This window comes from Tyto alba, unplaced genomic scaffold, assembly GCF_018691265.1.
Source record: "Tyto alba isolate M040663 unplaced genomic scaffold, T.alba_DEE_v4.0 Super-Scaffold_6, whole genome shotgun sequence".
NCBI lineage: Eukaryota > Metazoa > Chordata > Aves > Strigiformes > Tytonidae > Tyto > Tyto alba.
Window position 1 is genome coordinate 28,472,685 of NW_024881327.1, and position 72,089 is coordinate 28,544,773.

The 72,089-nt window shown below is 37.9% G+C and overlaps 3 protein-coding genes across 8 annotated transcripts in view; 2 read left to right on the forward strand and 1 right to left on the reverse strand.

Moving 5' to 3' along the window:
* Positions 1-13,338: 13,338 nt before the first annotated feature.
* GNPDA2 (glucosamine-6-phosphate deaminase 2) lies at positions 13,339-21,498 on the forward strand. 2 transcript variants are annotated; one of them, XM_042807713.1, is made up of 7 exons: positions 13,339-13,485; positions 15,025-15,193; positions 15,496-15,597; positions 16,077-16,259; positions 16,593-16,777; positions 16,873-17,047; positions 20,458-21,498. In XM_042807713.1, the coding sequence occupies exons 2-7, from the start codon at positions 15,070-15,072 to the stop codon at positions 20,514-20,516; spliced, it is 828 nt and encodes a 275-aa protein (XP_042663647.1). In that variant the 5' UTR covers positions 13,339-13,485; positions 15,025-15,069; the 3' UTR covers positions 20,517-21,498. The 2 variants fall into 2 exon arrangements, with proteins under 2 accessions (XP_042663647.1, XP_042663648.1); XM_042807714.1 differs by lacking the exon at positions 15,496-15,597.
* On the reverse strand, positions 19,216-46,735 carry GUF1 (GTP binding elongation factor GUF1). Of its 5 annotated transcripts, none has more exons than XM_042807711.1 (18): positions 46,601-46,702; positions 46,145-46,175; positions 44,944-45,055; positions 43,229-43,377; positions 42,947-43,027; positions 41,260-41,337; positions 38,998-39,081; positions 38,476-38,540; positions 35,111-35,314; positions 33,886-34,025; positions 32,501-32,624; positions 31,994-32,126; positions 30,339-30,482; positions 29,259-29,392; positions 27,273-27,374; positions 25,528-25,647; positions 24,622-24,658; positions 19,216-23,810 (listed from the first exon to the last, which is right to left on the reverse strand). In XM_042807711.1, the coding sequence occupies exons 3-18, from the start codon at positions 45,041-45,043 to the stop codon at positions 23,673-23,675; spliced, it is 1,833 nt and encodes a 610-aa protein (XP_042663645.1). In that variant the 5' UTR covers positions 45,044-45,055; positions 46,145-46,175; positions 46,601-46,702; the 3' UTR covers positions 19,216-23,672. The 5 variants fall into 5 exon arrangements, with proteins under 5 accessions (XP_042663645.1, XP_042663646.1, XP_032855130.2 ...); XM_042807712.1 differs by having other exon boundaries at positions 46,107-46,175; XM_032999239.2 differs by lacking the exon at positions 46,145-46,175 and having other exon boundaries at positions 46,601-46,735.
* A 21,155-nt stretch (positions 46,736-67,890) lies between these two features.
* YIPF7 (Yip1 domain family member 7) overlaps positions 67,891-72,089 on the forward strand; it is a 12,291-nt gene continuing 8,092 nt past the window's right edge. The window contains exons 1-3 of the mRNA XM_032999266.1: positions 67,891-68,006; positions 69,097-69,263; positions 70,955-71,100. Coding sequence (XP_032855157.1) covers positions 67,891-68,006; positions 69,097-69,263; positions 70,955-71,100 — 429 coding nt within the window. The remainder of the gene's footprint in view (positions 68,007-69,096; positions 69,264-70,954; positions 71,101-72,089) is intronic.

Below are 72,089 nucleotides of genomic sequence, written 5' to 3' on the forward strand. Positions count from 1 at the left end.
CTGTAGAAAGGAGCATAGGATTGTACTGAGACATCATTCCAGACCACGTGTGTTGCTGTGAGACAGAGGGATTTGGGCACAGCAGGTCAAATCTTGGTGAAAACCCTGAACTGTCTTGCACAGACCACTTACCAGTTTGAAAGGAGCTGCCCACAGCAGCCTCTTTAATTTCCTTTGCAATGATCTTGCCATTTTCCAGGGGGAAAAAATGACTTTATCAATTAAATGCCACAGTTTATCTTGGAATTTCTGCTGCACCTCCAACACATAGCCAAAAAATGCCAGTATAAACTTGCCTGTAACTTCAAGGAGTCTGAATAAGTTCCCCTGAGAAATAGCCCTCCAGCAAGAGTATCTGGAATACTTTTGTCCCCCTGCCTGCAAAGCAGCAGGGACACTGGTGCGCGACTATGTGACTGTCTTCACTGGACTGTGTCCTTCACAGCTAGGAGCACACATAACACAGACAAAAGGCCAAAGCTTGTGTCAATATGCTGATAGTCTCGAATGACTGTCATGTATCATGTGTATGATATGTAACTGGGTGAAGAAGAGAGTTATAGTTCCTCATTGTTCAGTATGTGGTTTCTATAGAAGTTCTCAGGTTCTGGCCATTTTTCCCTCCCACATTAGTGAAAAAAAAAAACAAAACAAAACTGAAAAAACCTACTCTTTCTTTTTTTTTTTTTAAAATACCACACTTCTTTTAACCTTTTTTTTATTATTATTATTTACTTTTTTTTTTTCCCCTAGGATAATGTGTACATGCCATTTTTAGCTAATGTCTGTGCCATAACAACATCTTCGTGACATAGCATTTATTGAAAATGACAGCCTGACAGATGGCAGAGCAAACCCTTTAATCCTCGTTCTCAACAGTGTAGTACATTGCACAACTGATGTCAAAGAATATTTTCCTCATGTATACAAAGCCATGTGCTCCCTGAAGCCTTCAAATTCCTAAAGCTGCAACGGAGGTGTCTCAGTTGTAAAAAATACCATGCACCCTCAGATGGTTAATAAAATGTCTTTGGTATGATATGTATTGCACGATATAGCAACTCACTAGCTGAAGAGCTAGACAGAAAGGAAGAGGGAAAGGGCATAAATGGAAGAGAAAAAAAATGACAGATTTTGAGCAGAAATTGTCAAAAAGTTCCTTCCACGCAACTGTCAGGAAACAGCAGCTGACCACTGTAAGAGGTCACAGCAGGCAAAATGTCCTTACATGGAACATCTTTCAGGTCACAAATGACCAGAATTAGAAAATCAGAAAAATGAGATGCACAAACAATTTCTATAAATTATTCACTACAAAGAAAAAATGCACACTGTTTTCAGATAACAATAATTAGGCCCAAGGCATGGGAAGAAAAAAAAAAAAAGCAAAAACCAGCAAAAACAATTTCTCAGCTTTTCTGCTTATTTCCGTATGAACAACATGGATAAATTCAAAATGTAGCCTAGGAAATGTGCATTACAAATGATGTGACAAGCTTTTCTCTGAATGAGAATTTTACTTTACAATTGCTGTCCAAATTACATTTTCAGACTTAAACAGCACAGCAGTAACATTTCTTTGTGATCCTCTGCAATGAAGGACCATCAGAGGAATTTTCAAGCCACTGTACCAGTGTCAGCAGCTGGGACTCAAGCAAAAAGTACCAGATTCAGAGGATCTCCTGCATGGCCCATTACCGCTCACCGAAGTGGGGACATAGCTTGTTGTGTACATCCATTGCCCCACAAACCAATATGGTCATGCAGACCAGCTGCCCTATGACTCAGGGGAGAGGTGGAGATAGGAGGCACTGGAATTGGAGAAGAAAAGGAAACCACTGCCACTGAGTTTTGATAAGGAAACAGAAGGATGAATGGGAAAAAAAAGGAGGTCAGTAAATCTCTTTTGAGGAAGAACAAGCAGAAATCTGATGAGGTGGGTCATCAAAAAGCTCAGTGAAACTTGTACAGGTAAAAGGCTGTGCAAATTAAATGCATGTGCATGGCTGAAAACCTGTAAGAGGCCACCATGTAACTTAAACACTGACACAAAGTTCTTTTTGGACCTTTGTGCACAGAGATGACACCCAACCCACACATGATGGGTTCTCCATTCTGGATGCAGTAGCATCATTCTTCTTCTCTGTATCACCTCCTCTCTCCAGCAGTTCTCTCCCACAAGCCCATCTTCACTTTTCTCTTAGGGTCATTCACCTTCCTCTGCATTTGCAGTTTACAGTGTTTTTCCACAGCACTGACCAACATCACGCTTTTCTCAGCTGGCTTCTGCTGCATCAGGAATGCTCCCCATCTGTAGGTAAGTTTGCAAGCCATCAAATTTTCATTTATTTTTTTATAAGAATACAGCAGCTGCACTGGGTCAAACCGAAGGTCCACCTAGCCCCAGCTGATGGTTTTATGATGGGAAAGGAACTTAGCATTGTGTGTGCCATTTGTTTTTGAACTTGAAACAGCTGAAAGGATGGAGGCAACTGGCATTTATTCTTCGTGAAAGAGCATCTGACATATCCCCAGAATGAACAGAGAAGGTCTTAGTAAAGCAAGTGGTCATCTGTATGTAAAAAAAGTCTGTGTGATTTGTTTTCAGTACATACCTACTATACATCAGTGAATCAGTTAAGAGCTGACACCTTCCAACCGTTTGTGGCTTATTGTTTGTGGATTCATGCCTTGCCTAAATTGATATCAGCAGGAGCATCTACTCCTAGACATAATCTGGCTGTGTCAGTTGCCAACAGCAATTACAGAAACTCATGGGGAACATTGGCTGCAGGTTACCGAAACAGATGTCAGTTGTAGCAACACAGGCATGAGACCGAATTACAGAGTGCAAGCAGCCCAACCTCCCATGTTTAAGTTTCAACAGCTCCGACCACAAATCAGACCAACAACTAAAAATCACAATTTGCAACCATCATTCACATTTAGAGCATCTTCTACTTTCATTTGCCTCATGGAATCACACACACATCACAGTATTAAAATGATTTTTTATTTCCCAGTAAGGTTTTATAAGCTTACCAAAGGTATGAAAAGCAGAGAGGTGGAGATGTGACAACAAGCAATTAGAAACACAGGCTCATTTATATTAGAGGTGGACACTCATTCTAGGAATAAGGCTAATATAATTAAGAGAGTAATCTTACTGGCAGATTTTTTTTAATCTATTGAATTTTAAAGCAAATGGCAAGAAATGTTTCTGCAAGTTTTGTGCTGTCAGCACTCAAAATGTGCACTCTTCTTAATTCATGTCTGCTTCTGCAGAGGTGAAAAGAGGAAAACATTCTGAAAATGCTGAATACACTAACCCAAATAATCAGTATGGGCAGGCATACCTCAGGGTAAGATCTGGCCTGAGCCTGCCCCACCTTGTTTTCTACCCACAAGCACAGTCTCCTGTCCCTCCAATGTCAAAACCCTAGGGTGAGAGCAGGATCAACATGGCAGTGAGTTTTACTGCCACTTTGTATGCAGGACAAGCCAGGCCCAGGATCTACAAATTGTTCAAACACTTTACAAACCTGCAGGTCATCCCAACTCCCAAAGTATGTCCTATACTCTCTCAAAGTACCCCTTTCCCCTCAGAGAAAGCTACAGGAGGTAATAAGCAGCCTGTTATCTGCATCATCTAAACATCCTGGGGGAGTGCTAGAGTAGCCTGAAGAAAACAGCTCCCCATGTGCTAGTTGTCCCACTAAACACAGGCAGCAACCAACTTGAAATTTCTGAAAGGAGTTCAGCACAAAGAACAAGTTTTCCACTAACAAGCAAATCATTCATTTCACTGATAACGCACAAATTAAGTGCAATGGGGCACTGTCATAAACATTGCCCAGAAGAATGAAAATAAGCTGATGCCAACAGGCAGTGTAGCAGTTCCAGAAGCCTGGGACTAGTTTTATATGGAGCTAGACAAATTACACACTGAAAACTGTCTGTAGCAGTTTTCTACATAGTTGAAAGCAAGACTAAGAGAGGTCCTGTCCTTCCTGCCAGAGGAAAACATCAAGCATGGTAAAGGCACATCAGAGAAAGACTATGAGAGGAAGGTGGAACGAGCGTGATCTCTAAGGATGGCACACTGATCACGGAGAGACACACTCATATAAAGCCTTGTGTACAAACTTAACCAAAGACTAGTGGCGTACCGTAAGTCCCTGCTCAGGTGAGTTGTCTGGCCATGCCAACGCCACCCTTACATCCATGCTGAGAGAGAGGTAGGTTATTCTTTTTGTCAGATTGTCTGCAGGTGCAACACCAGGTGTTGAGAGCTCAGCAAACTAGCCACCCTAAGCATTTGCCCACATTTTCCTGCCTCTCCTACTTTGTGACTATGTGATTTGCCTCCCTGGGTTCCTAAAAGATGCAAGAGATGCTGGAGTGGTGGATCCTTTCTGCCTGCTCTACCTACATAAGCCAGATTCCAGCATAGTTTCAAGCTTCCCCAAGTGCCAGATAAAAACAACATTTAAAGCCAAAGTTAATGTCAACCACAAATTTATTTCCCTTCCCAAACTGCACTAACCTTGAGGTGAATTAAGACATGAACATTTTTTTACATTCTGTCTTTTGTGCCAGTACTATCCCACCTGTAGAATATTCATATATTTTATAGGTTTTGAAGTAAATGGGTTGCATTCTGTATATTTTTAGATCTTAACAACAACAACAAAAAAATGTATTTGCAAAGCCTGGCTCTACAAGGACGTTGTTAGAGAAATAAAGGATGCAGAGTAAGGGACAATTCTGGCCTCAGGTCTTGCAATTCTGCCTGCTGATCACCACCCCCCTTAGCCTGTGAGGTGGCAATAGAAATCGGATGAGTCGAATAAAATAATGGACTATTTCACTTTGGTACAATAAAAGATGCTTTCTGGAAGCTCTGACATGTCCAAATATCCTCTCTCATCCCATGTTTCATCACATGATCACCCAAACCAAACAGACTAAGGTAGCTTTAGGACATATAAATAAATTTATAAATGAATATTTAGCTTTGTAGCAATTTGTATCTCTCAGAGTTCAAAATTACACTAACAAGTTGATGAGAATGCTCAGTACTTTCCACTGCCACAGTCTTAGGGAAGTTTTGACTGATCCCGGGATGGGGGTAGGATGGGTGGGAACCACCGCAGCCACACACCTGAATTCCCACAGGAGATCCCTGAGTCCTCCTACGAGAACAAAAATCACACCAAAAAGAAGTCAGCTACGCCTTAAGGGAGAAAATGAGTTTGTAATAGGGGCTCAGCTGGAGATCTGCTGTTTTGCCTCTGGAACTGCATGAGGCAGGTACGTACACAACCACAAACAGTACAGTCAGCCGGGAGAGCCTACCCTCCGGGGACAGGCAGCTGCATCTGTTTGTAGGGATTAGAAGAGAATTCTCCTGGGAGAAGAATTTGTTTACCCCTTCCCTGTTTTCTCAGTTAATTTGTAATATCCCCAGGTCGGGTAAGAACCATTATACTCTGTTTCGGGAAATAGTGACCTAGATAGGACCCAAGCGTCAGCAACTGCACTGCAGGATAACCATTTTCTAAGCTCTAACTGGCAGTGGGTTGTTGCAGCTAAGTGTGAAGTAGATTCTGAAAGCCTCTGGTTAAAATGGTAGCACAATAAACACCAAGTTAATCCAGATAAACATCCATCAGTAGTTTGATGCACATTCTGCAAACTAAGTGCAAATATACTTCTGATCTGCTCAAGCCAAACTTCAGTCTAGACTGACTGAATGGCCAACGTGGTAAATACCATCAGAGTTTCATGGAATCATAGAACGGTTTGGGTTGGAGGGGACCTTAAAGATCATCTAGTTCCAATGCCCTGCCCCTTTCCAAAAATAAGTTTCTGTATATTGAAAGAAATTACCTGGGGAAAAAATAATAAATTAATTCAATTTTATCGGAGCTTATATATATATATTTTTTTTTCTAACAAATGTGATTATTTTTTAAAAAAATGAGTATAAAATTATTATCATTTCGTGCCAACTGCTGAAGCAAAGAAGGTAGAAAGCGAGACTACAGCAAACACAAGGTATTTAACATTATTTAACAAACTAATGACTTGCAACGCTGAATTTCTGAGGTTAAGAAAACCACAAAACCACAGCAGAAGCAGAAACGGTCCACAACGGAAGGCGGCAACCTGAAGAGGAAATACCCCGCACACCGGCTCGGCTCGGCTCGGCTCGGCGCGACTTAGTTCGGCTGGGCTCGGCTGGATTCGGCTCGGCTCAGTTCGGCTGGGCTCGGCTGAGCTCGGCCGGTGGCGCCCTGCTGCCACCTGGCGGGCGCCCCGCGGTATCGCCCCGCGCCCCCCGCCCTACCGCAGGCGAACAGGTCTTCACATAGTCTGTTGAAATAAGGACATTTTAAGGGAAAAAAAAAAAAAAAAATCATCTAAAACCCAAAAGATTATATTTGAAGGGTTTATTCAATGCAGAGCGAGACAATAAGTCAAAACTACATTTCTTGAAGCTGTTTTACAACTCTAGTCTTTCCAAGATTTTCTAAAAAACAAGGCAAAGTTGATTTCATAAAAAGGAGCAATATTAAACAGGATGCAACATTCTTCTCTTTACAGATACTATGAAAAGACACTGAGCATGATTTTTTTTCTGTTTATCTCCCATCATCTTCAAAGCCTAGCATGAAACTTGAAATCCCGGTTTAGTTTTGCACAAACACTGTCAAAGGGCATTTTCATGAGCGTGAGAGACTCACAGAGTTTTTCAGTACTCATCAATTACATGTAACCAGAAGCATGCCCAAGCACTGAGCTGACTGACATGGGATGGCCCGTGGATTAGCTAGGAAAAAGTCTGCTGGCTGCAAAAACAGGGAACCTATTTCCCATGTGAGGAGCTGGAATAGAATGGAGTATTAAACACATCCTGCATATTTTTGTGCCCAAGCTCATGAGTAACATGAGTACAGAAGCACCTATTACCTCCGTTGCTTTTTCACTGGCTTTGTGCAGCACACAGCAATATGCCATTCTAGATGGAGCAGTCAACATCAGGGTCAGACCCTCCTGTTCCTCTGCACTTTACCGCGGCCTGCCTTCCTTCCCTCTCAAAAGACGACGGTAGGGGAGGCAGAGAAGCACAAGCAGCTGTCCATTCGCCTGACGGCATATTGTGACACAGGATTACAGATATACTGTGTGCCTGCATTGTGACTTCCTGAGAAAAGATAATCAGAATATTGATTTTCCCATCCTGCATGCAGTTAAAACAGGACATCCATTCACCTAAGAATCTGAAATGACCAATGCCAGCTAAATTGTGAAACAATGCCACCTGGGCTGCAATTCATCTGACTCCATATTCATTATATTCACTCCATATCCACCTCCATATTCAGGCTATTCACATTTTTCTGAAGGAGATGCTTAAGATTAGCTAGAATTCAAACACCCAGGACAGCTGTCTTATTCCCCCCATTCACTCAGCATTTTGGCAATGGTCCTGCAGATGGTGTGAATCAGCCCACCCATGCTTTAATCAGGCTGCCTAACTGGGCAGACAAGAGTCAGCACACTGAGACAATACCCATACTCAAATCCCTTGTCATTCACTCTCCCTCCTTGACAGCTATCACAGCACCTTGTGCAAAAAGACCTCAAAAATTATCAGTCTTCTTCACTTACAGAACTTCCATGAAGCACTGGGCCAAACAGGGATTCCCTGTAGAGGAAAAAAAAAAAAAAAAACAAACAAAAAAAAAAAAACAAAAAACAAAAAACAAACAAACAAACAAAAAAAAAAAAAAAAAAAAAAAAAAACCCAAACCAAACCAAAACAGCTCCTCATCACAGAGCACTTTAAGTAGGGGCACAACTTTTGCCTTAAGCCTGCAAAGGACCCTGTGCCTGGTACACTTTTCTACCTTTAGAAACAGCTTCAGTTCCCAAAAGAGTCAATGTTGAAGAGTCAATTAAATGTTGTAAACATTTCACCTCAGTCATATTCCTGGATGGGCTGGAAAGGCTCACTCATTCAGCTCATGGGAGGAGCGGATTAGGAGAGGGGAGAGAGATAAGAAAGGACAAAACCAGTGAAGACCTGAACTGTGCACTCTGAAAGGAACAGGCTGAAACAGCAGCTTAGAGCACTGTCAGAAATTTGTCTCGACATCCCTGCTTACATCAAGAAGGTTCCACAGTGCAGGGGCACAGCCAACCATCAATTTATGCACTAACACCCGCGAGGCAGCTGGCACTTGCATCAGCAATGAGGGAAAGACCTGATCTGGAGGGAACATAGCAGGCAGCGAGGCTTGCGGAGAAATATCCTGGTGTTCCAGTCACACGTGGGAAAATGAGCAGCATCAGCTCTCCCCACCTGGCAAAACGAAGTAGTACTCAGTAGCAAATGCCAGCACTGAACCCCTACTTTGAAGAGCCAAAGAGTTCACCAGCAATGAGGTAGCAGCACGATGGTAGAATACCCAACTCACGCTCCTCTCACCTCATCGCCTTTATTGCTTACGCTGTAGTGATCAGCTTATGTTCAGAACAGGCTGGTGGTACTGGGTAACTGTCTGTTTTGGTACAGATTCTGCCAGAATCCATGCAGGAAACACCAACAGATGACAAGTAAGAACAGAAAAGGAAGACAAAAGCATAGGGTGCTTATCTGTTATTGTGTATATCTTCACAAACTGGCTCAAAGCCTTGCCTATGAAAATTAAGATGGTGATAAATACTAGTTAGATGCTTCATTTCTGTCTCTGTTGGTGTGCTCTTGACATCATAGAATCTGATGTTTCCTATTTTACTGAAAAATGGTTCCAGTGGGACTGTTGCATAAAACATAAAGCCAAAAGATATCACATACTGTGTACTCTCCAGCTCACAGAAGTGTGGTGAGATCTAACCAACAAATCTTTGAAGAAAGCTGTGACAAGGGCATTGATGCACAAGCATATGAAACTATCTTCAGTCTTTGTGAGCAGTAAGCCAAGCTGCCGAGTGGATTCAGTCCCCTCAGGCTTATGTCCAGAAGACAAATGAAGTTACCAGAAATTCAGCATGCTTTAGTGACAGGAAAACAGAAGGCTATTGACCCTGTGACATTAAACAGACTACCAGTGGTAACTACCGCTGTCTTCACATTCTTTCAGAGCTCTGAGAATTTGAAAACTAATCTTCCCTCCACTGCAGTTTTCCTCCTTCTGCCATACAAATATCACCCTCTAAAAGTTGTCAGTTGCCATGTTATTTTATATCCTTGTTCTCAATTTGCACACCTGTTACACAGCAGACTTGTGGAGGGTTGACCCTGCCTGGAGGCCAGGTGCCCACCAAGCTGCTCTATCACTCCCCTCCTCAGCAGGACAGGGTTGGGGAGAAAATAAGATGGAAAAAAACTCGCAGGTCAACATAAAGGCAGTTTAATAAAACAAAAGCAAAGGCCGCACACAGAAGAAAAGGAAAACAATTTTTTTTTTTCCTAATTTCCAGCAGTAGGTCATGTCCAGCCACTTCTCAGGGAAGTAGGGCTTCAGTACACTTAGGGGTTGCTCCGGAAGACAAACATAATAACAAATGCCCCCCCTCCTCCAACTTTCTCTTAGCTCTTATCGCTGAGCATGACATCATATGGTATGGAATATCCCTGTGGTCAGTTTGGGTCATCTCTCCTGGCTGTGTCCCCTCCCAAAGTCTTGCCCACCCCCAGCCTGCCAGTGAGGGGGCTGTGGGACAGACAGCCCTGATGCCGTGGGAGCACTGCTCAGTAGCAGCCTAAGTACTGGCGTGTTACCTTCCAGCGACCAGTACACTGTGGGGGCTGCTGTGGGGAAAATTAACACCACCTCAGCCAGACCAAATACAAGAGTTTAATTCAGCAAGGTGATAAGATGTAATACATATATTTTTTTTTTTTTTTGGTCTTTTCATCAATTACTTGTTTCTCAAAATCAGCATGACTCGAGTAAATTAATTAATACTTAACAGAAGGGGCCATTAAGAAAAAAAATTATCACAGAAAGACTGTTTCCAGAAGCAACATAAAGACAGTGGGATTTTAAATACTGTGACCGTGAGACTTTAAGAAATCTCTAGTCATGTTACTCAATTAAACCTAATAAGGAATTAAGACTTTGCCTAATTGCTAGCAACAACATTCAGTGCACATAGAGCATTTTGCATCTGCTACTAATTAGAAAGGAAAATCTGAAGAATAACTTGGGAAAAATCTTACCCTAAGTATTACCATACTAACAAGGAAAGCCAGAATTGAATATGCTCACTAAAGACAGGAAATTTGTATGAAAGTATGTCTAATAGAAGCAGTTGGTAGTATTGCCAAGTTTGCTAAAAGGCAACAGACACAGAAGGTTGCTCAGAATTTAGAGGCAGCAGGAAGAAGTGCAAGAAGTTCCACTGAGCGTGGCACAGTACATCACGTATTCTCTGACCTCCTGGAGAATATGCAACATGGGGGAGCCTCTTATCTAAATTTTAAGAGTTCTTCATTAGTGAGGAATAAAGTGAATTTTCAAGTTGTGGAAAACAACAGAACTTGTGTTGAAAAACCTCAGTTTCCCATAACAACTTCACGTGCAGAGTGATGAACAAAGCCAACGGACTATGGTAGGTGTGGAATAATTACTAAAATGACCAAAATACAGGACTGTTCACACATTAAGGAAAGGTATAAAATCAAAAGGCGTCTAGGGTAAAATGCAGCTGCAGCTGGTATGTGAAGAATCCACCATGTCATCTGTGATTCCCGGGACAATATTGCTTACAAAGCAACACGGGGAGCGAAGTGGGCTGGTAAGCTCACGGTCTCTCCCTGTGATGGTTCAGCAGGTATGGGAACGAGGTGGTCCTGCAGAACTGATAAAGTGCACACCAGCCACCCTGACATCCTGTCAGATTTTGATGAAATGCTGTCCTTTGCGCAAACTTTGCTCATTATAATGTCATTATAACACCTCTGCGCCCTGAGTTTTTGTAATCTATACCTTTAAATGTGAGGCGAAAGAGTTTTACACCAATCATAATAAAGGTATTTATGACTAGAGTCACTCAAACTCCACCTTGAAGGTAAACTATAGTATAAAAATAGCCCGGGGAAGGTGGGGGAAGACACCATCATATGAACTTCTGGGACCAGTCAACGGGCTAGGCTTCTCTTTCCTTCCCCATAGGGATGCCTTTGGGTAAGACTTAAGAACTCAGAAATCTTTCTAGAAAATCTCTTTTCCATTTTTATAGCCTGGCTGTATTGTTATAACTTTGTTGTGTGCTTTATATGCGTTCTTATTTATATGTGCTTTGCAGAGAGTGTATTTATCACTGGCAATCGTAAGTACCTCTATATCCGTCACTTAAATAAACTGCATCGTTTAAGTAGCTAGTCGTATCGGTTTCTCACTGAACATGACCAAAGAGTGGCCGTGCTAGTTCATGAGCACAACTAGGCTGAAGGTGCAGGCCACTATTAGTGTATCCGAACTGTAACAGTTTAATATATTGAACCTGATCGGACTGACAGCAGTGAATTTGTTATCACTCAGGTTTTCTGCGTTAACCATTTCACGTGACAGTAGGATAAGAAGCAGTAGGATATGGTAGGGTCATGCCTACAGGGTAGAACTAGTAATGGGATCAGAGATGAGAAGCCCAAAAGTTGAGTGACACTGTTCTGCCAAGGAAAAGGGGATAACACAAACGACTGTTCTCGCTGTGCCATCCATTTGGGCATGCCCCACTCTTACCTTGTCAAGGTGGCAGGTAGGAAGCGTACACTGGAGTAAAAATTCTCCGAACCAATTGACTGGATTGAGATCAGGGTAGCTAGTAAAGATTTTAAGGCAGCAGAGAAGCCCACTGTTGCTACCTTCAGCTACAAGCTGACAACACTAAAGGTGCTAAGAAAGTGAATAGACAATCCTAGCAGGGTAGCAGGAAGCTGGCTAAGAGAGAAGCAAAGATGGATGCCTGACAGTGAGAAAATAAGTAAGTAGCCTCTTACATTGAGCTTACATTTCAGAGAATAAGGCTCAGCAGGGGAAGAAATCTCCCCTACAATTCTCGGGATATAATTTCAGGCCCATAGGTACCTAGGTGTGCAGTAATAACAAATAAATGTGTTAACTAGTCTGCTATATACAGATGTAGTTTACCACTGAAGTGTTACCCATGGTGCATATAGGTAGAAAAAAAACATAATGGAAACTCAGAGGCAAAACTTGTTACACTGAATCTTAAAATCACTACTTTCACTGCAGCACACTGAAACAATGAGAACCCCAGAAGTTCAGAGCATGACTCAAGAAATGGTGCGGGAAAATATTCTTCAGGGCCTGGTAAAATTTCTGAAATAAAGAATTTATAAGAACGAGAATGGTGCAAGAAAATATTCTTTAGGGCCTGGTAAAATTTCTGAGATAAAGAATTTATAAGAATGAGAATGAGCTAAATCAAGTTGCTGATATTTGAAAGTTAGATTCAAATAAAAGGCAGAAACAAATTATATTTATTGGTTACCTGCTAAGCCCCAGAGACTCCAATAAAATATACTCCTCAGAAGTTTGTAAATGCACCTTTCATGCCCTTGACAAAGCATTACTCAAAATTCCAAAACTACCACGTAGTAGTTCTAGTCAGGTTACCAGTAAATGTATTATGTTCATGTGAGCATGACTGCAGATTCTGGGTTTTTATACCCCTTCCTCCTGTAGCATTCAGTCATGATGTTTTTCCTCAGTTATACTCCCACCCAGTAAAGATTTAACCCAGCCTTTTGATATGGTATGGCCTCGGTGAAGCCTACAGTATGTGCATGTACATATATTCAGAATTATGTAGCTTGCTCTTTTACATCCTTTCCCCTCACTCAGTTTCCCTACTAATTTCCAAAGCAGCACCCAGCAGGGCTATTAACCCTTTCCCAACCAGCACACTCTATGGCACCACAGCTGTTTAGATTATACTTTACCACAAAATCACTTGACTCTTCCAGAGCAAGAAAATAAAGAAGCTGTCATTTTACCAGTAGATTTTGCAGTAACTACGACCAGCTTCTTTTGCAGCTGTTTCTAGTAAATATTTAAGTTAAAGGAGAGCTTTTCTCGTTAAGATCTCAGCGCGCCACCTGCTTCCCCCAGAGCAGGGGCTCCAAGAAAAGGCCCAGGTGCCAAGGGCCTGCGATGGGCGACACCGTACCAGTAAAACATTCCCCGACCTCCCCAGGGCACAGCTCCCTCCGCTCCAAACACCCAACACAGGCGAGGCCGCAGGCCCCGCGCATGCGCGGCACCGCCCACCCATGACGCTCTTTCCGGTGGTCCTCCCGCCGTTTCCGGGTTGCGGGCGTGGTTTTGGTGTTGGTGGAGGGGCAGGCGCGGCTGGGGCGGGCGGCGGTGCCCGGTGCCTGGCCTCCCGCCTCCCTCCGTCCCTCGCTCCCGGTGCCGGCTGTGACCGCTGCGGGGCCTCCCGGGGGTGAGTAGGGCCCTGCGGGTGGGGGCAGGCCGCGGGGTGGGGGCTGCGTTGCGCTGGGCGGCCCGGCCCGGCCCGGCCCGGCCCGGCCCGGCCCGGCCGACGGTTTTTTCCTCTACCAGCGTAGCTTCGCCAGCCCCTCGGAAACCCGCCATCGTCCTGGTGCCGCTCGCGGGTCGCTCCTCCCGGAGGGCAGCACCACGTTCCCCGGGTAAAATCGTTAAAGCTTTATGAGGCCGCCCCAGAGCCGCGGGATCTCTCTCTCCGTGCCCTGTTTTTTTCTTTCCTCCTCGAGGAAGCGTGAGTGTTTTTTCGGTGCCTGTGGAACAGCGTTTCCACTGCAAAGGTGAGCTTGACTTGCCACGGCTCTGCTCTCCAGGGGGGAAGGGAGCAGCCCAGTCAGCACAAAGTGGTGTTTGCTTCCTTCCTGGTTTAGTGGGACGAACAGATGTTGCCCAGTTGTGCATTGCTGTAGATTAATTCGGTTGTGGGTTTGGTTTTTTTTTGTTTTTTTTTTTTTTTTTTTTTTTTTTTTCTAAAACTGGCCTCTCCGTTTGGGTCAGCTAAAAGCAGGCTGTGCTAGTGGTGGCCTGGCACACAGTTGGCCTGGGGCTTCTGACGGCGATGGTGCTTTCTGGCTTGTGCCACACACTCTCGGACCTTCCAGGAGAAGAGGAACGCATTGCAACCTGGCTAAAGGGCCTCAGTGTTTCTAATAATTAGCTGGCTCTGTTAAGCAGAAGTTCATGGACAAATGAGTTTCACTTAAATGTAGGAAATGGTCGTGTACTTTTAACAGCCAAGCTTATTTTCTAGATACACATCTTAATAGTTGATGTATTCTTGAAATTAAAGCTGATAAAGAATGACTGAGTGACTTCTGTTTAAAATTATGCTGAAAAGAAAAAACGTGACCTCATAGGTGCTATTTTCTGGGAATTGTAAAGATTTCAAATACCTCTCATACTTTTACCTTTTTTTTTTAACTAATAAGCTTACTGAAACATTGTTATGCAGCTAGAATGACAGTGGACGGAGTTTTAATTGTTTACTTCCAATTACGTATTTTGAATATAAAAGTATGGAATTATTTGGGGCCTTGTTTTTGAAATTTTAGGCATTCAGCTGATCATAAGAAACAGGAGTTAATCTCAGTGTTTGTTTACTTATTTGTTTACTTTTATTTCAAGCAGAGTATTTCCTCTTTTCTAACAGTTAACAACTCATTAAAAGATTGAAATTCAAAATGGCTTGTTCTCATTTTGTTTTAACTTTGTCCTACAAGTTACTTTAAATTAGTATTTGAATTTTAATAAATATCGTGACTGTAATCTATCACTTGAATTCTGTAGCTTTTCTTTTGATTGTCCAATGGTCCAGTTTGATCTAGGACTGCAAGAGTGCAATATACTTATGCAAGTAACATATCCTTTGTTTAGCATTATGTTATCCGTTCAAAAGGTCCTTTTTTTCTCTTCTGTAATCAGAGTGTTGCAAATATTCATATGGTGCTTATTTTTAAAACTTTCACATTTTCCCCAGGTGTAAGTTTATTTTATCATACCATACAAGTTCCTCACTGCCATAATGAGGCTAGTAATTCTTGAAGATTATGATCAGGCTAGTGAATGGGCAGCCAAATACATCTGTAATCGTATTATCCAATTCAAGCCAAGTCAAGGAAGATATTTCACGCTTGGTCTACCAACAGGCAAGTTTTATTCAAAGTCTATGTAAATTACTAAACCTAAAACTGTGTTTGTATCATTGCTAACAGATACTGTGTTTAAAAGAACACATATTTTTGGTAATACTCCAACATATTTCTTCTTAAATATGGATTTGATTTGTGTAAAAAGTTGTGATAAAGCTTGAGAAGCTGAGAAATATGAAATGAGAAATACCAAATTTCTTTTATCTTGAAAAGCATTGTAGCCAAATTTGACTATGAAGAGATTTAAATTAAAACTATTGTACGGATACATAGAACAGTAGAAAAATTTTATTTAACAGGTAGTACACCTTTGGGATGCTACAAAAAGCTGATAGAATATCATAAGAATGGAGATCTCTCTTTCAAATATGTAAAGACTTTCAACATGGATGAATATGTAGGTAAGATGTGCTAATTATTTGAGAACACTCTATACTGTTTTTCTTTTTTTCGTTATTAAAACTGTTAAATACTTTGTCAAAGCACAGGGTCAGCCTAGTATGTTTGTGTGTTAGATTTTTTGACCATAGGGTCATTTTAAGCATTTTTCTCTATTCCTTATCCACAAAAATGCAAATAATAAACAGGTGGATCCTGGGCTAAATTCAGTGCTTGACAATACCTCTGTAGAAAGTATGTTGGCACTTAATATTGTGACCCTTTTTTTTTTAAGACTTTACATTCTTTGTGATAAGGTGTATACAGAGGGAACATGAACAGATTACCTTGTGCATGCCTACAGGAAATCTTTCTTCTCAATCTGATTTCAAATACTGCTTTATCAGGCTTGGATGTGCTCTATATTGGTTCCACATAGACTAGACTTAAGGCTGTTTGGTTAAATCTTGTAACATGTTAATTTCACTCTTAATTATTTCAGGGCTTCCCAGAGATCATCCAGAGAGCTATCATTCCTATATGTGGAATAACTTCTTCAAACATATTGACATAGATCCAAATAATGCTCATATTCTTGATGGGAATGCTCCAGATTTACAGGCGGAATGTGATGCATTTGAAAAGAAAATTGAAGAAGCAGGGGGGATTGACCTGTTTGTTGGAGGTATGAGGAAATGCTCTGTGGTTAGTTATGATTCAAACAAAAACACTGACTCTTTAGTCACTATTTTCACAGCTTTGCTAAACACAGTTTTTTCAGTTATGGTGTAAGAAAGGTCTGTGACTAAGAAAGATTCAGTATGAATACCAAAACAGAATGGTTGGTGTCCCAAGTTTGCAATCATGTAGTTTCAAGTAAGTTTTGAATGATTTTTATTGAAAATGGGTAACCAAAAGGAAAGAATGAGTCCTATAACTTTTTATTCGTTTACAATGTTGGAGGATATTTGTTGACTCTCAGGTCTGGAATGATTTACTTTTTTTTAACTTTGAAAAGGCATTGGTCCAGATGGCCACATTGCATTCAATGAACCCGGATCAAGTTTGTCTTCAAGAACAAGATTAAAGACTTTAGCAATGGACACCATTTTGGCAAATGCTAAATACTTTGATGGAGACTTATCTAAAGTACCAACTATGGCACTAACAGTTGGTGTGGGTACAGTGATGGATGCTAGAGAAGTAAGAACTCATTTAGTTCTAATTGCATGTGTCTATTTTCAATACTACTTGGTATTGATACTGGAATTTAAAGTAAAGAGACCTTTGTTTTGCAGGTGATGATTCTTATAACAGGTGCACATAAGGCTTTTGCATTGTACAAAGCAATTGAAGAAGGGGTCAATCATATGTGGACAGTTTCTGCTTTCCAGCAACACCCTCGTACTATCTTTGTGTGTGATGAAGATGCTACTTTAGAACTAAGAGTTAAAACTGTGAAGTACTTTAAAGGTGAGCACTAAATCAGAGGTTACATGTACGTAAAAACCCCAAATTTTAAATTATATTGATTTAAGTCTGAGCCAGCAGTTTACAGTAGCTAATGTATTATGTTATATATTCAGAATACTAAATGTTAACTTAATTTTTGTGAATGGAGAAGTGCTAAGGGGCATAACTCGTGTTCCTTACATCACTGACAGATCTACTTTGGAAAAATATTTCCTTTGCTTTCAGTTTGAAAAGATAGTTGAGTAGTCTTCAACTGTATGTAAAACAGCAGCAGTCTGGTGTTCCAGAATGCTCATCTTAAATATACTGGAAAGTTTCACTTAAGGAAAACTTGATACATTTCTTAAACCTGATATCTTTTCATGCTGCTTTTGCTATGTGCTGTCTAGTAAGCCTGAAATGTGTGATACAGATTTTGAAGCCACCTGAGGACATTTTTCGTACAGTGCAATTAGTATAACAATTTATACTGACTTTGAATACATTGCACCATTTTTCTCTGCTTTTCATATATGTAGTAAGTATAGTGAGGCAAACTTTAAGTTGGCATTTTTGATAGCAGTTGAGACTTCCTAGATACAAATTCTGTTTCGCTGAGACTGTAGAAGCTGAGTAGTAGTTTTCTCTTAACTATACTAGCACAGGAAATGCAATTGTGTAAATCAATCATCTTTGTCACTAGCATGGATACCTATAGTAGCTGAGGCATCTGAGATCAAGGTTGTAATTTATGAAGTTATTAGAGCATTATATTGCTAGTATCCATGTATGTATTAGATTGCAGTTCTGGCAATAATATGATCTTTATCCTGACTCCATTTGTGACCAATTTGTTAATTTTGGATTTTTTCAGTTTGCTGTTCTGTGCTATGTATTGAGGGGTTAGGGTGCGTTAGTCTTTACCTGTATCACACTGCTAGATAGTACTTACTGTTGTTTTCAAAGACAAACTTCTTTAACTGCTTGGGTAAACTTTAAACATTATCCTGTATTTCGTATATACAAAAGCTTTGCTTGGGGAAGGTATAAACCCAGTGTAGAATTACTAGGTATTAGTGACACTGAACATTGCTTTAAAAACATCAAGGGCTACAGTATATGCATGTGTGCTATTGTGTCACACTAATTACCCAATAATACAGAGCAATAGAATTCTTAAAGATTGTTTACTTTAAACTTGCTTAATTTTACCTACTCTCAAATCAGTGAGATTTTCCCCTTTTAAGAGGGAAGAGAAATCAATGTGGGTCAAATTTGGAATTATTTCTGAATCTTGATCTTCAAGGTTAGGCTTCTTAGGAAGCTAGGTGGTTCTTAATGCTGCTAATTATGGTAGCTATTTACTGAGATTTTTCACCTTTCAAAAAATCTCAAGGTCCTGTATGAAACATCAATTTTTTTTGATAACCAGGTACCACACTAACTGGTAACTAGAATAACTCTTACTCCCCTTCACTTTTTTCCAACTTTCTGAAAATCTATGAGAAGCTAAAATAACCAAGTGTACTTAAATGTTCTTATTGGGGAAGGTAACTTTCTTGCAGATTGAAGCAGAAAATGAATTTTGAATTTACTGCTTAGTCTGCAGATAAGTCAATTCATGGTAGTTTTTTTCCATACTTGTACATGCTCTTAAAACTGCATGCAGAAATCTATTTATTCAAAGCATATTTGACTGTACAGTGAGCCTTTCCTTTGAAATAATTGGTTTTGCACCTACCAAGTAAGGACTCTGGTGTGTACCTTTAAAAATCCCTTTTGTTTCTAACTGTTTTTTTCTGAAACAATTTCAATAACAGGATTTAAATATCCTTCATTAAATATGGCAGAGGCAATACTTTGTAAGCATTTTTCATGCCTCAAGGAAGTGGGTAATTATCACCTTTTCATTTCCCCTTTTTTAGAAGAGGAAAACACTGGTAGGAAGTAAAATGCTTTAAAGTTCAAAACTTGGGTCTAGCTTGAGTGGCGTACGCAGATGTTACAAAAGCCCTTTATACTGAAAGAGTATCAAATGTATATTTTTTTTCACTTACTGTTAAACTCCTGAAAAATGTTAGACTTAATCTTTCCCATGTACATCAACCCAGTAGTTAGCCTTCATGAAATTGAAGAAACTATTTTCTTCATAGTTGCTTAAGGTTTGTTTGGTTGGTTGGGTTTTTTTCACAAATATCTGAAACTAAGTCATTACCTCTAGAGGCAAAATGTGCTGGGTTTTCAAGTCAGTTACAGGTGCGTTGGCTGTTTAGTATGATTAAAGGTGTCACTAAGTGGAGAAGGAAATAAACATCTGTATTTTAGATTAATCACCAGTTAGAAATAGATGCTGCGTAGAATGACTTTTGCTGTGGTCACCTACAGTAATGACCTCAGATTGTATAGTTATTCAAATTTCATGCTGCTGCAGTGACACTAAGTTTGCCACCAGATGCATCATGTAGCAAAGGCATTTTAATATTCTTTGCCATATATAATCATTAAAATGTGTGCTATTGTCAGACTTCTTTCATGGTTTTTTAAAAAAATTTCTCTACTTTTAAAGTTGTATATTACTTAAATTTGCGATTTTAGAAGTTAATCTTTAGTTTGGTGCTAAAATGGACTTTTACTTTGCAGATTTTGAACGCTGATAAGTTACTGTTACTAGTCTTTAAGGTGAAATAAGGTTAAAAACACACCAGTGACTGAATGTCATACCTACCTAGCTGTAGGTAATGTTTTTACTGAGTTGTTACAAAAAAGCATCTTTTTTATTGCTCTGCTCTTCAGCACTTTCCAAAATTAAACATATATGAATAGGAAAAAAAAAAATACTCCAACCACAGCTATGGATGACTTGCTGGGTTCTTTTTGGTCATATGCTAGAATAGAAAACGGTTCAACTACTTAAGTTCTGAATCTGCATTAACAGTCTGGATACTTTGTTTTTCCTGTCTAGGATCTCAAGTACACTATTAATTACAAAAACAGTAATACCACAATGCTAGAACATTGCAATTCAAGTTGTAAAAGTATCAGTATGTGTACATTTGACTTTTATGACAAATTGTGGTACAAGGGAATGTTATGTTGCTGTTACGCAGTTTTTAACACAAAGGAGATGGGTGGATCTCGTGCATTCAATTCGTTTGGAAGCATTCCAGATCTACTTTTTGATGGATCTATTATCAGAGAACTGTCTCATCCCTGCTCACTTTATACTGAAGTTCTTAGTAGTATTCAAGTGATACAGGAATATATGTGCTGTCTCTATCTTCTGATATTAAACTACTTTAGCCAGTTACTCTCTCCAGTGAACTACTTAAAATGTATACTTTTGAAGCAAACTCCCAATAAAAATGTGGATAGAAAGACATGTTGAAAAAGTATGACTAATGTAAAGCTGGCATTGTTGCTTTCCCCCCAAGGTTTAATGCATGTGCACAATAAGCTTGTGGACCCACTGTACAGTATGAAAGAAAATTGAAAGAAGAATTGAAGAGGAACTCCATGTGGGTCAACAGCAACAGTTTTAGGTAGCAGATGAGTTCACTGCTATGCAATATGTTGAAAACTGTTTAAAATGGGGAATCCTAGGTACTGTATTTTATAAAAGGTCCAATATCTGTACATTCACATTCCATGTGTTTGCTGTGTTGTGCATTTTGCTTTAACATTTGGAGCTCTGTTGTTGGCTGGTACATAACTAAATTGAACAGAACAAACTTGAGGGATACTGCATGTTATGTAGGGGGGAAAAAGCAGAGCGCTTATTCTAGCACAGCAATGTAATGCATCTGCCTTCTGTTAAAATATTTTATTTCCATGAATTTGTAGTTTTTGGCTTGATTAGTATAACTACATTTTGAATTTGTGTCTCTAGGCAGAATGGTTTTGGCCTTTGTCGATACTATGGACTTGTAATAGTTGTACAATTTCTACTATAAAATGTTCTGTTTACATATATCTAATGTACACTGAGCTTTTGCACTTGGTTGCCTTAAATTTATCTCAAACAGTTTTTGGGCATCTCAAGTCCTGCTGTACAATTCAGGCAAATAAAAATACAAAACCAGTGCCTACAAATGCACCAAATTCTTAAAAGTTAACTTATTCCACAGATAAAAATATTAGACTTCTGCCATAGCACTTTTTCCTCTCATGTATTTCAAATTACTTTAGGACTTTTATATTTTTGGTAATTGAGCTTTATACATAAGGAAAAATCTAAATGTTCCTTTCTCAAGGTACCTGTTTAATTGTACCATTGATGTTACTAATAAATGCCTGAAAATAGGTTAATTTACAGGAATGTCTGCAAGTTTCATCCGTGGTCATTTAAAGTCAACTGTTAATCACTGCAATAGTTACCTCTCATTGTATCGTCATAAACATTGAGCTGTTACAAGGAATGTTATTTCCTACTTTGAATATAAGTAAAACTCAGATGAAAATATGTAACTTCAAAATTGTTTTGTTTTCAATATAAATTCTGACATGAACAAATACTTTGGGGTTTCAGGGAGAGGTTAGGAATTTTGTGCCTTCTTCCAGTTAACAGTTTATTGATTTACTTTTTTTTTGCACTGGGTGGGGAGTGAAGGGGGGGAAACCCACTCACTGGGAGATAAGCGCAACAAAGCATAACTTCAACAGTTTTAACTTTTCACCTGGGTCAGAGGCAGGCAGCCTTTCTTACAAACCACCTTACCTCCCCAGGGCTGGGGTAGAGTCCTCAGTGCTAGAGGTTTTTCAAGATGCGATTGGACAGGGTGCTAGGTAATCTCATTTAGGCTCACCTTTCCCACAAGGGGTTGGGCCAGATTATCTTTCCAGGTCCCTTCAAACCTTGACTGTTCTATGATTCTTTGAAATGACCGAAGGGTGGAAGAGCGTGTCCACAGTGGTGTAGGAAACCAGGCCTAGTGTTTCAGTTCTTGACAGCAGATTGAACAAGCACAGATTCAGAACAGGCTTTCAGGTTTAAGACTCAACTTCTACGCTTGTATTTTTAAAGCATAATGCAACATTGGGGGAGAAGTTTAAAAGACTGTACTTTAAGAGAATGTTGTTACATGTAGAATATGACCCACAAAGTACAGTGCTAGGCTTTCCATTCTTAGTTTTTATAGATAAGTAAAGACTTTATTTTATAAACACTTGTAGTATGTAAGTGTGAGATGAAAAATAGGTTACTATTAAAGGAAGACAAGCATGTTTTTATCTTAATGATCTTGATCCATCTTGTGGCAAAAGTGGGAATTCTGTTGAGGAAACAATAGAATTTAGGTTCAAGCATGAGTGGAAAGCCATAGCTTTTAATGTCCTCCTACTTATAAAAAGTTCCCTCTTCCTTACAACTCCATATTTTTCTTTGCTCTTAGCACATATTACTGTATCTGTACTTTTGTAAATGCTATCCTTTAAGATGATTCTTGCTAGACTTTTTTAGGGCAGGAATAATAATTATGTTAATGATAGAGAACCTTTATCTACAGCATTGTTCCTTTTTTCAGGATCAGTAGTGTCCAGTTCAATTCCATTGCTCCAAGGATTTTCCCAATTCATCCTTGCACTTGGGTTGAAATAAGCTAGTTTTTATTCATCACTCCACAAAGTTAAAAGCCTAAATTTAAGAGCAGTCTTTCCTGGTGATTACTTAGTATTACTAGTGATTTGTTCTCTAAAATATGTTTAGTAACAAGAAATGAAGATCTGTGAAGACCCAAATTAGTCCCTGAAGATTTAAAAAATAAAAAAAGCTTAAAAGCTTGTGGAGGTGGGCATGCACTTGTAAATGCAGTATATAGAGCACAGTCACTAACTTGTGTTTGATTGCTTTGTTTACACTTCCAGAAGCAATAGTTTGTACTAAGCATACTTAACTGCAGCTTTCAGGAAAGAACTCATTGACAAACATTAATATGTGAACAATGTAAGTAAAACTTCAACTACACCAAGATACGTTCTAACCAAACCTTCGTGCCAAAGGAATTAGGCCTGAATTGGTCTTACTGGTGGAACAGTTACATATCTTGTATTTTAATATATTAAAACTTACCCTTTCTTTAGAGATCAGCATAGCTATTTTAAACTTTAACAAGTTTAAAATAAATAGCATGGGACATTAAAAAAAGTCATTAGTTTTTGCTGATGTGATTTCCCAGCCTCGTGATTTCCTGTCAACAGCAACTTTAAAAAGTAAAACAGGAAGTAGCTTGGTATTTTTGTGGCAGCAGTTCAAACTTTTGTTTAAAAAACAGTTTACACCTACATTTTAATTATGTTTATAAACATTTTGACACATTGTTCCTGTTCTCTTGTACAAAGACTTGCAATGCAAAAATAAAACATAATTAAACTTTAATTGTTAAAAGTATGAAAACAATGAAATACAATGAAAACCAATAGAATGAAAACCTTTAGATTCAGTCAAGTCAAGTTAAATAACTTTAACTTCATAATAATGTATAAGTATCTGTACATTTTAAGTACATAGTCCTTTCAGTTTATGTTCCTGCATATATATGTACACCATTTAAAGTCAAATATGTTCCATCGCACAGTGATAAATTATACATTAGCTCATTATGCTACTGCCTACAAAAAGTTGAGAGAATGATCGGCTCCATGTCACTGATGTTTATTTGTCAGTTTGTCTCTTTAAAACACGTATAAAGGCATCTCTTGGTACTTCCACATTGCCGATTTTTCTCATCAATTTCTTCCCTTCTGCCTGTCTCTTTAAAAGCTTCATTCTTCTTGTTATATCTCCACCATACTATGGAAAGGAAAAATATTTTAGTAAGCTTAAATGTAACTACACTACATTTCAGCACCACTAATCTCAAGGGCTTAAAAACAGTCAGAAATCCCACCGGAACAGCAGCAAGATGCCAGCTCAGGTACACCGTGGCATCTTTACTAGCACTTTACTAGGTTCTTATGTCTAGGTAAGGTAACTGAACCGTTACACAATGTTGAACAAACACCATCCTACATACGGGCCTAGCAGAAGAATTCTATAATAGCTGTGAGAAAAGGACATTTGTTTCATTTTTTCCAACATGTTTGCTTCAGAGAGCTAAATACAAGGTAAGTAAGAGGCATCATATTTTTCTTACAGCTTTGTCAAGTCTTGTTGATAGTCAACTATTGCATAAGGCCTTATCACTGGAAACCCAAGTAAAAGTCTGAAGAAGCACACTTATTGTTTCTTAAGTAGCCTGAAAAACACATGTGAGGTTACACATGTGTGTGTTTACACACACATACATTTACTGTATGTGTACAGCTGTTAGAAAATGGAGACAGGTGTGAACACGCACACACTGATATTCACTCTGTAATTTTGAAAAAAGCCATCACTCTTTTCTGATTCACTCTTACTGCAAACTATAACCAGAGGTTACATGTTACATGAGTTGAATTTCAAAATAAAAGCTTAAAAGTATCTGTTAATATTCCACTGACACTTAGGAGCACAGGCAGAATGTGTCATTGCTGGGTTTTTAGGAAGAAGGCAGGCCTATCATGTTAGCAGGACTCTTAGGGTTACATACATCATAAAAAAATAAAAAAAAAATACCTACACATTTTGCCACAACATTTTTTCTGTAAGCTTTCAGCCTGCAAAATAAAATGACATGTATACATTAACACATTAGAACATCTGTACATGAAGCTAAATACCAAGCTGTCAAAATGCTAAGCCTTGGTTTTCTACTAGTTTTGTAAGAGGCACTGGAATCACGACATTTTCATATTTTGTGTACAGAAGATGAAGTTCTAAACAGAAGACTTAATTCACATTTCTCAATACTAGAAATATCCCTTCGGGTATGTAATACGTACATCAAAATTACAATCTTACCTTTTTATCTAGGATTTCTGCTATGATTCACAGTATTATATATGAACATATATAGATATGTACATACAAATTCTGAAAGCACCTCTGTTTGGATCCCTACTTTTAATTATTTTACTACAATTTAAATGCTATTTAAACAACAACAGCAAAAATGTGACAAGAAACACAACATCAAGGAATCAGTTTGCTCAAAAGGAAGTGAGTGCTGCTAAGAAATGACTGCTCAGTTTGCAATGTACTTCCTTTGGAACAGCACAGTTGTTTTTTTTCCTGACTGTCCCACAGATTAAACCATTCCACAACTAGCTAAATTTTTTCAGTAGTAAGAAACTTTTTCCACTGCCAAAGAGGAAATGGACACGTGGGTGTTGCAAGTTATACTTTACTCACTAAGTGCAATGCTGACCAGAAGCTATTTTTTTTTTTTCAATTAAATTTATACAGAGTTCTTTGGTATTGTCACAGCTCAAATGTATTATTTTTTTCTAAGAGGTCCAGTAGCATATACAAGAAAAAATACAGTAAAATCAAGGTACTGTAATGTATAAAACTAGGAAAAACATTGAAAGTCTGTATTTTAAGTATCTTAAAATAAAAAGAAGAGAAACAGAAGGGCTTCACTTACGTTTCTCTTGCAATGATTTTCTTGCCAATAGCAGCCTGGATGGCTATTTCAAACAACTGTCTAGGTATAGAATCTTTCAAACGTTGACACAGGAATTTACCAGTAGCATATGCCTTATCACTGAAAAAGAAAGTCACCAGTGTTTTCAGAAAGAGTAATACAGCCCCTAAAATACATGCATACACCAAACTCTTTGATAAGAGGATTTTAGTAGAGGTTTTCATCTTTTTAACTCAGAAGATAAGCTGATCAGACCATATTTTTACATCTAATGAGTGGTCTCTGTATGTCACCTGTTTCATACAAACAGGTGTTAAGATTTTATTAACGGAAAGTCTTCAAATAAATTTAAAATATTTATAACAAACACTCTGATCACACTGAAGCCATTTTGAATACTGTCACAGCTTCAAATGCAATTTTAAAACTAGGTGGTCAAGGAGGATTTTCACTGATTGTAGGCCCGAAAGGTCAGAAGATCTACATATTACAGAAGTATCTTTAAAATACATGGTTTTATATAACAAAACCAAAAATAATGTACTCTTGATATCTGCTAATAAAAATTATCCAACTATATTCAGCATCTGCATATGCTTCAGATTTGGAAAGAGAAAATGACAAAAGGACTAAAGAAGCTGCTAAACAGATACTTTCATGAGACATTGGAAACAAATGGATCTCTTCTCTCTAAAAACACCCATATTTATTGAATATTTTTTAGCAACATACAGCTGAAAATAGTCTTGGTTTCGGTTGGGGTATAGTTTTATTCCTAGTAGCTGGCACACTGCTGTGTTTTGGATTTAGTGTGCCAACAGCGTTGATAATACAGGGATGTTTTAATTATCGCTGAGCAGTGCTTAGCGCTAGGTCAAGAGCTTTTCAGCTACTCACAGCGCCCCACCAGCCAGTAGACTTGGAGTACACAAAAAGCTGGGAGGCACCATGGCCAGGACAGCTGACCCAAATCAGGCAAAGTGTTATTCTATACCACAGAACATCATGCTCAGTATGCAAACTGGGGGGCAGATCGCTGCTGGGGCATTGGTCAGCAGATGGTGTGTCACTTGTCTTTTCTTGGGTTTTATTTCTCTCTTCTTTTTACTATATTCCTTTTCATTACAATTATTATTAAATTATTGTTAATATATTTTATTTCAGTTATTAAACCATTCTTATCTCAACCCACAAGTTTTACTTTTTTGTTCCAATTCTCCTCACGGTTCCACTGGGAGGGAGGAGGAGTGAGCAAGTGGCTGCATGGTGCCGAGTCCTGAGGAACTTATGGAAGCTGAATCATTTTAGCAAAACATTTCTGAGGTAATGTAATTACATCCAGTAAATATTTACTTTCTCCCGGTACTCTGGCTGGAGACAAGATAACAATAAACTTCTACAGAACAGGAATTACTGGGAGCATAAAATCAATTCCTTTTTCAGTAGTAAATATTAAGTGCCATAAACAATTCATCTGACATCTCCTAGACTGGTCTGTTTTTAAATTTTTCCAGCTCTTTAAAAAATGAGCATTTTTCATTTCCTTCTCCTCCCTGCCCTACGTTACCACAAAAATGCATCTAGCAGCTAAATGCCTCTTCTTTTCAGATAATCTCCAAATGTGGTAAAATCCTCAATGCTCTTTTCATACATATTTCTCATGTATCAGTGAAACATATGTATATTTCCACTGTATATTAATAGGAAGTCTTATGTCTTTGGAATAGAGAATCCAGTCAACCTACTTGTGTATGATTGTTGCCAGTTCTTCAACTGGATTTCCATTTAGAAGAATATCCATTTTGGAAAGGTCTGCTGCCTGGTATCCTGCATCTTCATAATCAAAACTAAACAAAAGGAGTTTAAAAATTAGTGATGATTTTGTAAAAAATGTATTCTGCATTCTTTGTTCCATAAATTTTAAGTTTTAGACACATTGCTTAATAAAACACTCAAAACATTTTATTAAAATAGGAACAATTTTTAATAGTCTCTCAGTACGTCTCCCTTATGCAAGACTGGACTAGAAATTTACTGCAGATAAATCTCATCTCCAAGGCAGAAGACGACATCATCCTGTCTTCCAGCTGCTGTGCAAGGTAAATCAATCAAAAAAAATCTACATTCCTAATGCAATCTCTCCAAGAGTTTATTCAAGCACTTCCTTTCTATCAGCTGGAAGTTCCTTAAAGCTCCAGGCAACAGAACCTTTCAACACAGCTTTTGAACAGTCAACACCCTTGATGTCACACAAATCAAACACTAACACTGGGTAGTTTTCTTTTCATCCTCTCATTTGACAGACTTCTTATATGACCCCTATTATCATTCCCTCTGACAACCAAGTTTTCCTCTTCATTTCCAAACCATATTTCTCCTTTGGTACGTATGGGCCTTGCTGTCTGTCAGTTTGCAAAAATTCTTAAAATGGAGAGATATATGTATTTTATATCTATCTACCTATATATGTATCTAGTATGTAATTAAAAATGTGGAGAATGCCCACTCCACTAATCTGGTCAGATCTAAAATATCTGAATGAAGAAAAAATTCCTTTGAGAATATGTGAAAGTACTTCTATCTTAATTGGCTTTAGTAAACCATAATTGTGTGAATAGATTCATATAACAGAAGTATGACTATTGAGAGCATTAAATACACAAGTAACATTAGGGAGTCAATTAGGAAATAAAAATAAATAAAAAAAGACAATGCAACATTGTTAACAATCACACCTGAATCAAAGGAAGCCCACCATAATTCTGCTAATGAGATAGCTTCTTGATTAACAGAATGGTCTTTATCTAGTTGGAGAGTTAGATCCTGAGAGAAGATTCAAAATCTCCATCCCCATTTTTTCTACCTGTTCTTGTCTCCCCACTTTTGCTTATGCTTCTACATCAAATTTATACAAACCGAGGCAGAAGACACCTTACCATACCTTTATAAGGCATTTTTAAGAATACACAAACCGAATTCAGTCCTTCAGTAAAATTCATTTTTATGCTTATAAAATTAATAATGTATACCAGTTCCTGTGAAAAATATAATACATCCTGCTATCATCTATACATCTAGGTTTGTAAGAGCTACTGAGTCTCCTGTGGCATAAGCCCATCCACCATGCAACATTTTCCCTTCCATTAAACTCAGAAAGGCTCTTCACAAACAGCTGAGCATTGTTCTAGCCTCTGAATTTATAGAATCCACCCACAGCAGAACATTTTGTCCCAAAATACTGATGATTTACTTTATTCCAATAATAAAGCATGTAAGTAAAGCGTTGTTTGCTTTAAATATAGTTTGTTGATTGTTTTTACTAGCTTTAAAGAATCAGTATCTGGTTATTCTCCCTTTTCCATCAAGAAACAATACAGTAAGAAGTAAATTTTCAGTGATTCCTTCAATAGAAAATGCCCATTGTCACTTCAGACAAGGAGAAACCACCTAGACGAGCGAATGCCACTTTTTATGTCACACTTGAAAAATACACGCATCACCAAAGAAAATGGTTATTAAATAACAATGCACTTTTAGTGTTTTTCAGATGTATTGCCATCAATTTTCACAGTAAGTCTAATTCATTAAAGGTGGAGTAAGACTCAATTTGCATCACCATCATGAATGAAAATTCTTCACTTGTGCCCTTCTGTATCTTCCCCTCAGATCTTTTCCTGTTCCCCTCCTCAGGGTACAGGGTAGGGGGAAGGGGATACAAAGGAGGTAATTACCTTGCATAACCAGAAGACAGAGACTTGAGATTATCATAAAAATCCACCACAATTTCATTCAGTGGAAAGAGGTATTTTAGCAAAACCCTGTGTTCATCAATGTACAACATATCCTTCTGGACTGCCCTACGATCCTAGACAAATAAAAATTGTTTCAGTTCCCCTTGACAGAAGTTTTCTACAAGTAAATACAAAGCAAATTTAAATGAACAGCTATCCAGTTACAGAAGAGAACTCCTGTGCTTCAAGCCCCAAAGTAACTTTCGACAAATGACTCAAGTCTATCCTCTCTAAAAGCTGAATTTCTGAAATCCTTACCAGCTTCTGCTTACTGCTGCCTTTTAAATGTATAATTATTTGTCCATAAAATCTCACTGAAATTAGATTTTTACATAACTTGGAGTGTTACACAGTAAGACTTGCAGACTCATTTCCTACCAGGAGGGTGTTATTGAAGTTATTTTAGGAATTCTTTTTAATAGATCTTATACTTCACTATACCAACATACAAGTACTGTACTCTTTTGTATTATGTATTTTGAAGTGTTAAAAGCTAAGGAAAATATTGTAAGAAATTATATAAAGACAATATGCATGGCAGTTAAAACATTTTTAGTTAAAAGTATTCCAAATACACTTGGGGAAATGTGATTGACCATCACTATCATAAATGTACTCCAGTGAAGTACTGAAAACATACATGAAGACTCAGTAAAGTGTTGACAGAAGTTGTATTTCCATTAACGTACTTCTTAAAAACAACAGATCTCATTCCCCTGCTGGAGATTCCATTCTTTCAGGAAAATAGAAGTATCTATGAATTTGTCTAGTGCAGGATGCTTGACTAGGTACTTTATTGTCATTGAGCTTCATCATTAGCTTCCACTATAAGGATTTTGTAGTTCTGAAGTAATTTTACACGTTAAAAGTTTAAATACTCTTGAAAGAAATAAGTATTTTAATAATTACTGTGAAAGATACTATTTAAGTACTAATATCCTGTATCTTTCTAGTATCTTCACTTTCAGTATGATACGAAGAGCTTAAAAATGCACATGACACAACAAACTATATACCAACCTGACACAGAGCAGTTATTTTCCCAATATACTCATGAGGTGTTACAATAGTACCAAGAACAGTTGGCTCTAAATATTCAGATACTGAAAACTTATCAGGAAACTGAGCAGGGTTGATAATAGTAATCTCTGCTTTACCATACTCCTGAAAACAAATAAAACAGATACTGTAATTTTGCAAATAAGAAGACTGAATAGCAAAGGAGACAAAAACAGCACTGAAAAAATGCTAAAAAATATTTCAATTGCTTGGAAACACTTGTGAATTATGTAAACCAATTTTATACCAATACTTTACATGCTGATCACATCCACAAGTCCTTGATCAGCATATCTTTAAATATTATTATATAGAAATATTATAGGAATTACTTTCACTAGGAAAATGGGTTTTTTAAGCACTTTATCCAGTGAATTTTAAATAGAAGATGTGCTTAGAACTAAGACTACAACCTAGGGTTATCCATAGAAATAAAAAAGCCTTTCTGTCCATCTTCATCTCTCTCTTGCTTGTAGAGCAAGCATCTTCCTTGTTACTCCATCCTGATCCTATAAGGTATAAGGCACAGCTTCAACAAAAGACCTACGCCAAGTATTCTGCAGCTTGGTGATGAGGACATTCTTTTCTAAATAGAACTTTGGGTTCAGGCTCCCTTGCAGGCTGAAGTGGGCTTAGGAATAAAGTTTTCGATTCCTGTGCAAATGCTTTCAAGCATTTCTTGTAGTCCAACAACCCAACAGGGCCAGAGTTATCCTTCTGAAGTAAAAATAAAAGGAAGGTCATGCTTCTTATCACGTACAATCAACCTCCCACACACACCAAAGCAAGTGATTCTATCACTTCCACTGACAAGGCAGTGTTCTTGAACAATCACCCAACTTTCAGCACTGTTTGAAAACAGTGTCCCACATCAGCAATCTTGAATCACTTATGCACAAAATGTGTCATCTACTTCATTCATAGCTGCTACACTGCCTAAGGAAGAAACCAAAACAACTGTAGAGAAAAAGGGTCTATGCCTTACACCTTGCAAGTACAGCAATGTTTCTTATATAAGCTGTTTGGAATTTACAGATATTCCTGTAGTGTTTAGAGGTACCTGTTGGATAATAATAAGCCATCATATTTGCAGCCTCCTTTCAGCAGATGCTCGTAAGTCCACCTCTCTCAAACTCAAACACCCAATTTTTTTCTTCTGCACCCAATTCAGTGAAGTTTGCACATGCCTATTGCACTGTGATGAGAAACTCAGTTGTCTTTACCAGTCCCTGCCAGTCTACAGTAGCATTACAAGCTATTCCTAAAAACATTCATGTTTTCTGACTGATAACACCTGGAAGATTATTTCACCTGCTTTAAACTCAGTCCAGTCAGTATGCACTTAAAACAATACAGCAAGAAATAGGTCCTTTATTGCCATGTTCAAGGACAGGTATAAGTTGTAAAAAGAGAGTGCTCGCAGTGGATAGGGGAAGGAAAGTTAACATTCTTTAAAAAAAACATTAAAAAAAGTTTTAAATTAAATATTGGTGTCCCTAACATTTACCATAAAGTACCAGTCTACATCAAAAAAAAAAAAAAAGAGACATGTAGATGTTTATTATAGGAGGCTTTTAAGCTGATATTTACATAAAGCTGTAATAAATGCAACATACCTTTATCAACTTTGCCGAGGAAAGAATAGCTTTATATGGAACGGTAGGTGCAGTCAAAATAACAGACATGTTATATTCTTGCTCCAAACGTTGATTAAAAACTTCCATATGTAAAAGACCAAGGAAACCCAACCTGGGAAAAATATATACTGTAGGTGAAAGTATTTGTATATCCCCTGGAATTTCACAGCGGTTTTGGGGTTTTTTTCCCCCCTTCCCACACATTCACATGGCTAGCCTGGCAGTATCAAGCACAGCAAACAATCTCCAAATCATCCTACAGTTGAATAGTGTGAGTCTTTGACAACAAAAACCATCAACAACAAATTGCATACTCTGTGCAAATACCGAACATAAGAGAGTCAAATGCTTTTGAGCTTTACCTATCATTAATTTGAATTAAACCTCCTAATCTTGAATTCATTTGAATTCATACTTCAGTTGACTTAAACTTGCATTCTCAATTTACGAACCATTCCAAAAGTGAAAGCAGTATAAAAGCCTCACCTCCATCCAGCTCCTAAGGCAAGGCTACTGTCACGATGAACAGTTACACTGGAGTCATTCAATGTCAGCCTTTCCAAAGCACTTCTGAGATTATTATATTCTGTTTGATCTACAGGATACATCCCTGTCAAAACATATTAGATGGAATTGGTGTGATAGAGAGCTTTATCTAGTGAGTACTTAGCTTTCAAACATGCCTCTTACAGTGAACACAGTAATAAAATCAGAAATAGCTTACTTTCTGTTCCAACTTTAAAATGTGAAAAAAAAATATAAGAATTTTTTTTTTTCTCCCCCCCAAAATTAGTTAAAATGTAATAAAGTTTTAGATTACCTCATAAAAACAGGAATAAACATTCAAACCATAATGGCAGGGATACTGTACTCATCCTTCACAGTTGTGGAAGATGCACAATTGAGTATAACCACTGTTTTGCAGGACTGCAGTGTAAACATATAGCTTAATCATAACTGAATAATCAGACAAATTTCACTGAGATGTTCCTTCAAAGGTAAAGAGTGAACAGCGAAAAAGTGCCACATCTAACAAAGTTGCAAATGTTTCTGTGTTTTCTGAAATTAATAAAAGCAGCTGTCTGTATAATTACTACCTGAAATAGATTCTACAGTATCACTTTTCACATCATCACATTGAGAAAATGTTGATTGCTCTACACCAAGAAGCAACACGTGTGCATACAAAACCCATTATTTACAGGATGACACTTTCCTACATTCACTGACAGACCACCTAATCTCCATAAGACAGTTCAAGTGAGTTCTACACATTCCCTCACAACACATCTAGAAAGAGATTTCCAGAATTTATTTCTTTGTAAAACTATCTTCCATAGTATTTGTAGTAGTTACTGAAAATGGTGAAAACAGCTCAACAGAACTACAGAAGCTTAAAAAGTCAAATATTTTAAAGAATCGTTCTGAGTATTAGCTTTGGCAGTTTACCATGTTTAAGGAAAAAGAAACAGCTGCTAGTTTTTAAAAGAAAAAAAAAAACACAGTAATTAAGGAAACCTGATGATCTAGATGAAGAATTGCCAGAAATTGACTTACTTTTTTAAAGCCTCAACCCTTCTTTTCCAGCTATCAAGGGTTTACTGGCATCGGAAACAATAATCACGGCTAAAAATACGTTTGTCTTCGTATTCATATAAAAAACAGTTTGCAACTAATATTAATCCTATCTGTTAAGTCACAGGGAAAATTATACAAAGCTATATAAATGACATGCCTCTAGCTTAACTTTGCTAAAACTCTCATCTTCACAACTCTTAATATACATGTATATTCTTTCAAAAGCTCTAATCACTCTCTTACTCTTGTTACTGGGAAAAAGTAATTCCACTTTATACCAATTTACTCCTCACCTGCAAAAACCATTGGCTTCGCTGACTTAAAGCCAGGCAAGGGCTCCACTGGCTGTTTATACAAAAACAGTGTGTCTCCTATTTGGGCTTCTGTTACTTCTTTCATTCCAGCAATCAGGTAGCCCACCTGTCCAGCATATCTAAATAAAATTGGCATTATATGGACATGCTTCTTGGCATTATCATAATTTCTACTATTTTTCCTACTTCACTTAGCTCAGAAATTCAAATAAATCACCCCCCCCCAAAAGCCCATAAGCCAGATTTAAGTTGTTTGTCCTGTGATTTGTGAATTTTGTCTCAAGGGACAAACTGTTGTCTCAAGTAGCTCTATTTCTATTACAGTAAAAAAGGGATATTCCATACCATATAATGTAATGCTTGGAAATGAAAAACAAGGAGTGTTGTCTTTCCAATGCGGCCATTACTGTAGACTAGCAGGGCATTGATCTGCTTGTGGGAGATGGCAAGTAACTGATTACTTTTGCATCACTTGTTTTTATTTCTTTTCTTTTTTCTTCAGTTACTGAACTGTCTTTATCGTGACCCACAAGTCTTTCCTCACTTTTTTTTTTTCCCCAATTCTCTCCCTCATCCCACTGGGGTTGAGGGAGTGACCAAGTGGCTAGCTGGGCACTCTAGTTGCTGGCTGGGTTCAACCCACCACACACAGACTCACTGAGAATCTCCTAAGAAAGTCATTAACACATATTTGGATGCAAATCGATAAAGCTTCTCTTCTAATTCTAAGTACCTGATTTTCTTCCCACTGCTGCCATGAGGAGCCAGTTTCTGGAAGCTGTTGCATTCATGGATTTTAAGTTTTCCACCCTCAAAATATGCTGCAGCAATAACTAAGATGAAGCCCCATTCCCTTCCACTCACAAACAAGGTAGTTCCTAGAAATAAATAGGACAGCTGAATAAGAATATCAAAGGCTAGTCTTAAAATAACTAGCTGTCCAGATGTTCCACGTACTATAGATGATAGAACATCTTCCTCCCCATTGCAGTGCCCAAAAAGCAGTCCGCAAAAGCTTCTGCCTCAGCATGGCCAAAATGAAAAAGACTGACATTGAGAATTAAATTACAAATAATAATCATAAAAAACCTCACCGCAAAAGAACAAAAACTCAAGGATGTCTCCAGCAAATATCAAACAGAAATGCCGAGTTTGTATCTTACACCAATTTATGATCTCTTTACTGTAAGACATTTTTACTTACAGGTTATGCGTTGGCTGTTCATTCGGAGTCAGAATTCCAACTTCATTAACTTCGTATCTTTTCTTTGTATGAGCAGACACAATTTTATGCCCCTTCTGAATTTCCCCACCAAAGAGTGCAATGTTAGCTATGACACCTCGGTAGTGGTCAAAGGTGGAGTCAAATACTAAGGCTTTCATTGGATCAGCAGTACTACACTGGGGTCTGTCACAAAAAATTTAAAACAATATATTACTCAGTGTGTTTTTCATTCAATATTGAATAAGCAAGCACCAACAACTTTCATAAATCATAGAATATCAGGTTGGAAGGGATCTCGAGGATCATCTGGTCTAACCTTTCCTGGCAAAAGCACGGTCTAGACAAGATGGCCCACCAACCTGTCCAGCTGAATCTTAAATGTGTCCAATATTGGGGAATCCACCACTTCCCATCATCCAGATCACTTATGAAGACATTAAACTGCACTGGGCCCAATATCAGTCCCTGGGGAACCCTATCTGTGACCAGTTGCTGGTTTGAAAAGGAGCTATTTACCAGCACCCTCTGAGTGCAGCCTGTCAGCCAGTTCCCCACCCACCACACAGACCACTTGTCTACACCGTAAAGCACCAGTTTCTATAGGGTGAGGCTGTGGGGAACCATATCAAAAGCCTTAGAGAAATCCAGGTAGACAATGTCCACCACTTGCTCCACATCAACCAAGCACATTACTCATAGAAGGTGATGGTTTGTCAAGCACGATTTGCCCTTGGTGACTCCATGCTGGCTTTTCCCAATCACGTGCTTCATTTGACTTGTGACAGCCCCCAGGAGGATTCAATCCATAACTTTCCCAGGGACTGAAGTAAGACTGATGGGCCTATAGTTTCTTGGATCTTCCATTAAGATCTTCCTGTAGATGGGGTTGACATTAGCCTTCTTCCAGTCTTCTGGGACATCCCCTGATCTCTATGACATCTCAAAGATTATGGAGAGTGGCCTCACAACAAGGTCAGCCAGTTCCCTTAACACCCTTGGGTGGATAATGTCAGGGCGCATCGATTTGTAGGGGTCAACTTCCTGTAACAGTTCACATACCAACTCTTCCTCCACTGACCGTGGGTTTCTGTTTGCATCAACCTGGATTTTTTTGCCCAAGGCTAAAAGTGCTGGTAAAATCAGAAGTGAAGAAAGTCTTGAAAACCTCTGCTCTTTCAGCACTGTTGGTGACTAATTCATCTCTCCTTTTTAACACCAGGACAATATTTTCCTTCTGTTTCTGCTTGTTGCTTACAATAGAACCCTTTTTTGCAGTTTCTGACATCTCTGCCCAATTTCAATTTGAGCTGAGCTTTTGCTTTTCTAACTGCATCTCTGTACATCCTGGCAATGCCCTTGTAGTTCTCATTGGGTATTTCTCTGCTTTTCCATCTCTGGTACACTTCTCCTTTTGTTTTGAGCAGACTCAGAAGCTTACAGTTAAGCCAAGGGCATCTCTTGCTCCGCCTACTTCCCTTACCTTTAAAGGGGATGATCTTGTTTTGTGCTTCCAGGAAAGCCTTCTTGAAAGCAACTCCCAGCACTCACTATCTCCTTTATCCTCCATGGAAGCTTCCCACAGAATCCCTCCCAGCTGATCTCTGAGCGAGCTGAGGTTTGATCTTCTGAAATCGAAAACCTTTTTCTTAGTACTAACCTTCACCATGCTCGGCAGGACCCCAAGCTCCATAATATTATGATCACTGGAGCCAAGGCTATTGCTGAACAAGGTATTACAAAGCAGGGTTTTTTTGGTTTGTGAGCAGATAATCCAGCAGTGCCTCATTCCTGGTTGGCATATCTAACATTTGTATGAGGAAGCAGTCCTCTGCGCATTCCAGGAACTTGATGGATGACATGTGAGCTGCTGTATGGTTCTTCCAGCAAACGTCTGGGTAGTTGAAGTCACCCATAAGAACCAAGTTCTGTTGACCTGAAGCTTGCTTAAGTGAACCAAATATTGCTTTGTTGGCCTTACCATCTTGGTTTGGAGGTTGGTGGTAGATGCCTACTGTAAGATCGCCCTTGGAGATGACCCCTCTGATCTTGACTCAGAGGCATTCCATAGAGCTCCTACAATCACTGTAGTTGACTTCTATGCACTCAAGTTTCTCCTTAACATACAGTGCAACTCCTCCTCCTCTCTTTCCTTGTCTTCTGACTGTGCATGGAGCTCCTGTTCCTCCTGTTTGCTCCCCAGGCTGCGTACACTGGTGTACATACATACACTTGAGGTAGCTGGTCTTCTGGCTCACATCATGAGAGGCAGCTAAGGAACATCTGTTGCTGCTGTGGTTGGCCTGGCTTATTCTCCAGTTGGTTGCAATAACATGAGCATCGTCACTTTGTACCTGACCCTCCAAGTACTTCAGTTTAAAACCCGCCTCACCAAGTTGGCCATATTCAATTAACATGGATAAAAATACCGAGTCATTTTCCGTAAACACATACCAGACATCATTTCAGTGTTTTATGATGTATTATGTAGAAAATATTTGTATTTTATTTCCCTCACGTACAATAGTAGTACAACTAGAACAAAAACAAACGCATATTCAACATACCCATTTCACAACAGGCGAAACCAATGTTTAAAATGTTGTACTATGAGGGACAACAAAAATTCCACAGTTATATTCCAACACCAGAATTTAACAAAAAAGTCCAATGATATTTCAGTTTTGCCATCTTTCATGGACACCTGATCTCGGATTTTCTTTGTGGTTTATTTTAACTAAAATTATTAACTAATATGAGGACTACGTTTCTTAGCTAATAGTAGGAAAAAAGAATGAAAAGCAATATGCTGACTGAAACTGAACTGTAATTTAGCAACTGTGTTGTCAAGTTCTTAGATGAAAGTATATTTTAAATGTTGAGTTCAGGATATTAAACTCTAAACACAGCAGATTTCAATTACCTTTATCATTTTAACAATGTAATGTTCAAAATGAACAGCTGCACATATTCTCAAACACTGAGTTTCATGAAAGCTATATAAACAGTCATAAAAGTATCGCCTTTAGTGGCTCACCTCTCATCTTTCATTTCAGACTGAATTAAGTTTCTCCTCCCACTTCTGAAGTATAAAGATATCTTCTCTGTTGATATTCACACATTAATTTTTTAAAAGGCATCTCAAATCTGAAGTGTCTTTTTTTCTGATTTGCAATTTGAAACTGACTTAACCAGCTCAGACATTAGATTTCTCCCACATCTCTTTAAAAAGTATTGACTTTAAATCAGGTGAACTTTAAGTTCAAAACTACTGCCAATACTCTATAAATGCAACTTACAGTTTCCGCATTAACCTTACAATGTTTCATAAATAAATACAGACTTACGGTGGAATCTTCTCAATGACCTTCTGAAGAACTTTTTCAACATTTGTTCCTTGTTTAGCAGAAATCTAAAACAAGTCCAACAACAATTTCATAAGACGTGTGTCTTACACTAATTCAGAATCTATTAAATAGTGTCACATTTACCTAAGACAGTTTTGGTGGCCACAGATAATACTACCCATAAAAGCACCCTGAAGCACACTTTAGAATGCTATTACTATGAAATGCTTCTTTGATCATAAATTATTCTGTAACACTTTTCTTATAGTAAAAATTAAAACAACTTATGGACCCACAAAGAGAAATAATTCAAAATCTATATGATGCCATTTATCAAGACATACTAGCATTTTTAACTCTGTTTTTCCAGGAGACAAACTTTAAAGAAATTCATGCATGTCAAAGAAAAGCAGACAGATAGCAGCACCCTGTTGATTTACTATGTGTACATGTCTTTCATTAGCTACAAAGTAGATCTAGTTATACAACTGACCAAGGTTATAAAACTTTAAGAGATCTTACCCTTACACATTCATCTATAGGGATATCAAACAGCTTCTCAATTTGTTTTTCAACTCTTTCAGGGTCTGCATTCTTCAAGTCAATCTGAAAAACAACAGACTGCTAAATATACAGGCAATCACCTTTTCCCTATGACCCAGCACTGTAGCTTCCAAATATACAAGTCAAGGAACCTTTATGTACTTATGAGTAAATATTGGGTGTCTTTAGGAAAATATCTTTATCACGATTCTTTTTATAAAAGGCTCCCCTCTGACTGGACTATTTTTTGTTTGTTTCATTAGGCAAAACACCTTTGTCCAAAAGCTGGTAAAAATCTTCATTTTACAAAGTAATTTGAAAGCGTAAGTGCTACCTATACTGTTTATAAAATCAAATATCAAATACAATATACTTCTACAAAAGCCAATTAACTTAAGCTGAGCTGTAACTAACCTTGTGACTCCAATCATTAAGACCACAAAAACTGTATAATACACAACATTTGGATTTCATTTAAAACTAACTACACTTTTAAAATATTGAGCTGCTACTCATGTAATCTCCTCTGTGTATCATCATTAATAGAAATTTAAAAAAAAAAAAAACAAAACACAACACTAAAGCACATGGGACATATGGATTATCATAGCAAGAACCTTTAAATTTACTTCTGTAAAAACTCACTCAAAGATTCACCAGAAAAAAAATATTTTAAATGGAAGGAATTCCAACGTTTATGAATTGGTACATTTAAATTCTGATGGGCTACAGGAATGTTAGATATACCCCAAATTATCTAAGTCCTTCCTATCCACACGTATGAGTCTTACACGTTCTCTGGTTAAAGCATCAGCTGAGAGGTGACACAGAGATTATACAACCTAATATATCACTAAGGCAAGTATATACATAAAAATACAAGACAACCTAAGCTTACACTGACAGTCTTCTAAATTGCTCAAATCTGTAATTTCAAATTTGAAAACCACAGCAATCCGGTATTTCAAAAAGCAGCATTAGTACTGTCCACAAGCCACATCACAACCTGCCTGCATGGAGCATGGCAGAGCACAGGTAGCTTAATCTGCACCTTTCTGGCCACTGATGCCCAAAACACAACAACTCCCTGCGACACTACAGGCTTTGGGGAAGAGTGGCTGGAAAGCTACCCAGCAGAAAAGAACCTGGGGGTGTTGGTCAACAGCTGGCTGAATGTGAGCCAGCAGTGTGCCCAGGTGGCCAAGAGCATCCTGGCTTGGATCAGAAATAGCTTGGCCAGCAGGACTAGGGACCAGATCACCCCCCTGTACTCGGCACTGGTGAGGCTGGACCGCAAATCCTGTGTCCAGTTTTGGGCCCCTCACTACAACAGACACTGAGGTGCTGGAGAGCGTCCAAAGAACAATGGAGCTGGTGAAGTATCTAGAGCACAAGTCTTATGAGGAGCAGCTGAGGGAACTGGGGTTGTTTAGTCTAGAAGAGGAGGCTCAGCGGAGACCTTATCGCTCTCTACAGCTACCTGAAAGGAGGTTGTAGTGAGGTGGGTGTCGGTCTCTTGTCCCAAGTAACAAGATGAGAGCAAATGGCCTCAGGGGAGGTTTAGATTGGGTATTATGAAAAATTTCTTCATCAAAAGGGTTTATCAAGCACTGGAACAGGCCGCCCAGGGAAGTGGTGGAGTCACCATCCCAGGAGGTATTTAAAAGACATGCAGATGTGGCACTTCAGGACATGGTTTAGTGGTGGACTTGGCAGTGTTAGGTTAATGGTTGGACCCAATGATCTTAAAGGTATTTTCCAACCTAAATAATTCCATGACTCTGTGAAATGCCCATAGTAGCTAAACATTCTCACCTTTATTTAACATCGCATCAATTTGAAATCCCGGAATGCCACAGCTTCAACTTGTTCTCATTAGAGTAAAATACACAGTACTGAGTACTACCTAAGTGGCTTATTAGTCTGCAAACTCTAAGTGGTTCAGATTTCCTTATTAAGATACAATTTACATAATGCTTCTGAACTTGATTTACCATATGGACTCCAATAATCATTTTTCAGTGCTGCTTGTAAAATGCTTCTACGTGTATTTTATGAAATAAAAACTGAAGTTCCCAGCAATTACTGTAAAATATTAAAGAGAGCAAACACATAAAATACTGATTAGATTCTACTTATTTTTTTCATTATATACTTCTATTTGAGGATACATTTCTTATCGATCTTCTACACATTTAAACAACCCAACTGTTTAATATGAAACTCTAAAATCTTTATTACCTTATTTATGACAGGAATTATTGCAAGCTGTGCTTCAAAAGCAAGATAGAAGTTTGCCACTGTCTGAGCCTGAATACCCTAGAAAATAAGCATTTAAAAAGTTTAACAGGGAATCTTTGTGAGTTTTGGTGCTTGTTTGGGTTTTTTTTTTAGGCATTCTATGCAATATAAGAGTACTTCGCTATTCTATCTTCATTTGGGGGATGGAAAATAAGTAAAGGTTATTGATTATACACGTTTCTGTGAAAGATAACAACATTTATAGTTATCATTTCCCATAATCTGAATATAAGTAGATAAACTAATAATGCTGTATGTGTGACCTCATATATGGAATTATATATACGTAACACAGTATTATGCATACATTATGCACCAGCTACATATTTTTCTGTATGTTATTTATTTCTGAATAGCCAAGATCATAACAGGTACCTCAAAAAACACATTCTTGATCCACAGGAAACTATAAAGAAATGGACTAAGACAAAGAAAAAGGGACGTTTATCATGGTAATATGACTGTAGTTACTCCAGAGGGACAGATCATACCTTCAACTTACCTTACAGTTATTTTCAAAAAAAGAAAAATAATTGTAAGGTTTGTACTTAACATTTGTTTCAAAAGGATGGCAAAAGAACATCTCTGATTATAGAAAAAAAGGAAGATTACCTTCCAGATACAAGTACCAGACAACGGAAAACAAAGAGATAGAGATTCTAATGAATGAGAGTACAAACCCTCATATCACAATGGGACCAGAGCGGCCAGAAAGGGGAATAGAGAAGGGGAAAAAAGAAGCTACTTCTCGTCTTCCCTTTTGTTTACAACAGATCAAGTGGAAAAATACTTATATGGGGATATTCACTATGGATATATGGGCCTAATTTTTACGCAGTGTAAAGAAGCATCAAAGAACTTCTATTAAAAAAAAAAAAAAGAAAAAAAAAAGAATGTTAAGACCTAAATTTTGAAAGCTACCTCCAGAATTTAGGCTGAGAGAAGAAACATTAGCAATTATAATGAAAAAGTTGAGTTTGTAAGCATTCTGACTGAAAGGCAAATAAATAATACCAAATAATCACATAAAATGTAAATGTGACATCAAAAAAAGATAGACACATTAAATATAAAAAGATCACTGTGAGACCAGTCGAGGACCTATTAATCTAGTGGATATAAAACTTCTCAAGTTTCCAAAATATATTTATACACATTTGTCTTACAGTGTCCTTTAACTTTAATGTTGCCAGTATCAGGTTGTATTACAGACTATCAAAAACAAAACAGCAATTAGTTATAACTAACAGTGTGGTTGGCTGAACAAATTGTCAAGCTTTCCAACAGCAAACTGGAGGTACTCAAATGGGTGTTAGTACAATAGCTAAAAGTTCTCCAGACTGCCACTTGCAAAGTTCATACTTTGTAAAAAAGTACATTCTGATTCTTCTCTAATCCTGTACTTCTACTGCTGTGTCATAGAGCTGCAGTATCTATCAACACACAAGTATCTGTCTATGTTTTTTTAAAACTCCCATTACTCTTTTTCTGCAACATAGTATTTCTGTGGAGATAGACCAGGGGCAAAAAAGCTGATGGAAAAGTTAAAAAAACACTGATATTTTCTCTAGTTTGCTTAAAGAAGTTACTGAAATTCTAAGTAGAAAACAAGAATTAAGAACCGCACCTCATTTGCATCCACTACAAGTATGACACCTTGACAGGCAGACAGTGACCGTGATACTTCATAGCTGAAATCTACGTGGCCCTGTGGAGAAAATAAATGTATAAAATTTCAGGTATTTCTAAAGCCTTTCGCAAGATATCTATATTATCAAGTTTTCATTTGCATATATGTTCACAATTATTAAAAAAAATAAATTGAACAAACACAAAAAGCCAGAAATTTCCTACTTTTAAACATAAACACATTTTTCTGTAATTTAAACACTGTTTATACTTAACTTACTGGCGTGTCAATAAGATTTAAGAGGTAGTTTGTTCCTTCATGATTGTAAAAGAGAGATGCAGATTGTGCTTTAACGGTAATTCCTCTTTCACGTTCCACTTGCAGTTTATCCAGCACTTGTTTATTACGGTCAGTCTTAGCAATTGTTCCTAAGGTTAAAAAAAAAACAGTTTAATTACCTTATTTAGTACATTAACTCTCATAGTAACTAATTCTTTAAAAGGCCATTAACCAGAAGAACATAAGACATAGCTGCAAATGAAGCTTTTCCATCTGATTACTTCTAAATGAAAACCGAAGTTTAGCTTAAAATTATGCTTCAACTATTAGCGTGTTAAATAAATTTTATATATAAAGTTATATAAAATAATTCCCTAAATAAGCAGGATACAAAACATCGTGCAAGTCTAAATCAGAGATTAAGTGGCAGCAAAAATTCCATTCAGTGCTAAGTAATTTTGAGGTTTAAAGAAACTTCACCTCCTGTCACTGGAGAGCAGCTCCATGGCCCACAGCTCCAACCAGTGCCAATCTCAAGTGCAAAACAACTATTATCATACAGCTTGACAGACCTGAATTCAAAACTCCATTCTATCACAGGCATCAGATAAAACAGCCCATAGTGACACACTGGATGAAATGATAAAGAATAATTTTGATCAAAAGCTTCTCTCCCAGCTTTTGTTTTGTTCACTTCTTAAATGAAAAAAGCAAGACTCTTCCAAAGGGTATTTCTGAGTAGCCAATTTAAACTCTGCTCTGAAATTAGTCTCATCTTGGGAGTTACAGCAACTGCTTTACAGCTTACTTTAGATAACCCTCTAAGGCAACCTCTGTCTTTCTCTTCCAAGGAAAGCCTAGTTCCAGAGTGACTTATAGTTATGAAGATCACTTAGCATGTCTGTTTCTCACTTTCACTTTAAAGGGGGTAGTTTTCCTTATCAGCAACACAAAAATAAAACCACTGAAGTCCAAGAAGCACTCTGACTAGAAGAAAATAGATACATCTGAAAATAAAAGTAACACAACTTCACCAATACTTAGTGAAGGAAAAAGCAAGTCTATATAGCAGTTGTGAACCCTTGGAATTTACAGTTAATTACTGGCAATTATTCTACACACTAAATCTAAATCAACATAGGGCTGTACTTCTAAAACTTACAACGCAACATCATATCAGATTCAGTACCAGTGAGCTCCACCACCATGAAAGACAGTTGCTTATGGTTTGCTTGCAAGAGTACAAACCATTAGTTTCATCTAAGCACAAGCAGCTGAAGTTCTTCTCAGTTTCAATAACACTTTGAAAACGACTCTGTCCAGAATTCCAAAGTTGTGACAGTCCCTGCTTCTGTCCACCCCAAACACTGGCAGCAAACATCATAAACTTGCTGTGTACCAATCTAAGGGACAATTGGTCAGGAATGACAGAAGTAGCATCTTGAACAAGGAAGTACACTCCTTTTCAGTCTCCTTCCAAAACACCTACTTCCTTGAGTGAATTACACACTTCCTTACCCCTATTTGTAGGCAGATCTCAACCAGAAAGTTCATCATATTCACACCTGTAACACTACACAACTGGCAGCCTAAAAGCACAAGCAACCTGGCACTAGAAGAGCTAGGATATTAGAAATTTTTGTAATAATCAAAGCTACGGAAACTTACACATCATCTTACATGTCAAGAAAAGGTGGCATAAAATGAGAACTCACCCGTAATTTCCAACAGTCTGTCTGCTAGTGTACTTTTGCCATGATCTACGTGAGCTATAATACTGAAATTTCTAATGCTTTCAACAGGATACGTCGACATATCTAAATTTTCCTGAAAAACAGAAATATATTTTCATAAACCATCGTTATAGTCTCTACATACAATGTGACCTGGTCTTTAAAATGGATTAACTCTTTTCTCTAGAAGAGGCATAGGTCGAATAGAGATACAAAAACTTAAATTGCCATCAGTGTTTAAAATGCTAGCATTTCACTTTAGTCATACATATTTACTTATCACTCTGAATAATCAGTAAGTATGCTAGAAAGTGTTTATGAAAGGTACTATCTTCTTATGAATACTGGGACTTGGAAAACTTAAAGCAGTTTCAAGTTTGTTAAACTGCTAAATTTAAGGATTAAGAGAACTGGATTTCAGGGGGCCATTAAGGACATCATTATTTGCAAGCATGGTATGAATACAGCGACATTACCTAGCAGCTCAGGTAGCAGTGATACAGGGCCTAGATAGGAACAGGGGATGTAAGGGTTAATATGGGAATAGCAAGAAGGGGATGACAAGGGAAAATAGTTGAGATAACAGTTCAAGGGAAATAGTTTAGATAACAGTTTAACAGTTCTGCTTAATGAGTAGATAGTTTGTAAAACATGATGAGCTGAGGTATGGGGTCTTTAGGCTTTATCAGTACAAAGCCGGTTGGGACTAGACCTACTGTTTGGACAACAGCCAGTAAGAGACTGAGTCTGCGGGAAACCTGGGGTCACAGAGCAGACAGGAGGAAGAGGAGCTTGACTTCATCCCCAAAGACCCCCCACGACCACCACCAGAAGACACTGCGCAGACTCAATTGGGAGGAGATTATGGAAATGCTAATTATAATACGAAGCGGGGATAGGTAATGCATATGTATAGGCGTATTGCGAAACATTATGAATATGTAATCATTTGCTCTATAAATCTAAGGTAACGGTACCCCACGTTGGGCGCACAATAGGAGGAGTTATCCCCTGTGTGCCTCAGCGCTGAATAAACATACCTACTTTACAATCTATCAGATTGTGGAGTCTGTTTTCCGCACGTCAGCAGTGACCTTATGATAAGCAAGCAGACTGTGGAAAAGGACACTACAGACAGCACATACCTTAGCTAGACTAAAAAAATGCAGAAAACCAGCCTGACCTCATTGGTTCACACACAGAAACGCCCAACGCTAAAAAAAAAAAAAACTTTTGTCTTATTCCTGCTCATTCCAAGTAATACGACGTTTTGCAGAAAAGTGGGTTCTTTGCTTTTCAAAGCTTCCAGCATCAGGAACCAGCGGACCCCCTAGCAGCAATCAGCAACTTTACGGGAAAACTCTGCCGGCCGATTTCGGAGGTACACCAAGCTCAACCCCCCCCTTACCCAGGCTACGCGTGCAGCTCCGGGCCCGGCAGAGCGGGAAGCGAGCCCGGCGCCCTCAGCCGCCCTCAGCACTAAGCAGCGGCGTCCGCCGCGCCCGCTGCGGGGTGCCCGGGCTCGGAACGGCCACCCCCCACACGCGGGACCGCCGCCGGGGGCTCGCTGCAGGACAACTTAACCCCACCGCCACCCTCCCGGCACCCCGCTCCCTCCGGGGCGGCCCTGCGGCCCCACCTCGCCGCGGGAGCTGTACGGCCGCCCGCAGGCCGCGGGGCAGCGGCTCCACAGCCGGGCCCACCGCAGCGCCGTCCTGCCGGCCAGGGCCATGGCGCCGGCACCTCACGCTCCGGAACCGCTCCCCGGCGGCGGCGGAAACGGCCGGAGCGCTGCCGCGGCCCGCCCCGCCCCGCCTCTCCGGGCGGAGGGTGCGGCGGGGAGCGGCCTTCCGCCTCGCCGCGGGGGGAGCCGGCCGTGCCCGGAGCGTGTCCTCCATCGGCGGCCTAGTGCTGCCGGGGAGGTGCGGAGGTCTCGGAGGAGAACCTCCACGGGGCCCTACTGCTTACTGGGGACAAAAAAAAAGTAAAAAAAAAAAAAAAAACCACAGAAAAACAACAACAGCAAAAAACACAAAAACCCCCAACAAAAACAACAACAACAACAAAAACCTCAACAAAACCAACAACAACAAAAATCAACACGGCTGTTTGTTCCAGTTGCTGTTACGTGATGTCCTAGCAGCAACGGTTGCTGGGACATCTTGCCTCTATATTTTTTCCACTCATTACTATCTAGAGAGCATGAGTTTTAGTTTTACAAATTTTTGGAATTATGTTTTAGTTTGTGGTTTTTTTTTTTTTTTTTCTTTATATGAAACTGCTCACAAGAGTGTCATAGTTTGTCATAGCGAAATCTCAATGCTGCTGCATGGATAGAATTACTGCTGGCTTAAAATACTGGCATTATGGAGGAGTCTGTTGCCTTGTATGTCTGCTGCTTTGCCAGCATATGTCTGTTCTGGCCTTCGGAGTTGTGCTTTGTAAAATTCTAGAAGCAGAAGAGTGTTGTCATATTCTCATATATTTTCTGTGTGTTACCTTTTGTCAAAGTCTTCACGGGTTGACACTGTCTTTTTCCAGATATTTTTCTAACATACTTTTCCTAGTTTAGTTTTCATTACTGCCTGCATGCTCCTATGATTTTTCTTGAAAATTTTGCATTAAGGTTTCACAGACCTGTCTAGGGTCATGCAGACATGCACAGACATGCAGGCTAGGGTCAATTTATGCTTAATTTACATGTTCTGGTTTTATCTTTCTCATTTGCTCAATCTAATCAGGTTTTCAGCTGTAGCTACATAAAACATTTCAGAAATGCCAGCAGATGACGTGGGTAAGAAAACTGCATATTTTGATTGTATTCACAATCTAGAGGTGCGCCAAATAAACCAAGATGGAGTCTATTTTGAGGATAAAACCATTTAAAGGAGGATTAATTTCAAGATATCAGTTTAAAATCCATACTTCTGTTTGAGTTACAATTATCTGATCCCAGAAGGCTGCATAAAAGTACCTGATACATGGTGTTGGAAGGCACAAGAGTTCTAGTGAATTTGCTAGCATAGTTCACTGTGCTGTGTTAATCGTATTGAATTTGTGTAGTAATAGGCAAAGAGAGTCCTTCTGTAAATTCATGAAAATATATATAGGGAATGGAGAATGAGTGTGAATATATATAGGGAATGGAGAATGAGCCATGAACCCAAAGTTGTGATCCAGGTCACACATACGAGCATAGCAGTCATATTTAGAGGAAAACATTGTTCCTGCTATACACATGTTAAGTTTGATCAACTATAGATCTTAGCTTACCTGGGTGCAATAACAGAACATCAATAAATACACGGCTATCCTATAATTGCTAAATGGATATTGTCTTCACTGTCCCAAGAGACAAGAATACCAGCCAATCTACAAAGGCCCTCTGCTAGCAGGAATTAAACTAATCTACTTTACAGAGTATCTTCAAATATCACCACTACAGAGCAAGGTATATAGATACCTCATGTGGGGAATTCCAAAAAAGCAACAGCAGCGGTAGCTAAATCACACATTTCCACTAGCCACACACATTTTTCATTACGTGACATGCATAAAGTTGCCTACTCGCAAAACCTCTGCAAAAGCCAAAGTTATTACAAACCAAATAGCATGACTGAAGGTTGCACTCACACTCTATCTGCTCCTTAGAGAGCCAAGACTTGTATTGGCACCACCTGCACACCAAGCTGGCTGAATGCAGGCAGGATTCAAGATGTGCTGGAGTAGTTACTGAATGAGCTTACACGCTGTGTCTTTATGCTGGAGCTAGTTCATGTCCTGTTGGCATGGAGCGAACACCTACAGAGCGAGTGCTGGACCGTGCAGGGAGACAGCAATCTGTAATGTTAAGCTATTGGCAAGTGCACGTATTTTAGAATTCTGAAATAAATGAAAAAAAGCAGGAATGGAACCGCGTTTCAAGTATGACTCCTAGCCATGTGAACACAATATATTAACTCTAAGTTCAGATCAGTGGTCCATCAGTAAGCCAGGATATAGCACAGTAAAAATGACAGTGTAATCTGTCTTTACCTTCACTTTTCAGCTTGGATAAATATATGATGCAAATATTAAGATTTTTGATCAATTTGCCTTGAGGTCCATATGCAATGGAACACACTAGAACAATTATGGAAAGATGTCCAGTCCAGCAGAACAATAAATGTTAAAGTATTTATGAGACAGCAAATCAGTAGCATAAACCTGAATTTTCAAGTGATCCATTTGTGTGTCAAAATGTGATGGATGTATGTACACAACATTTCCTGTACTTCAAAAGCCATTAGTTATAATGAGGATAAATTAAATGTACCTATCATTAGCTATATTGAGTAACATTGAAACCATCCACATAAAATGATAAATTCACATATTTACAGATTTGTGACTGAAAACATGAAAACAAAATATAAGCATGAATTTTTTGTCTGATTCCCAAGTATCTTATTGTAGCTACACGTGAATGCAGCACTGAATGTCCTATAAATAATTATTTCAGTTAAAGACTTAATGTAATTCTGTCATAATTGCAAATCAGTCAGTGTTATGTGTTATTTCCTGGCAGTTGTGTTCAATAGAAACAAATATGTTCCCTAATTGACATGGTGTCATAGCCTGAGTTTTAACAGCAGTTGTATGTTTTCCCATAAACTGACAAAATTGCAAAAGTAAGCATTTACACAGTCAGTGCTCTGAGTCATCTGTTAAACTTCTGCATCACAGTTGCACAGAATGGAATAGCATACCATAATGCAGTGAATAACATAAAAAGTAAAGCAGCGTTTCCCTGATAGTAAAATATGAGCTGATAAAATTCAGCTAAGATTTGTTAGTATAACATATATATATATTTATATATGTGCATGCCCAAGGCCAAGCAAATCAGTAATCAGTGGTATCTATGAAACACATCAGAGAGTGTACCACTTGCTATTCAATCATCAATGTACCTCATTTGGAAGCAATCTTTGGTAGCACTGTGAGACTGAAAATGTAGAAATAAAAACAGAACAAGATTCCATGACAGTAGTGAAAAAAAAAAAAAAAAAGTGGGGGAGGGAAGAGTATTTCCTTATTTCATTTGTGAGGATTTCTGTAACAGAAGGTGGGTAAACTAAATCACAGATTTCTGTTCTCCACAAGTAGTTACCGTGCAAGTGGAATAGCTGTGACAAAAAACTTCCCTGTCACTGGGAAGCGCTGCTGCCAGCAGATGCTAGAAGAGAATGACTTCCTTAAAGATAACATTAGCAGAAATTTCCCCTTTCTGTAAAATGTATTCTCCTAAGCCAAATTCACAGGCTTTACATTGCATGGTAATGAACTGAACTAAAAGGAAAAAAAATTTACTCTGAAAAAAACCCAAAACCTAAAACCAAGCAAACAAAACCAAGGTTAATGAATTCAGCCATGGAACTCCTAAAGTAAGCATGTTATTGAACAGGTTACTAACACTTACCTTCAAAATATATGTCTCTGTGGCAGAGTGAATATATCTCTGTGGCCTGAACAGATACACCTGAATTAACCTAGTCTACCAGTTTCCTAACCAGGAGTCACCCAATTTTCCTCAGGTTATCTATTTGAGTTTGACAGGCCCTTATTGTTCTTGGGAGGACAAAAACTAACAAACCATTTTCCTTTCATCCATTCTTCCTTTCTTCCCTTCTTCCCTTTGCAATCAAAAAATGGCAAGTGCAATGTCCCCATGTGCCATTGTATCTGCTCTAGACCTTTCTTAACCAAAGTTGCGACCGACAGCAGTGGAAGGGAACAGCGGTGACTGGAGTTAGTATTTTGCCTCTTCAGGCTGACAGTGAATTTCTGGTTTAGAGCCTTTCCTTGGCATTGACTTGTCATATTACTGCAATATGTCAAGTTCTTCTCCAATTGTGCTTGAAAATGCTGCTTAAACTTCTTTTTCTTGTCACTTTCTGGTGTTGGCCAAACATTTCTGTTGTAGCCAAGCTGACAAAAGTAGATGATGCGTATGTCTTTCTTGCCTTAAAAATAAATCAGAAAAGGTAGTTGGCATCTTCCTGTCTGATCTTCAAGTCACAGCAGAAACCGAGTGAAAGTTATTTAGTCTGTGATTTAGTTTGTGAAAGAAAATGCCTGAGATTATTATAGTCTGTCAAATAAAAATTAAAAACGGAATGTTTCAGTTTTTCTACAGGTGATGCTAAATTACATGCTTCTGGTCCATAACCTACAGAGGGCAAAGAGTATATAGTGAAATACGTAACTTAACAGAATAATTGATATTTTTCTTTATATTGGAAACCTTTGTCATTTAAGACATTCATCTTCTATATTCTATTTACTAGGAAGACAATATTAGAATTACATTCTGTTTACTTCTCTGGGTTCATAATTCCAATGTATTTTAATGAGCAGCGATCAAGAATATTTCTTCCTCTTCCTATCCCCCATATTAAGTTCTTGGTATATAGACTGTGATTAGCAGCTTTACCTGAGTTTACCAGTCTAATGGAAAATTACCTATTCTAAGATTTTCTTGAGAAGGCTTAATGAATATTAGATTAATTCCTATTAGCTTGATTTGTGTTTTCAAAAGAGTTCAAACATGTTTAATAGGTTCCATCATTTTAACAAACTGCATACTGAGAAAAGGGTTTGAACAGTAAAGATTACTGATTAGAGGAGTTTTATTTCTAATGAAATATCTTCTTCATAGAAACATGTCATTTTAAAGTGTGTTTTCACCCTTGTATTATCCAGTTAGTTTTACAGGAAAGTTCTAAATCTTAGAGAATACTTTGCAAGCAATATATTATAGCATGAATAAATGAAGATAGCATGAATAGATAAAGCATATATTTAATGAGATGAATTGAACTAAACTAAAGTTCAGCCTAGACATTTTGAAATGCTAAAAAAGTGTCATATGTATCTGGATAAAAAGGCCAAAAAAAAAGGAAGATATCCTTTATGTTTCACCTGTACATAATAAAGTTTCTAAGACTTTCTGGATTTAATTCTTATTTGCACTAGAATATGATTATTAATAAAAAGGAAGGAGTCTTGATTTAGAGGGCTGTCAGTGATGAATAATCTTTTTGCCACACAGGATAATTACTCTAACAGCTGCATAGTTTTAAATCTTTAAAAAAATGGATTTATTTCTGTTCTGAAATACTTTATTATCAGCTGCCTGTTGTCAGGACTGAAAAGACCATCATGAAAGTTTCTCTCCTGTGTAAGTTCTTACCTGATCAGCAGGCCTCCTTAAGCTTTTCTTTGGAAGCTAGGCTAAGTTCCCTGAGTTTTTGATTGAAGGAATTACATTTCTTTTATTGTTTTCCTTTCTTTATTTCCCAGTTAATCAATTTATCATGTTTGCATAGTTCTCTAGTAATGATTTTTTAATGAGAAAACTCTAGTAGCATAGCCTTCCCTTTCTCATTACTGACCTATTTATGTGTTCAAAGATAATTGTTTTTCCACAAAGTTTTTGAAGCTGATGCTGCCACCACGTAGCAGAGACTGCTTTCTTTGTTCCTAAATGTGTAATTTTACCTTTGGCTACAGTATAAATACCTGGTTTTCTTATATCCATCATACAATACAATTCAGATTGCTTTGCATCTGTGACTTGACCTTCTCATTATCTAAATAATCTTCAATCTTTGCCTTATTTTTAAGTCTCTTAGAAATGACTTTGTTTCCCAGAGGTACTAGACGGAGTTGTTAAAATGTATACAGCCACTCCTGCTAGAAACACAAGTACCTGATGATCATTTCCTCTCATTATACATTTGAGACCTAACAAGTAGACTCATCCATTTGATGTACAGTGTAAAAGTTTTTTTGTTGCAATTTCTTAGCCAAATATTGCATGTTTTCAAAGTCACATACCATATAGAAATCTACATATTTTATATTGGGAGTTTTATCTACCCCCTCTGTCAATCTAACTTGTAACCTCATTTTAAATAAGAAATCAAGTCACTTTGATGGGATACATTTTTCACAAATCCAGGTTGATTGGCATTAATCATTTTATCCTCCTTTAATTCTTAATTATAGTCCTGTAGCATCCATTCCATTATTTTGCATATGATTGACATCCAGCTGACACGTCTATAATTGCTCTCCTTAAAAGCTCAAACACGTTTGCTCTCTACTGCAGCTTTGGAACTGACAGTGTGTTTCAAGAGTTACTGAAAAACAGTGTTAATATGGTGCACTGAGCTTGTCAGGCTTAAGAGTTTTGTATGCAAATTATCTGGAGAGAGTGATTTTAAAATTTAAGTCTGCAACATTTTCTGGTATTGCTGTTAGAATGTAAAGAATTCAACCCTTGTTACCATGTGACATACATTTATATTTCAGGTTTGTATTTTGACAGAAATTAACTGTTCTGTATAATAAATATTATTTTTCATGTAATCACCTAATGGATCAATATGATTGGAGTTTTTTTCTCCTGATGAATGGATTTAATTCCACAAAAACATTAAAGAGTCAGGACTTACCACCTTTAACTCTGCTAAACAACTCTCAAGATACGTAAGAATTATCTATACTAATAACTATACTAGAAGTATCTATACTTCTTATCTCCTTGTTTGAAGTAATTATTATCAACTTTTTTTTTTAATTTCTGGATTATTTTTTTCTTATACCTTCTTTTCCCTTCTGAGACTAATGGTGTGTTTAACTAGCGTGGCCTCTGTCTTTGTTGACTGCCCTGTGGCTCTCTGGGCAGCTGGCAAGATGTTTGCCAGCGTTCTGGGCTGCAGCCAGAGCTCTGTATCCTAGGCCCATGGCTTTTTTTTCTGTTATTGTTAACAGGTATTAAAGGTATAGTTCCCTATAAGTTACTTTGTTTTAAAATGTCTAGAATAATCTTCTCCTCTCAAAACCAAATCAAGTCAATGAAATTGCCATATCGAAGCAGCCCAGCCTTAGAGATTTTCCAAGGAATGCCAATTTTAGGATGCCACCCTGCATTTATTCCCTTCCTTGCCTTTACAAAAAATGTAAAAAAAGTCTGTTCCTTTCCCAAAAATCTATTTGCTTTCTCCTCCAGTGAAAAGTAAGTGGCACTGACCTAATTTGAGAGCCCAGATTTGCTGTGGATGCCACTAGTAATCAGGTCGTGCTGAAAAAGAGATAGTCTGATTAATTTTGTAGTTCTGGCTTCTGTTAGTGTAGAGATGAAGAACAGCAAAGTACTTTTCAAGAACGTCTTAAAATGCCTCACAAAAGTAGTCACTACACCTTTTTTTATTTTTAAAAAGGCATTAATAGTTGTAAGGTCATGAGTTACATTCCCTGTAGATATGGTGAAAGAAAACTAGTTAAAAAGCCTAACAGGCTACTGTGTAGTTGTACAATTGTTGTGTTAGGGGGCCTTGACTAGGTAAATGACAAATCAATAAATGGAATATTATTTACCTTGTATTTTCTTCCATTTATGTGATATGGACCAATATAAAGCTACTAAATACTGTAGCTAGTTTAGTACAGAAACTACTTTTGCTCTTTCCCTTTGCAAAAGCTATTCTGGTTTGGATGATGTCGTGCTCTTTTTATAAGTCAGTGATTATTTATCTGAATTAATATTTAATAGGAATACTGCAAGAGACATTCTGAAATTAGGTATGAGTAAACAGAGTTAGGAAAGGCAACAGATGGGCTGTTACTATAGAAGATTGATTTTCTGTGCTTGGATACCTAGCATAAAAGTGAGCCTTGGTCTATCACAATCGTTTCTTTTAACCATTTAATAAATATGTTGCTTAAACTTTTTCAAAATCATAACAACCTCTGTGAAGTATTGGGCCTCATAAACATAATAAAAGCGCTTCCTATCTTTTTCATACTGCGAGTATTTTTGTTATCTTCCACCAAGGTGAAGTGTATGGCTTTTTTAGACTACTTACAATTTGACCTGATTTTTTCCAAATTAGTGGCTCTGATTATGTTTTTTCATAGGGGTATTTAACCAACATACACCAGTGTTAATTGACTTTCACAAAAAAAAAAAATCAGTTCTTTGTATGAAATTACCAAGTATAACATGTTATTTTACATCTCTAGCATCACAGTAGTTGCATGGAAAACAAGTGAATCAATGATAAATAGAAAAAAAAAAGAATTATTAAAAAAAAGAAAAAACAGCAACAAAAATAACCCACAAAACCCCCTATGTTGTATGTATGAAAATACTAACTAAATAAATAATTTTATTTAAAAATATTACCTTAGTTGGGCAAAGAGTGGGTAAGTCACTGAAGGAACAATGCCTTTCAGCTAGCAGCAGTATTTGAGAATGAGTACCTACTAGTTATAGACGTTTTGAATAATACAGAACCTGCAACATCAAAGTGATAATTAATTCCACATTTTTGTCTTATTTCATACTAAAACTGGACGCTTTTTCCCCAAGTTTGCCTTTGATATAAAACTGTAAGTGCCTCTGTACACGTGGTGATTTTAATTACCTCTGCTTTAGTGAGAATAAACATCACTGCTAAACTGCGTTATGCTGTATGTCATGTCTGTAATATGCAAGACCTGGAGATGCATTTTCAAGCTCGTAGAGGTCTACTCAGTGATGCATTGATCAATCCATTTTACCTATTCCAAAAGCTCTTTTTCCATGGCACTAAAAGAATAAGGTTATGAAGAGTGAGAGTCTACAGAGAAGATAGTTCATTTGCATTATTGTTTGTCTTTGAGATGTCATGGAAGACAGCCAGGACTCATTAGAGAAAGACAGACCTAACAGGTAGAAGAGGATGACCTGATAATCACTCACTATGATACCCAGAAAAGCATTAGTAATAACTAATTTATAATGTTTATTAACAAAAAAAAAAAAAAAAAAAAGAAAAAAAAGAAAAAAAAAAACAGATGGGATACATTCACAGAGAAAGTTATGTCAAGTCTGATAGCTATCTTTTCACAGGTTGCTTGGCCTGATGAATACAGGGGGAATAAATCAAAGGATGCAGCTCACTTTCAACTTCAGCAGGGTTTTTGACAATCTCAGCTTCTTATGAGAAGCTACAGCTACATTGTCAAAATCAGCAATTCCCAAACTAATGTTTGAAGGCAGGTGGGGAACTTACTCTCCCAGTTTCCATAAGCCTGTGTATCCTTAACATCAACAACCATCCTGTGAAGTGTTCCTGGTCCATCTCCATTTCCAAAAGACAATTTCTGAGCTACTCCAGCCTGTCAAGCATTTAGTATCTTTCCAGTTTCTCTAAGGCATCGGCCTTTTGGCTTGATTTATACTTGAAGTCTGAGCAAATCCTGTGTTACTAAGCTCCCCAGGGAAATAGGTATTTCCTTTTGTGTCACTGTAAATAAGTCAGTCACTGTCTGCTGCAGCTGCTAGTTCATTAGGCTTCTTTCCAAGACAAATGTCTGCTATCTGTCCTCGTTTCAGGGATTCCTTGACTGTGTGCTGTAAGAACAAAATCTCTGTGTGCCACATGAAGTGTGGCTTGCTGTGGCATATTGTCACATCCCCCTTTGTCCCCACCTTAAGGTCTTTCATCTTCAGTGATTGGATCCATTCCATTCTGCTGCCCAACTGCTACCTGAAGTTAACCCATCCTTCATATCTGTTAGTTACAAAACCAGTCAGAGCGACAACTGCATTAACTGGGAATATTTGTGGGCATCTGGTACTGTAGTTGTCCTGCTTTCTCAATATGGATGGTTCAAGCACTCAGCACTTTCCCATGACAGGCCTAGCAAATAAAAAACTCTGTCTCAAAACTAGGGCTTGGTTTGGAGCAGCACAGCTTCAAAATGTTTTTGACTGAATGTTGGAACTCCAGATGATAGGAGCAATAATACTAAGAGGTTTAGAATGTAATTTTGCCAAAATGGTAAAAGTTTGGTTTCTTCTAGAAAAGGGAAAACTAGCTAGCCTGTGATTGCATGGCCTGTGCATTTAGCATGCAGTTGTCCATGCAGAATCCGTATCTGATGAGTTTGTGTAGTACAAATCTAAGTTTTATCATTGCCTTCCCACCATCTCAGCCACACTTACAACCATGTGATACCTCTCAACACTCTAGTGAACCGAGAGCTTCTAGGTTTTTCTCTCCAAAAAGCACCAGTCACATCTTGCAGCCCAATGCATACTTTGTAATACAGTACGCAGCAGCAACAGGAAGCTGGAGATTGATGGGAACACTAGTGTTTCTGAAAGTCAAGAAAAATCAAAGAGGGTATATACATCTTAATATAGTTAATTTCATTATCCACAAAAAATGGCCTCACTTTAATTTCCATATATGTCTAATAGAACAAAACCTCACATAACTCGATAGACCTAAGTCACCCCTAGCTTTCCATTGATTAAAGGTATACTTTAGGGCAACTTACAACTGTAGCTCAAAGCAGTAAGAACATAAGAAACACCTCATTGGGTGAGATGAATGGTTAGCCCAGACCAGTATTTTTCCTTCAGCAGCAATAGCAGCAGATGCTATTTACTGGGAGCAGGCAGGCTTAGCCAAGGCCTCCAGTGCATTCCTCTTGCCCTCAGTCATGACCCACTTTGCCTTCTCTCCAGGGTGAAGAATCCCAGCCTCTGTCCCTTTCACTTTTTTTTTTTTTTTTTTTTTTGCCATTTGTTATATCCTCTTTAACTCTGTTGGCTCACCATCTTTTCTTAAGGTCTTATTTTCTAGAAGCAGAAAAAAAAATTTAGCACTTTACTATTTAAACATGAGGTCCCAAAATATGGGACAGTCCTGAGGATGACAACAGTATTCATCAGGGCACACGAAACTTATCTGGAGGAACACAATCCACATTCCTTGCTATTTCTATTCCACTCCCTCCAGACATAGATCAAGCCAAGGTCATTAATCCCAATTTTAATTGCTTTTCTCTCTCATTAAGTTGTCTGTGTTAGAAAGCTAGATCCATCCAGCTGTGGAGAAGGGACAATTAAAATCTTTTTGATGGTTACTGCCTAACAACCAGCAGTGCAAGACAAGAAAATGTTTCTGAGCAGAAGAGAAAGGATTGTTTATACTGAAGTACTAAAGGTATTCCAAAAGGACAGCTTTGAGGATCTGATTTTTAAAATGAACGATGGTTGTATCACTGCTTTGTATTTTCAACTATAATAGAAAGATACCTGCCTTCTGTACCATTGTGCTTAATTTTTCGGTCTGTATAAGTTTACTATGAGCTAGCAATATCTATATGCTGTAGGACTTGTCCAGCCAGATAAATGAATGTCTCTGAAAATTACATTATATATTTCTGAGTACTTCTTCAATCTGTAGCAATAAATAAGAGCTGCTTAAGAGTACAATTCATGACAGGATTTTCTTTTTTTTATCTTTCAGAAAGGAATTTTAAAAGAAGTAAATTAATACACAGCAAACACTGTAGCAAACCTTGCCAGAAAACTGTTACATTTTTCCTTTCTTAGTTATCCTAGCAAAACTGGTTTTTGGTTTTCTCCTCATTTAACTTAATGCTAAAATAAAGTTAATAGTGAACAGTGATCATTTTAATAAGCACTTCCAAAAGCAATTCACCCATTAGAATTTTGGCTCTGATATTTGTACACCTATGGTGGTAGTATTTACATTTTATTTTTCTATTCTGCTCTGAATCTTTTCTATGTTGAGAGGGGGAAAATACCTTGGCTTCTTGATTGTTGAACTTCTGCTGTTGGATTTTAGCCAATAACTTTAACTTGTTTCTGTATAAATCTCTTACAATGACTACTGTGATACAAAGTAACAACACACAAAACCTACTCTAAGAAAATATTAACTGAAGTCTGGAAAGGTTGAAAGCATTGGGAGTGAGATTTTCTTTACAGATATGATTTGGATTAATACTGTTTATTCATTTTCATACTTGATCAAATACTTTTTCTTTCATAAACCACATCTTTGTTGTTTTTGTTTTGTTTTGTTTGTTGTTTGTTTTTTTTCTTAAAACAATTCTCAGTAAACAGCAAGGAATTTTTTTCACTGAATTTTCTTCACCTTGAAAGTAAAAGGCATGGAATGCCTAAGCCCAAAGACTTAAGACTTTACAAATTTATAAGCAACAAAGTCTTTAAATAAGGTCTTTAATTACAGCGTGGGCTGCAGCACTAATCCATTGCTTGGATTACAACCCAGCGTACACTGTGTCATGACAAGCCTGTACCCTGGATGACCTTGGCTGGGATGAATCCTGAATTCATAGATCCCTGTTGCTCCATTTTGACATCCAACATTCTGTCAGGGTGTGGAATTTGCTTCTAGACAAATGTGGCTTGTATATCTTTTTCCTAGTCAAACTGGGCAGGGCCCAGGAAGAGCTCATCTGTGACAGCAGATTTTGCTGCTCAAGGGAACAGACCCTGTGCCTCTATCCCCTTTCTTCCTATTAGTAACTTGCAGGATCCGTGTAGCATCTGTCTGACTTTTGGCAAGGTCAGGATATATTCAGCTAAATAGAAATTCATTAGGAGACCCAGATTAATTATTAGTAAAGGCTTCCCATGTTGATTTAGGTTTATTTCCAAGATTCAGATTTATTTTCTCTTCCCTTTCCTCTCCTCTTATGGGAGCAAAGTAACAACAACCAACAGAGGCTTTCACTGTACGTTTGACTCTTAGTTTAACATTTTTATCATTTTCCTATGCAACCCTATATATGTAAAATAATACAAGCAAGACAGCATATATCTCCAGAGCTCTATTGTATGTTTTACAAACCACAACACCTTTTTTTCTGCTCTTTTTCTGACTCTGAGCCTGGCTACACTCTGTACATAATTATGCTGGGCACAGAAAGGAAGCTCAAATTTTGCCTAAGAAGCCCTTTAAAAGTGCTTAATTCATCTATGTGTTTTTCCAAAAAGTAAAACTTACTTTCTGGAGTTAACATTTGTTTTCATTTGAGCCTACTCAGCAGCTAAACGCCCCGCAGCCGCTCACCCACCCTCCCCCCACTTGGGAATGGGGAGGGAATCGGAGGGGCAAAGGGAGACTCGCAGGTTGAGATAAAAACAGTTTAATAACAGTAACAGAACAATACTGTGACAGCAGTACCAACAGGTAATGTACCATACAGCTGCTCACCACCAACCAACCAACCAACCAACCAACACCCACCTGCTCCCGGCCAGCAATCCCCAGCACAAAGGCCCCACAGCCACACTCCCAGAAGTGGCAGCCCCTCCTGGCCCCCTCCTGCCTTTATATAGTGAGCACAATGTCACGTGACACGGACTATCGGCCAATCGGGGCCCAGCCCTCCAGCTGTGCTCCCCCCGCCCCCGCACACAGGTGAGGGCACTGGGCCCTGGGGAGCCCCTGGGGTCTCAGGGTGCTGCAGCTCCTCCCGCTGCCAGACCAACGGGAACTCTAGGCCAGCCCCAACCAGGACAAACATTTCCCTTAAGCAACTTGTGATCCATAGATTACTGACACAAAATGCTGTAGATGCTCTTTTGAAACCTTTATAACTTAAAGAGCCTGTGTGTGCTAATCCTAAATAAATAATGACAGTTTGTCCTTACAAGCTTTGTGACCTCCACACAGAAGAGGCTTTTTTGCTGAAATGTTACCACCTCTCCTGTTACCAGTCCAATTTTGGAAGAGTCATTATGATTACACAGGATGCAGTGGTGGGGTTTTGTTACTCCACTAAGAGGCCTGTGAAAATAGCTATTCTGCAACACACTTCTTAAATGTTGAATATCTTTATTGTGCTTGTTTAAATAATGTTACATTTTATTGTAAAGTTTGCCCATAGTCTTGTATAAGTCTTGCTACAGAACCAGCATTTCTCTGAATAGTAGGAAAAAAAATCTGTCCTAGGTCTCAGAAGTTTAAAATTTCATTCCCAGCTGTATTGCTGGCTTGATGAGTTTAATAAGGTTGCCTAAATTCCCTTTTCAATTGTATAACAGCAATTATACCTACTTCCTGCATAAAACACTTCACAATATATTGAGCAAAATCCTTACAAAGCAGTAAAAAAATTTACTGCGTTTTCTATAAATTAACTATTGTTTCAGTATTCCTGGAAATTATGTTCTCAATTTAATGCAAGGAGAAGTCAATATAATTAGGTACCTACACTTCAAACAAGTGTAGGCCAAGAATTAAGTTTTCTTTTCTTCATCCTTAATCATGATTTATTTCAAATTGAGCTTTCCTGGAATGTAAATACATATTGTACTTTATATGTCTCTATATTTTTATCTCTCCACAAGAAGATGAAAATTTGAAAGAAACTGCATTAGATGGACACAACAGAAAGGGTACAGCAAAAAATCAAAATCAAAACCAAAATTAAAATTAAGACTTTATTATCTCTTCCATTACATAAAAAACTTTATTTCCTATAGATAAAAAACTTCTTTACCATGCTGCTTATCTACCTGTTTTGGCATTCTCCACAACAACTTTTGAATCTGTTGGCTAATTTTGAATATGTTGAACAGAGAGACAGAGTTCTTAATGCCAATTAAGTTTCTACAATTTTTTATGAGAATAGGTAGCTACTAGAAGGTAAGAAATCTTGTTAGTACTTCGATTGAGAAAAAAATTAAAACACAGCTCATGCTTATTAAATACCAAAGAACTGAGCTGAGAACAGACTATTATATGTGACTCAGCCATAAAAAAATGCTTCAACCGAAGTTTGTGTCTTGGTAGGTGTTAGATATTAATTCAACCACCAGATGTTAATCTATCGTCAATCAGGCTCTGCTAGTTCTGATAGCATAGAATTAAGATTTCTCTCAAAATTATCTTTCCTCTCATAAGAAACATCAATAACATAAACAGCCTTGTAATGCTTTGCTGGTATATCCATATCCAGGCCGTGCCTCCAAGAAACAGAAACGGAACTCTTCAAGATGTTTTGTGTGCAAAGCAAAGAAGCACAGAAGTTTTGGTTTTGGTTTTCCAGCAATCCTGGTATAGAAGTATTATGTGGGAGAGAGATAGCTTAAGTTGCGAAACACTGGATAAGATCAAGAAAAGTTCCTTTCACTTTTTTGGGAGTCATTAATCTGAGCAGGTCAGTTAACCCAATTTTAGAATTTTTTTTCTGCTTCCAGCACCAGTCCTTGTCACTCAGTTTTGTAAACCACTACTGACAGTTGCTTTTCCAGCCCAAGGACTCCTCACTGACCTGACTGTGCTTCGTGTGGAGACCGTTCCACACACACCTCCCCTGCCCTTCCCTCAGCACGTCACCATTCTGCCAAACACTTTCTGAGGTAGGCAGCTAGAGCTGCTCACAGTATTCAAGTTGTCAGTGAATCACAGATTTATCCAGTGGTATAATGCTGTTCTCTGTTTTACTGTCTTTTCCTTTCCTAATAAATTGTAGCAGCAGAACTGTGGTTTTGACTGTTAGTGCGTATTGAGAAGTAAGGCCATTCATGCAAGAACCTATAACTTCTCACTTGTTTGGTCAAGTCTAAAAAACCTGTTCAACATAAAAAAGGAAAAAGTAATAGCTTTGGATTTCACCTTTTTTTTTTTTTTTTTTTTTTTTTTTTGCCTCTTCCCTACCCTCTGAAGACCTGTCTTAGGAAAGAATTAGGGTGTTACAGTAGATGTATCTGTATGGATAAAATTAATTGAGTATACACTTTATATAATATAAATAATTAATTTGATAAAAAATATTATTTTGTAGAAGTAGTAAATGGTATATTTCTTTTCAATTAAGTTTTCCTCTCTTCTTTAGTAACATACTTTTAGAATGTCCCACTTATAAAATTATTAATGCAGCCTGTAAATGTAAGTAATTAAGCTTAAGGCTTGCTGAATTAATCCTTATTGTAATTAATATTTTACATTTGAAAAAAAAATACAGAATGATTGACTAATTATTAAAATGGACTTGCCATACTCATCAGTTTACTCTGAGTAATAAATACAGGGTTACATAACTGATTCTATGGCTGAAATTCTATAGACTTTTTTATCTTATTCCACTTAATTTTGTGCTATCTGATTTTTTTTTTAAATACATTTACCAGAATTTTTACAAAATTTTAATTATTACACCACTTTGTCAAAAAATCTGAATACTAAAATGTAAGCTTATGAAAACTGTGACTGGCTTTGGTTGGTAGATTCTGCTTCCAAGTGTCTGCCAGATAAGGTTTGTAAAGCTTCTGTCCTGTAAGGCACCCTTGGAAATCCTCCCCTCCTTTACAATTACATTTGAGACACATCAGATATCACTTATTTAATCAATATAACGGTTGTCCCATTAAGCAGTGATGGTTCTATATTTATTGAAGCAAAATCAAATAAAATGCCTTGTATAAATATAGGTCATCAGTGGTTGCCTTTCACAACTACAAATCTTGTTAGAGAATAAATTAGTTTGAAATGAGCTAGATTCCAAAAGTCCATGTTGATTGGATTCATCGATTCAGATATTTATTATTTGAGCCCATAATTTGCTAGGATTAATCTCATGGTGACAGGCCAATAATTACTCAGGGCATCTCATTTAGGCTTTTACAAAACGGGATATTTGTTTAGTTTTGATCTTTTCAAACTTTCCTGTTGTTTCACAACTCAACAATGTAGAAATTTTTTGGCCAGTTCTAAAACTTTTAGATGCGGAATTTTAAAATGTTGATTTGAGCATTTCTAATTAAATGTTTCTGTCTTTTTATTTATCCCTTTTTCATCTGATATGAGAATGGCAGTATTCATATGATTCTATCTGCTTCCAATACACTTGGACTGTCCTTGTTTCTATCAGTCACTCTCCTATCAAATACTTGATCTTATCTTGGTTTTATTTTTAAAATTAAACTATTAAAAATAAAATAAAAGTTAAAATTAAACTAATAAAACTATTGAAAATTAAACTATAAATATATTCATCAACCATTCCCCACTACCAGTCATTGTATATTTTTCTATTTAAATTCTTTCTCTGGAGTGCCTTATCTGATAATTATTCCCAGTTCTTATCTGTCAGCCAGCGTGCATATATGTGTATAAATATATATTTGTATGCAGTATATATATATATATAATATATGTAACTTTTTCTAACAGAAAGTAGAAAAAGTAACAAAGTCGTTTTTGTGATTAAAACAAACAGGCGTAACCCTAGCAAATTAGGATTTGTCTATCCCTAAAAAAGAATTTTTTTAAATTACTTTCCTGAAGGACAGAAGTTAATCTTATATCATTCCCCACACTGATTTGGTATATACAAGACCAGATCATATTATCTAAACTGAGATGATTAGACATCACAGAGATTAGCAGTTTGCTAAGAATTGAAACTGAAAATTTACCTTGGTGGGTGTAGCAGCATTAACTGTTACTCTGAAAATGGCAGGAGAGAAGTTTAAGATCATGAGGGAGGCTTAACAATAGCTGTAATAAATACCATCGTTAGATTGACCTTAATTAGCAGAAACAAATGTTAGAGTTTTCTGCTTCTCACCATCCTTAATTTCTAGGCACTTTTTTGCACATATATACTGCGTGAAAACTTGGTACACTTAATTTTTATTTAAAAATACATCTATATTATAATTCTTGCATAGCATTGTAGGTCATGTACTAACAGGGCATGATTATTCTCCTAATGAAATGGAAGTCATTTGGCCTTCAACCTCACAGAATTTAATATGCACCTGAGACATAGATTAATGGCCTGATAATACATCCCATTTAATGTCCCATTCCTTAAATTAACCAGCCCAAGCGCTTATTGGGAAGCTATCCAATAAATAAGTGAAAAAGGCACCTGTTATGACTGGTTAAGTGGCTGATACTAAAGCATGTGTAAATAGACGAACTCTCTTTGAAGTTTAAGTGCTACTTCAGAATCTGTCCTGTGCTGCAATTTTTTTGTAGCCAGGACTTTAGAACAGGGGTTCCTAAAGTTTTATTTATAATGGTTCAGGTAGCGAAAGGGATGTCACGCTGAGCATTGCATGAAAATAATTAACGGTGAATCTGATGCCTACTCATTCAGTAAAGGCCCTCAGAGAGCAGAGCAGGGTTCCCTGTCTTTTAAGTAGAGACTTGCCCCGGCCCTGGCATGGTGGGTGCTGCATGGCAAGAGCCTGCTTTGCGAATGGGCTGGAGCTCCTGGAGAAGCAACGGGGCAGGGGATGCGCCTGGAGAATGGGGCCCTGGACATGGCTCAGCGGCTGGGCCAGGCCCCACGGTGCCTTCCCCCTCAGTCTGTAGCTGCAGAGCTGAACAATGGCTCAGCAGGAATGAAAGATGTGTTTTAATGTGTTTTCTTTACTATTCAGTAACTCAGTGTGCTGTCCTTTTCAAAGGCTGGAGATGTACCCCTGAATTCAATGCGTTTACGCTACTAATTTAACAGGCATTGTTAAAACTCTTTAATATCTAACAGCTCAGCTCATGAGAGCTCCACTAAGATCTTCGTAAATGCCTACTTAAGAAGGGAGCTCTAAACTACAATCTAGATTATTGGGTTGAAATACATGGAACAGTACTTGTTCATTTTGCTCTGCTTTCCTTGAAGATTCCTATCCTTTTCTGCTTATTGCTGTTAGCTCTTGTTAAATGCTGGCCGTGATATTGACAGGTTGTGGGGTTTTTTTTCCTTCATATGCATCTGTTCAAAGATCAGATTTAGAATCTTATAAATAGTACTAAGATCATCCCTGTTGAAGCAAGGGGATATTTTAGGTGTTCTCCAACATGTAAATTCAACAGACTGGAGTTTTCATCAGATATCTTAAAAAGTAAGTAACCTTAACTCCAAATTCTTTTGGAAAATAAATTTATCTTTTCTGAACTCTGTTATACAGATTGTAGTATACCTGATTAAGTAGTTATTTAATTCCTTACAGTGACAGCAAAGGACATTAAAGACTTACTGGAATTGGACTATTAGGGTAGAGGTACCAACTAAAGTATTTTAAAACATATTTCATATAAAATCTTTATTGAACAAATGCATTACTAGTGTGCAATTCCAAATATAGCCACAGTAAATAGTTTAGTACAATTAATTTCTATTCATTCATTTTTACAATGTAAAAATTATTTCTCTCCTAAATTTGGAAATCCTGCACAATTGGTCGCCAATTAAGAAAATAATGTAAGAATATCTTCTACTTTGAATGCTGTAGGTAAACGAAGGAACAGAGTAACCATGAGTCTGATTTTGGGATACAATTTAGAAACTTTAATATGCAGCATTTCAAGGTCCCTGATGAAACACTAATCTTTATAAATTTTGCCTTACAAAGAGATTTGCAAAGATCTTTTCCATAAGCAGTATGTGCTTGATAAATATAGAGATACCTATGAGAGTAACCGTGATACGAATGGCATATTTTTGCCAGTGGCATTTGGAAAGTTGAAAAAGAGGGAAAAAGTGAAGAAAATGGGAAATGTTATTAGAGATTACTATCTTAGATGAAAATCTAAGTAAAAAGGATATGGTTATTGTTATCAGGTTATACAACTGTGTGTTTTAAGAGTTTAACTACATAAATGCTAGCCGAGTGGTGAAACACATGCATACATCTATGCATTTACAGACAAATCCTGCTTAGACCTCTACCTAAATCACTGAGGAACTTTAGCTAAGAGGACAGAAGGCTTGAGGGGGATCTCATAAATGAATACAACCACCTGATGGGAGAGAGTAAAGATGACAAAGCCAGTCTTTTCAAAACCCGATTGGACATGGCCCTGAGTAGCCTGGTGTCAGTGACCCTGCTTTGGACCAGGAGATCCCCAGGGGTGCCCTCCAGCCTCAACCCCTGGGTGGCTGGGGAACTCCCTGAACTGATGCACTGCTCCAAGCCGGTGTAACATCTTTGCTGCCTGTGGCTCGGTGTAAAGGTAACACTGAGGCAAACAGGGTCGGTCCTTAATCTTGTGGATGCTCTTACTCAAGGCATGGAAGGCAGACCACCCAATTTTGAAGCTGTTTTGTGGATTTGTAGTCAGCCATGCTAATAACATAAGAAGCACCTAGACCAAATCTATAAAATATCTTCGCAATTTGAAGCAGTCTGTAATGCCGAAAGGTACACGATGTGTTACAGAACCAATTTGTGCTTCTTTTCTTATGTTGCTTACATATGATCCAGACAACCAGTCCTGCCTACACACAGCATACGTGAAATGGGCCCAGTCTCTGCAAAATTCAAATAGTTATAAAAACAGTTAGTTATAATGTAGAAGGGAAAACAGGCAAATTGTTCCTTTCTTAGTCTAATCAGTCTGTAGCTACAGAGCTGAACTACAGCTCATCAGGAATTAAAGATGTGTTTTAACGTGTTTTCTTTACTATTCAGTAATTCAGTATGCTGTCATTTTCAAAGGCTTGTAGCTAATAAGTGAGAATGTTTCTCTGGTACTCCTTATATGCTAGCTACAGTGTCCTTAAACAGAAATCACAAATTTGGTTAATATATTTGTATTTTTCTATTTTTAAATGATATATCATATACAATATTGAAAAACAGAAATACCTGAAAAGAGTAATTGTTTTTGAAACCCAAAATACTTCTTAAAAACATTAATTTCTAAGCATTCAGGCATGGCCACAATTTTTTTTTTTTTTTTTTTTTAAGTAGGAAAATGAACTGTTTAAAACAATACTTGGTATGTATCTTCTTTCAAAATGACATTATTTTTGGTAACAATAACAGGAGAAGAAGTCTTCTATACCACTTGTAAATTAATATACAGTAATTAACAGTAAGAGAAGATTAATATATCTTGTTACAACAAAAGAAAGTAGAGTGCTTTTTTGTCACTTCCAAATTATCATGAGTTTCTACAGAAAAATTCTCTTGAGTTTGTCTCTATGGTTTGTTATTTTCATTTAAGCTTAGAACAGTTCAAAACGTAGATATTAGCCTGTTGCAAAGGCTATTTGTTGATATTTACGATAATTTTTCCAACCAGAATGTCAAATTTTGAGCAACTTCACTTTGACTTCTACCAGTCCAATTATACCATAGATGACCATGAAGAAGGTTACAACGGATACAGGTCTAACGAAAACCTCTGTGGAAGCAGAAAGTAAGTATACTACCAAAAAAAAAAAAAAAATAAAAAAGGAGAAAAAAAAGTGATATATTTCAAAGCTCAAATGAAATTAATGAAAAAAACCAGCATACAACTGCCAAAAAAAGTTTTCATAACCAATGAAGTGGAAGTTTTAGTGGATAAATACAAGCCATAGCAGTAGAAAGACAGGAAGAATCTTATTATTTCATTTTTATCTTATATTTTTTAAACGTATTGGTAACTTCTGCCCATGGGAGAGGGACACTGAGGGAAAGAAATTCTGGGAGTTTCCGCGATGAGAAGATTTTGACACGACTGCGGCAGGAGGTTGGGTGTCGCTGCAGGTTCCCTGTTCAGCAGCTGATGGATCCATCTGGTTTTGGGGCTTGCGGGAGCAAGAAATAGCTTCAAGACACCATCCAGACTTTCCCCAAGGCGGCATTACTTATAACTGAACCTTTCTTTATAAAGGATTGGGTTTTGTGATACATTTTTACATACAGATGTTACAGGGTATTTACCTAGTTGGAGTGACTGAGCTTCATGTTATTAATGTGGATTTTAGGACACACATTGCCAGAAATTCTTTAAGCTCCTTCTCAGATTCAAGGAAAAAAACCAAAATCTAAATATATATCTCTTTCATTAATAGCATGGACATATCTTGAGAGTGTCACCAGTCTGTTTGTTGGAAATGTCAGGAGTCCCTAAAACTGTGAGTGCCCTCACTGTGCCTAAGTCGGTGGGTGCCCTCACTGCTCCTAAATTCCCTTTCCCCTCGCCCCCAGTCTGGGAGCCCGCGCTGTGCCATTGCCCGAGCTGGGCGGGCACAGAAGTGGGTGTGATGGGCTGCAGTGTGCTGACATTCCAGCAAGGAGCCCTGCCTAATTTCAGAGGGGGCTGCCATGGAGGGGAGCAAAGCCATGGTCAGTGGCTCCGCATTCACTACACACAGTGGGTACTCTGCCCAGAAAATATCCACGTTCCCCAAATTGAAAATAGGTGAAAAGTTATACCATGGTAGATGGCGAGCAGCTCTAAGCTGTTGTGAAGTTTCTCGTTGCAGTTACTTGTTTTGTTGTGAATTTGCTTCTTGTCCCAGGAGCCAGCCAGGAGAGCATCCTCCAGCCAGTACTTTTGCCCCGTCGGAAATACTTCTGTCTTCTCAGAGTTACACGGGTCAGATTTTGCAGCCAATGTACAGTCCTGACACACTCTCTCATCTTAGTTATGCTGATGGATTTGATGAGGAACCTCCTTTGCTAGAAGGTAAAAATAAACCCACGGACAATGTGCGTGGTTCCTGGGGGTGCCTATACTTTTCGTTGCCAGCGAGTGGCGGTCACTAGAGAAACTGCAGCAGAGCTGCCAAGGCTGGCTGTGTGAGCTTGAGCCAACAGCCCTTGGCCCCCAAACCTGCATTTACTTGTTTGAATTTGCCATGGATTCATTCAGCCTTATGGCATATATAGCATATAGTTTACCACCACTAGATGACAGCATGACTATAAGTTTTGCATTCACCTTTCCAAATTTTTTTTCCACTTCATGTTTATCCTGTATACATATTGGAACATCTATAATTAATAAATACTGATAATAATCCTTTTTGCATATCTAATATTAAATTTAATAGTTTGAAGATGCTAAATAGCTTATTTCAGTGAGAAAGAAATTGAGAAAGCTGCTTTCAGCTTCAATTAGATGATCATTAAACTACATGAACAATATAATTCTTTATGATGACTGAACCATCCTAATGCTAATGGCTGATTTTGTAGTTTGCAAAATACATGTACTAGATTTAAAAAAAAAATTGGAAAATTTGTTTATGATTATTTTAGCATAATGTAAAAGGAGCATATTAAGCCTGCTTTTGCATACTGTAAGGCAAGTGCAGGTTTTACTACTTAAAAGATACTACTGCCTTAAGACCAGCAAGATCACCCTGTTTGTTATAGATAACTGCAAAATCTCTACCTCTCAGACCTCCAAGCATTTAACTGCACATGCAGCTTACCCTGTGAAAAGGATATTGAAATACGACTGCTTCTGCTCCACAGGGCTTCGGAGATGTTCCTGTCTGTGTACCACATAAATCTGACCAAAGAAAGACACACGTTTTAATACAGAATAACTTTATTTATGTAACATTTTGGCTCAGTTTGAGATGAGGGATTGGTGGAAAAAGGTAAAGGCTTGGCTTTCCAAACAGATTTAACACATTGTCAGTCTCAGTAATTCCGGCACCCAGTTCTAAACTTAACTTTTTTTCTTGCTGGAGCATCTCAGGGAAGATGATTACTCTTGCAAGCTGAAGGGTTTCTGCAGAACTTACAAGAGAAATCTTTGTCCCAGTAAAGTTAATGGCAGAATTCCCATCAACTTTAATGAGGAAGAGCTCTGTTTTGTTTCTAGGGGTCCTCAGTAATTACTTTTAAAATGCAAAAAAAATCTTATAATGTAATGTACAAAGTATTATTAACTTGCCTTGAAGGGAAGAATGTCATTTTTAAGTGCCTCTGGCAGTTCAGGCTTAAGACACATCTCTTGTCAGATTTGCCAGAATTAAAGCATATATCTCTGTCCTCAGTGTTCTAGAGTATCTTGAATTCTGCAGTTACTGTTAATTAGCATATTTTTCATCATCTAACTTAGTGTGGCATTAGATATATGTATTTTAAATATAGGAAAAACAAATATTAACTCAAGAATGCTGAGGGCATTTTTTGGCTCACTGCCTAAAATTGGATTTAATAAATTAATATTCCAATTTAGAATCAGAGGTGACTCTCAAATCTACTGTGTATATATCAGGGACATCATGTTGCTACTACAGAATACATCAGCCTACAATATTATCTTCATTAAAGCAATTAATCTGTTTGCTTCTTTGGGGTTTTGTGGTATCCAATTGTGTTCTTGTGAGTAATTAACAATCCTGGAACTTCTCATTGCAGAACTTGGGATCAATTTTGAGCATATATGGCAAAAAACATTAACAGTTCTAAATCCAATGAAGCCTGCAGATGGCAGCATTATGAATGAGACAGACCTCACCGGACCGATGGTTTTCTGTTTGGCCCTTGGAGCAACGCTGCTGCTGGTAGGTTGTGGTAGAAATCCTAAGGGATTTCTTTTCTAACTATCTAATGACTAGGTGACAATGCATGTGAAGTTGCAGAAGGAGTAGTACTGGCATAAAATGAGTCATTTTCTGCCATTTATTCTGAGTTTGTAAGTTAAAAAGTCTCCTTGCTTTGAAAGTACCTGCATAAAGTTTAAATGCAACGTAGACATAATACAGGTGAGGTGATGTATTCCTTCCAGTGGAAAGAAAAGACCACACCATTTTCTGGGGTGGGATTTAATGTGAACAAAGGACAGATCTGTGCAGTGTATATCCTAGGGAGGCTCTGAACACCCAAAGCATAGCAGTGTGTGCTAGGTAAGGACCTAACAAGGAGGTTGTAAAGGGGGGAAAAAGCGGCATAGCAGACCTGCCCAGTTTTTCTAACACTCTTGCTACTGTTTTGAAATTATCTTTTCTCAATGTTATTTTGGGGAATGCAGAGATGAAAAAACAAATTATGTAACAAAAATAATTTGAAAAAGGAAATAGAAACAGCCTTTTCATTCCCACTTCAAATAACTTCCTATACCTGCAATACCTTCCTATAAATTTTACTAGTCCTTTCTTAGTTTATAATATTTTTCTACATCATCTGCTAAAGAAAATATGGTAGCCTGTGTTTAACCTCTTTCCTCTCTATGAATATAGCTTTCCTACAGGAGGAAAGTTGAACAGGGATTGTACAGTACTCCAAATTCATCTATTTATCACTGACAACAGGGGCTCTCCACTGCTGCTGAAGTACAGCTCTGATTGTTGGCAGCAATTCATCAGACAGGGATAAGGTGGAACCGTTCTGGGAAGGGCTTTACTGCCCTGCAACTGAGGTGAGAGAAACGGGGCTCTAATTCTTCATTTCCTCTGTGAAAAACAGTGCTGAATCAGAAGACTCTTACACATTCTTACTCAATTTGCAATGTCAGTGCAGTACCTTGAATGTGCAAACTGCAGTATAAATGGCA

What these genes read in the sequence shown, in the direction of transcription:
- GNPDA2 (XM_042807713.1), top strand. Translation starts at nt 15,070, where the DNA reads ATGAGGCTAGTAATTCTTGAAGATTATGATCAGGCTAGTGAATGGGCA. An exon ending in CAGTGATGGATGCTAGAGAA is followed by an intron (nt 16,778 to 16,872) that starts GTAAGAACTCAT and finishes TTTGTTTTGCAG; the next exon opens with GTGATGATTCTTATAACAGG. An exon ending in AACTGTGAAGTACTTTAAAG is followed by an intron (nt 17,048 to 20,457) that starts GTGAGCACTAAA and finishes TTTCCCCCCAAG; the next exon opens with GTTTAATGCATGTGCACAAT.
- GUF1 (XM_032999239.2), bottom strand. Translation starts at nt 46,693, where the DNA reads ATGGCCCTGGCCGGCAGGACGGCGCTGCGGTGGGCCCGGCTGTGGAGC. An exon ending in GAACAGCCAACGCATAACCT is followed by an intron (nt 34,026 to 35,110) that starts GTAAGTAAAAAT and finishes AATTTTATTTAG; the next exon opens with ATATGCTGGACAGGTGGGCT. An exon ending in AAAATGTTGTGGCAAAATGT is followed by an intron (nt 23,811 to 24,621) that starts GTAGGTATTTTT and finishes TCCTTTCCATAG; the next exon opens with TATGGTGGAGATATAACAAG.